This window comes from Carassius carassius, chromosome 37, assembly GCF_963082965.1.
Source record: "Carassius carassius chromosome 37, fCarCar2.1, whole genome shotgun sequence".
In the NCBI taxonomy this organism is placed as follows: domain Eukaryota; kingdom Metazoa; phylum Chordata; class Actinopteri; order Cypriniformes; family Cyprinidae; genus Carassius; species Carassius carassius.
Genome location: NC_081791.1, coordinates 20672960 through 20733907, shown reverse-complemented (window position 1 = coordinate 20733907; position 60948 = coordinate 20672960). Strand labels below are relative to the sequence as shown.

Genomic DNA, 60948 nt, shown 5'->3' with positions numbered 1-60948 from the left:
TAGTGAGCTTCAATATGCTGTTGTGAGAGAAACATGGTGTGAGATCCGAGCTTCGCTGCCTGCAAGGTCGACAGACCGAGGAACAAGAGGCGCCATTAAAGCTCAAGGTCTTGGACTTAACAGACAGATAACCGTAGCGTGAATTAATAGTTACACTATTGCATAAAATTAGCCACTATTGCCTTTTTCCCCCTTCGGCGTTAGCGTCGCAGCCTGCCTGACAGCACAGTCCTGCGCGTACGTACTACACTCTACTCGTGTATTCCTGCGCAAAGGGGTTGTGTTTTTTGGAGGGGGGGTGAGGAGTGTAAACTGAAACCCAAAATATTCACGAACACGTTACGGTGCATTAAACTACACGTTTTAAAAACATCGTTTCTTGTCCACCCCAAACGCCCCTCCGCTCGGGATGTTTGTCCGCATCGACGCGTGGCGCGTTGTTCCTGAGAGCGAACTATTTTGCGAGAGCGCGGAAGCCTCGCGCGACGCGCCGGATCTGCTTTCTGTGTGTGTTGGGTGAATGGAGGCGCAGCTCTTCCTGGTGAACAAACAACTATAGGGCAGCCTAGCGATACCCGCTTCCCAGAACGGCCACACACACCTTCTCCTTCTACCCTCAAAAATGGCTGCTGATCGTAAACACATCGCGCAGCTGAAATCCGGTGAGTAAAAGGGATTAAGAAAGGTGACGTTGGAATATTTTTATATACATATGCCTTTCCCACCACGTCCTTCTTGTAAGCTAATGTAGCTCATTCTCCCCCATCTCACAGAACTGTACTTCCTAATAGCCCGGTTTTTAGAAGCTGGACCTTGTCAGGACGCGGCAGAGGTGGGTGATTTTGTAATTTAGGACTGTAAACGACATTTCTGGAAAACATCGAAGCGTAATTTGCTATTTTTGTGCTTTTTTCAGACCTTGATACGGGAGGTTCAGGAGAAGGAGGTAAGCAGCGCGAGCTCTACTCGCGTCGCATCTCACTGCGCTGCACTTTAGGCTGTTAATTTCACGCAGATTTCATATTTATGCTTTAAAAACACAAAATTGACCCCTTAGAATTTACCTAGACATATTTTACACTGTTTTTCCTATTTCAGCTGTTACCCAAAAGGATTGACTGGACTGGCAAAGAACACCCAGGGAGTTACGAAAATTTGGTAAGGCATCACTATAACCGAGAGAAAACTTTTTAGAGAGCAAAATAAGAAATTGAATTTCCCGCAATTTTTAAATCAAGAAAAAAACTTAACCCGAGCACACGGGCAAAAACCCACCTCCGGGTTAGAAAGGACCGTCAACGACTGAACCAGAGCCTGGCCTGACCTCGGGGATGTGAGTTTGGTCACAGTGCCGTCCGCAAGGTGTAAATAGATGTTAAAATTGATGTAGAAATAAAGAGACGTCATGAATGTGGTGCTGTAAGGGGAAGGGAGCGGAGGGAGGAGGGACCAGTGCGCCAGAGACTGAAAGCGGGGCGGGATGGAGGCGCTCTGCTCCATGTAATACAACCATAGTCAGGGTAAAACACTCATTTTACCTTAGTTTATTTCACTTAAATTAAGCTTTTGGAACAGGAAGCTACAAAGCCGGAGTCGTAGAGGATCTTAGCAGGGTGCTGGATTTATTAGAGGCCCTGACAATCTGTTCTTTCGGAGGAAATTATTTTTGAACAGAAAGCACTGAGAGACTTGAGGCCGATAATACAAATGAGAGGTACATCGAAATGAGTACGTATTGATTAATTAATTAATCACTGTATTTAGAAAGGTAAATAAATGATTAATCGGATTATTTGCGTTTTTCAGTAGCTCGCTATTTCATTTAGGAACAGCACTTGAGAAGACAGTTTGATTTCGCTTTCGAAGTGAGAGATACACAAATATCTTGATTTTAAAACTTGGTGTGTTTTGATCCAGCCCGTTATGGCCAGTCCCCAATATATAGCCTATCAGTTGCGTAACTAATAGACCCTGTAACTGTCTGTTAATTACACAGACTGTACTGATGTATCGCCCTCGTCTCTTTCACACGGTGAAATTCACACACATTGTATCGATAATCTGTTATTTTGTATTCGCGGTCCTCTCGCGGCTGATCTCGCGCCCCGCTACGCCACTAGATCCCCGTCAGTGTATTATAGTGAATGCGTGTGTGTGTGTGTGTGTGTGTGTGTGCGCGCGAATGCGAATATGATCGTTCGTGGATGATTTCACTGCGTGTGTGGAGATGTTAAAGCCCTTGTTTGCAGATTGTGGGTTGGAATAACGCGCACGAGACTTTATCGCCTGATGTTGGCGCTGTCAATTAATTTTTTTTTGGTCAGGTCTCGATCCCTCGATTGCATATGTTAATGAGCTATGCAATCTGCATTAATTATCATAATTCATAAGATTAAGTAATGATGATAATAACAATACTGCATTAAAATTATAATGAAAAATAAATGACTCTATATTTTAATATTAATATATATATGCATTTTTAAATGCATCACAAATTTTTTTTAGTAATTACTGTTTCGTCCGCAAAATAATGAATATGTAATACATTAACAGCAAAACAGTATGCCTATACTAATTAGGAACGATGATTCATTAACAAAACTGTAGATACATTTAGATTTTAAATTATAATTAGTGTTTTAATACGCATACCCTGATTCACTCAATGTTAACATCGCGGTGTGTGTGCGTGTGGATAGATATGGAATGTGTGTGTGCGCGCGTGTTTAGACCAATAGGATGACGCTAAATGCAATTAAAGCCACATTAATTATTGGTCTGCCTTCGGAAGCTGGGTCTGCTGAACAGGCTTGATAGAAGATGCCCGGACTGACGCGTTGCGCAGGGGAGAGAACATTTTACACTGTAGATCAGATTCGTCTCTAGGGAAAATATGGAAAGATAAAAAGCGCTTTGCAATGCGACATTAACACTGTACTGTTTTAAAACGAAGTGTCGAATATAATCCTTTATGAGATTGTAATTATGCTATTATGTGATGTTGTTTTTTTTTTTTTTTAATGCGAGCACTGTCAATGTCTGGAAAATGCCTTTTAAGTATATGCCTTTATTTTGTTTTTTTCAAATAAACGTTCATTAAGATAATTTCATGGTTATACTGGTTATTTTTAACAAAAGCATTCACATGACATGCTTTGATTAAATTTGAATGTAGTAGTAGTAGTAAAAAAAGTAATTATTGAATTATATAACTGTAATTATATTTAAAAATGTATTAATGTAGATTAGCATTAAAATTGTAAATTAACTGCAAGGTTGTAAAATGTTTGCATTATACTTTTATAAAATCATGTTCTTGCATTTTTGTTTCTTTCTCATTATCTAATTTCTATTCATGCATTATTACAACAAAATAATTGAGCACATTATACGTTATATTAGAAATATATTTATATATATATATTTAAATACAAATGTAGATCCATTTGGCTTAATGCACTTTTGTGATTGTGTGTATAGGTCAAATTGTATAGGCACATTTCTCCAGATCACCTGTTGCAGGTGTGTGAGCGAGTGAGTCCTATTTTAGAGAGAGAAGTGCCAGCCAGCGTACCTGGAGTTAACTCACTACTGGGAGCTGGACGCCAGTCAGTGCTACGAACAAACAAGAGTGAGTGTTTCTTTTTGCTGATTAAATGAATTCATCAACCATTTTATAATAAGCATGTATACCAGTTTACAGCCAAGTTAAGCAAAAAAAAGCTGTTTTGAATGTCTTTTTTACAATATTAACACCATAACTGCTGCAAAGCAATGTAAAAATTAATTGATCAAATGAGTATTTTGTGCCAGAGGTTTTTTCTATGTAAAAAGCTGATGACAGGGAAAAATCTTAACATTGAGCTAATTCATTAAAGGAATTAACTTAATCGCTTAATGTTTACAAATTGAGTCAGATATATAAGCTAATATGTGAAAGAAAGAGGAATGATAATTGATCAGTAGTGGTGGATTTAATAATAATGCTGCCGATTCCATAGCAATTAAAACTTCAGCATGTCTATAACATTATCAAGAATACTGCAACTGGCCTTCATAGAAATAAAACAAAAGCATATAATTACATATTGCTTTGCAGTGGATGTGTGTGTCAATACCAGTTTGTGTAAGTGTGCCTAGGGATTCAGTCAGTTCTACAGTGTATGTTTAGTGACAATCCCACGTGTTTGTTGCAAGGTTGTAAGCACGTGGTATGGAAGGGGTCTGCCCTCGCAGCCCTGCACTGTGGCAGGCCACCCGAGCCGCCAGTCATCTTTGGAAGCCCGCCCAATATTGGTAAGTCACCTCTTATTGGTTGTTTTGTTGATGTATTCCAGTGGAAGGAAGTTCGACATTCATACACACCCTCATACCTTTCAAAGACAGTTCTTCATTGATTTGATTATTGAAATAGAATTTAAATTTCAAATAAAGGAAGTAGAACATTCGGAAATATGTGGACCGTGTATTAAAAAACATTATTTGTTCTAAATGAAATGGTTGTATTAAGAGTTTACTTAGGAAGCTGAAGATACAAATGTATTTGCTCTTGTGTGCTATAGTGGAAACAATATACAGTCGGAGGCTGAATGGCTCATATCGGTTGGGTCAGTTGGTTCCTACAGCTGTTTACCAACATATGAAGATGCACAAGAGAATTCTGGGACACCTGTCATCTGTGTACTGTGTCACCTTCGACCGCACCGGTCACCGCATCTTCACAGTAAGTAATGTTTTTAGTTTATTCTGGGGGGAAAAACATTTAAATGAGCTTTTATTTTTTCTGAAAATTAGAATATGGACAAAATGTAAAGTATCGTATATGCACTGAATTGCATGTTTTTGAAATGTTATAATTAGTATTTGAATTGTGAGCCCTCCCTTTGTTTCCTTTTTGAGTACAGTATTCTTGAGTGTAGTATTACATCAGGTTATAGAATTTTAATTTGTTCGCCATGTTCTTGTGCTTTTGTGTGTGTGTGTGTCTGTGTGTGTATGTGCTTGCATGTGTATCTGGAAACATATTTGAAAGGTTTGACCACAGGTAGAAGATGTTTTGTGCATATCAATTTATTGTGAGAGTTAATTGGAGTGTTTGCTTCAACATCAGCTTTTCAAAAGAGGTTTCAAAAACGTTGAAAATGATTTATTTAAGTGATAAAAACATTCCGAGAATGATTGCAGGTTTTTGCAAGAGTTTGTTGAAAACACTTTTGAATAGGAATTGTTGTTCTTATATTTATAACAGGTTCTCAGGGACATTCTGGGAAATTCAGGATTTTGATTTCCAGGCTTTGTTTTGATTAAATTAATTAATTTTCCCAGCTATTCTAAGCTCATTTTTATTTGTTAACTATTTACTAAGGATTATTGTTGTAAAGATAAATATTTGATATATAATCCCTGTAAAATTGTATATATTTTAAATACTTATCCAGCGATCAATAAAGACCAGGTCAGAAATATACATTTACTGGTCAGAATTTGTGGAAACCTTGTTTACAGTGTATGGTGTGCAACTCCATATATCCCACATTATAAATGTGCATTTATGCTCCCATCATTTACCATGACCGATGATGTTTTTCTTTTAGCAATATCTAATATCCAGTATATTTAAAATGTAAATAAATTCTGGAATATCTGTATGTTCATAAATTTACTGATCAAGCAGTCTGAAGAAAGAAAAACCGATGTACAATGTAGTAGATTTAAATAGCTTTGTGTTGAAGCCAGTGTGGCTTTAGTTAGTCTGTATGCCTCATTAAACTGTATACATACATGGATATGCCTATCCATTATGGAATTTAAAGGGATGTCACTAAAGTTTTTAGGGTGTTGTTAACTTATCATAATAATAAAACACTTAAGGTCAAAAGCTTTAACACTGAAAATCCCCAAATGAACATAATGGTCTCAAATGACCCATTGAATGGAGGAATCTGATCGCTGTTTGGTCCAGATGTCTGTGTGGGTTTTGGTGTTTAAGGGTTCTGAAAGCAGCTGTGGTTTTATGAGTTGATCAGGGACTTGCCCGTAAGAGAGTTATATGTTCACACAGTGTGTAGGTCGTGTGGTTCAAAAGTGCTGTTCTAGAGATTATCATGGGATACAATTAACAGAGCCATTGACTTAACTTGTGTTTATTTTACATGGCATAATGATTTGGATAAAAGCATAAATAAATATGTGTAAATGCAGATTTCTCTTATCATATTTTGAAGTGTCACAGTATTTGTGGTTTTGATGTGTCGGAGTCATTCATCATGTACATAATGTGTTTTGCATGCATTTTGATTAAAAAGTTTGGGACCACTACTGAAAAGGATTATATTTTACATATTGTTTTTTTATTACATCTTAAATTATCACTATGAGTCTCTTAGTATTTGGTTGTCCTCTTTATTTCAGTGACAGCAGCACTTGAGCTGCATACTCCACAAGATTGTGTAAAACCTGATGAGTATGTTCTTGTTCATGATTTCAGGATGATCCTAAGAGTAGAGATCGACCGATATGGGTTTTTCTATAGCCGATGCCGATGTTTAGAGGTCAGGGTCAGCCGATGGCCGATATGTGCTGCTGATTTTTAGGGCCGATATCTTGAAGTTTTCCCCTTCATTTGCATGCAAAAATGTCACACTAATAATAAGTGGATGCACAACATTTCTAAACTTATCATCATTTATTGAGCACTGACTTGAACCATCTCTCGAATCTTAATTTTGTGCACTGCACGGTATTAAAATAAAAAATGTATCCAAAGTTAGCCAAACAAAATCAATAAACTGACCAAGTATTAAATATATAAAACAGGTAATATATATATATATATAATAAATAAAAGTCAATCATTTACATAAAAGTTTTAGAGCATTTATCAAGTAGAATTTTTCAAGTTTGTTGGAACATAAATGTAAACTTAAATATACATTTAAATAAATACAATTTTAAAAATAAAAATCTGAAAAATATAAAAAATAAATAACAGTAGTGCTGCAAACACACTAGCAACCAGCAACATTTGTGTTTGGTATAAATGACACAGAACATCTAAAGTGCATTCTAATTTCAAACTTACATCGCAGTCTGTTCATTATTAAAATAAAGTATAGTCAACCAAACATTTAAAAGGTTACACTGGTCAGTTTAAATAGACCGTAGTATACCGGTCCACTCTGCTGTTATGCCAAGGAGGTTTTTGCTCATGTGTAGAGGATGATCTTTCCGTCTAGTTTACATTAAATAAATAAAAAATATTATAGTTTAACATTCAGATACATTGCGAATATGGAAACATTTGGATATGTGCAGAACTAGACGTGAGCAATAACCTCCAAATACATCTAGTCAAACCCGCGCTCGCTCGTCCTCGTATGGATCGGATCGGATCATTTTTCGGATCAGAAAAAAAAAAAAGGCCAAGACAAATAAACATACGTTTTGTCTTTTTTTTATTAACATTAAATTATTAAATTAAAATATATGAAATCAACTTAAAGTGCACATAATATCTTCTTTTTAACATAATAGCCCGACTTCTCATCTTCCAGTGTGCTGTGATGAAGTGAGCAGTTATCGTCACATAGCTCTCCGTCCCCCTGGACGTCCACCCTTCTGTCGTGAGCGCAACAGAGGATGCTCGAGTTCATCCACAACTGTTTTCTTCTCCTGTTCATAAAAATCTGGCACAATCTTTTCACTCTAACCTCTTTCCTCATCATTATATCTGACAGGGAATCCAAAATGCGCGGGCCGTTCAAGCTCCTCCGTTCCTCCGCTCGCCATGACCACTGAGTGTGAACTGAACATGCACAACTTTTTTTTTTCATAAATCAATCCGCGGGTCACGTGTGTGCCGAACCGAAGATATTGATCAATGATGATCCGTTGCACCACTACTATAGTGTCATTTGAAAACATTGCAGTTGCGTTTTAAAATACAACTACGAGCACCACGAAACCATTTAAAGAGGCGCATTCAGCGGTCAATATATTAAAAAATGACAAATATCAGCCCGATATATCGGTCGACCTCTACCTAAGAGTATATTGTTCTCTGGAAAAATACACATGATCATTGTCAGAAATGTATGTATTTGATCAGTGACCCAGGAATAGGGTAGAAATTTAGGAATATTTCATGTACATTTTACATCAGAATTTTTACTTTGTTTTACTTTTGGTAACACTTTAGTAGGGACCTATTCTTACAATTAACTAGTTGCTTATTAGCATGATAATTTTGAACATATTGGCTGTTTATAAGTATTTAGAAAACACATATTCTGCATGACCATATTCTACAACCCAATACTGAAACTGAAATTGCTTCTACTTTACTAACTATTAATAAGCAGCAAAGTAGGAGTTTGAGGCAAAAGTCTTAGGGAAAGGTTTGTTAATAGTGAGAATTGGACCTTGAATTAAGTGACGACATTTTTCAAAATCTTGAAACTTTTTTACTGGTTTGATTAATAAAATAAAAAAATAAAAAACAGTCTGTGGACTTTTTAAAGACTTTGCACACTACATTCAAGAGTTGGGAAACAGTGAGATGTATTTTTTTAATTCATAGTTTTGTTCAGTGGGGGATGCATGATTAAACTGATCAAAAGTGATAGTAAAGACATGATGTTACAAAAAAAGGTATATTTTTAATTTTCTAGTCATCAAAGAATGCAGTTTTTTTTATATATTTTCACAAAAATATTGTTATTATAAATATTGTACTGTTATAAATTCTAAGCCTTTTCTCAGCATTGATAATAATAAGAAATGTATCTTGAGCACCAAATCAGAATGTTCGATGGATTTCTGAATTCTACAAATTAAGCTTTGCCATCAGAGGAATACATTACACTTTAAAATGCAATATTACAAATAGAAAAGTTTTTGTAAGTCATTATTTCTGTTTTTACTGTATTACTGACCAAATAAATACAGGCTTGGTGAGAATAAGAGATTCTTTTAAAATATATAAAAAAAAATTGTACTGACCCCTAACATTTGAACAGTTAGTGTGTGTCGTTAATAAATCCGACTCAATGGCCCTTTGTTGGAATTTCAATGAGTAGTTCTTTTCTTTTGTCTGATGTTGTGCTACACTGGAAACTCTGTCTTAATTTCCTAGTGACTAAAAGGGTATTTTTAGACCGTGAGCCTTCTGATCTCACAGGGACAGATAATGTTTTGACTCTGGGATAAGTGTAGAGGTCAAAGGTTGTTCACATGTCCCGCCTGGGGAAGCATACTGTCGCTTGGTGACATCATGACGTCCTCAAACTTCTTAAAGATTTTGTGAGTGTGTGTGGGTTAGTGCACATGTTTTGATTCAGGCATTTCTCGGACATTACCTCACCCTCAGCCGTTGGAGTGAGTTGTAGTTAACGTTTGTCAGAGCTCTGTAGGATCGTGCTTGTGTGTGTTTTGCTGATGTGTGTTTTTGAGTGTGCACTCTTGGGTTCCATTTTACTCTGCAAGTTTTTAATGCTCCAAAAATGGCTGAACAGCAAGGATTACTCCCCCTCTTTCTGCCTCTCCCTCCCTTTTCCCTCTATCTCTCTCTCCTACTGCTGTTCTCTTTGTCTTTTCCTCTTTAGATCGGGGTCTCTCTGTGTTTCCCCTTCTTTTTTTTTCTCTTTCTATAGGTCTTGTTCTCCCGGCTTAGGGGGGCGTGTCTGTGCGCTCATTCATGTTGAAAAAAGTGTTTCTTTTGTTGAATTGGCTGCGAGCCACAAATAAAATCATCTCTTTCATATTCCTGAGCCATTAGCCAGTGTGTCATTGGCATTCCGTCTTCGTTTAACAGATCTTCGGGAATGTTCGTCTCTGTGTGGGGCTTGGGGATCATTTTTCTTTGCTCAATTCGATATGCATGTGTGGCCTGCTAAAATCAATGTTATTATCACAGTTAATTCCAGTGTTTCTGGAAACAACTGTGATATTTTCATGGTGTTAAAATCACGTTTACGAAATAAGGAGGAAGATGGCAAGCTGATTATCTTTGGGGAAAAGCATCTTTCAATCAAGCTGTGAATGAAAGATGGGGTTCAAGTTGTTGTTGGTAGCGCTTGCTTTTTATGATCCTCTGCCTGTTGTCATGGAAATGCAATGCCACAGTGCTGTTTTTAGGTTAAAAGCATTTTTGATTTACTTTGCAGTAAATTCACATTAGACTCGATTAATGTAGTATTCGTAACAAATAGTAACATTTGTGTTGGAAGTTGTAGCAGTTTTAATGTTTCTGCAGGACACATAGGGATGATATACACTTAAATGTTTGGGATCAGAAAGAATTTGAGGCTTTTATAAGAAGTATTTTAAGTTTACCAAGGCCATATTTAATTATTGTTTTTTATCAAAAATACAAACAGTGAAATGAAATATGTATGATATGAAATATTGAAATATGAGTTATATTTGATATAAATAGTAAGCTAAATTAATATGAATAAAATGTAAATTACAGTTTAAAACCGTTTTCTATTTTAATATTTTAATGTAAAGCCATTTATTCCTGTGATGGCAAAGCTGAATTTTTAACAGTCAATACTCCAGCCTTTAGTTTCACACAATTCTTCAGAAATCATTCTAATATGGTGATTTGGTGAAATCAAGAAACATTTAATCTATTTATAATTATCAATCTTGTGCTAATTAAAAAGTTTTTTTCAGGATTCTTTGATGAACAGGAATTTTGAAAAGCAGCATTTATTAAAAAAAAAAGTGTAAATTGTAAATGTTTTTACAGTCATTTGAGCAATTTAATGTGACCTTGCTGAAAAATGTTCAATTAAAAAAAAAAAGATCCTACTGACCCCAAACCTTTGAACAACACTTGTCCCAATACATGTTTTAGAATGAATTAATATTCAGGGTGATACATAAAAACATTAATTTTAAAACAATAATCAATATATTTAGTGTTAGATATTGTTAGTAATAAAGTACAAGCATATTAGTAAAAATCTACGTAGGATAGCATCTGTTTTCAATTAATATCCACAAATAGCTATATGGCTATTGTTTAACATTATCTTATAGCTCATTTTATGTAGAAATCTAAAAGATATAAAAGGAAAGTTATTTCAGAGGAAGAGGGAAGGTATTAGTTTTTTGTTTTATTGGTATAACATGCACTGATGAGTTGTTCACAATAAGACCAAGAACAGGAATTCAAGTAATTAAGTAAATAGAGTGCATTTTGATTTCATGCTGACTTTATGAGCAAGGTAAATTTCCAAAGTGGTTTTGGATACATTAAACAATAGGGTTGATTTAGTGTGACATCAGTTTTGTTTTTGGTTATTGTTACTCATTCTTATGTAATGTGCTTCTCTTGGCGCAGACTGAACTGGTTATATGAGCCTATGTAATTGTATTAATTAAATTTAAATGACTTTATATGCCCATATTTAGAGGCCCAGGCGGGATTGGTTTAACTTCAGACGTTTGGCTGGAATCTCTGCTTGAGTTAATTAATTTGAAAAACACTTGACTAAATTCTAGTGGATTTTATTTGTCTGTACAGAGACCAAACTTCTGAAGGAAGTCTGAAAATCAGTCTGATGCACGACTTTGGCAGGGTCTGAGGGGTTACCGTGTGTGGTGTGTATCCTCAGGGTTCGGACGACTGTTTGGTGAAGATCTGGGCAACGCATGAGGGGCGTTTGCTGGCGACACTGAGAGGTCATGCGGCAGAGATTTCAGACATGGCTGTGAATTATGAGAACACCCTGCTGGCAGCTGGCAGCTGTGATAAAATGATCAGAGTGTGGTGCCTACAGACCTGCGCCCCGCTGGCAGTACTGGAGGGCCACTCGGCATCCATCACGTCATTACAGGTGTGAGACACATTTACATTCACATTTTAACAGACACAATGTTATGAGACATGCATGAGAATTTTACAAAGAATTCTGTATAAGATTTAAAAGTAATTTCTTACAATAAAATAGTGTTGTTGCTTTTAGATTTTTACTGTGAAATCAATTGCAGTCTAGGTCTTTTTTTGTGGTAAGACAATAAATTACTGCAAAAGATGACCATATTGCACACCATTCCAGGATAATAGTGTAAACAGTCACCATTATGGTGATTAATGTTCCCTTTGGCCGGGAACTTAGAACTTTTAATTCATTTTCTCCCAGCCAGTGTTACAGAATACACTGTGTTGTACATTGAGAAAATAAACATAGCATTGCCATTTATTGTTTTATGTTATAATGCAAAGACATAATCTTTTATGAGCAATTAACCTTAATCATACTCTGGTTAAAATAGTACTGTTGTCAACCAGGCCAGCAAAATAGTTTATTTCAAGTTGATATGATTAGTGCTTTTCAAAATACTTGTTGCTTCAAAGCAGCTTTACAGAAAATGCTTGTTTCAGTGTTGCACATAGCAGTGAAATAAATACTACTAAAACAATAAATGGCACAATATACAGAGACTGTTATAATTAAGACAAGGCTAATTATTGTGTGTACAGCTCAGTGCTGTTGCGTTACAGTAACTTCCTGATCCTGTTTACTGTCAAGTCAAAATATAGTGTTACTTAATTATAAGAAACTGCAGAACTACTGTAAAAATTACTGTGAAACATCTAGTAGGCAGAAATGTACATTACCTTTAAAAGAAAGTCTCTTATGCTCACCTAGACAGCATTTGTTTAATCAGTGAAAAAACTGTTTTCTATTTTAATATATTTTAAAGTGTAGTTTGTTTATATGATTGCAAGCTGAATTTCAAGTAGCCATTACTCCAGTATTCAGTGTCATATCCTTCAGAAATCATTCTGATATGCTAAAGAAATCAGTTTTGCTTCTTCATGTGGAAACTAGAGATGCACCGCTTGATCGGCCAGGGATTGGACCCGGACGATTTTCCTCATGTTCGTCCCAGATCGGTGACTGGTCGATCAGTCTCACTTCTTTCCGATTTCAAGCCGATCCATCAGCACAGGCAATAACGTCACGTCAGCCATGCACAAGCCGGCCCGCTTTCAGTCTCAAACAGCTAAAACATTAAAATACATACAAAATGATGTCAAAATGCCCATCTTGGCAAGTATCCTGTTAAACACAGTCAGTTATGGAACGTTAAATAGTTGAGATAGAGAAGGTATGCTGTGTAACCGTATATTGGGTCCGTGGATAAACTCTTAAAGTCTGTCATGTTAATCAAACATTAACTAAACAAAACATTAAGAAAATCACTTTCTGCTCTTGACTGAATGTTTTATAACTTTAATGGTAAGTATTAATTTGTATTTCATTTTTACAGTGAAGACTTAAGAAATCACCTTTGATAAAAATTTTAAATTTGATTAATTTCTGTAGTATTTCTTACCTGAATAAAAAAAATTATATTGCATTTATTTATGCTTTTGTTTACAATTTGTTCTTATTTTATTACTGACTTTTTACTTGTTTTTTTTTTTTTTATGAAACTTTGCGTTGAAGAAAAAGAAGATTTTTGTTTGTATATGCTGTCAATTATATCTCTTAGGGAAAAATCAACAAAAATCGGTATCGACAGATCACACTAACAAAAAAATCCGAAATCGGAATCGGCCAAGAAAATAGCAATCGATGCATCTCTAGTGGAAACTGTAATACGTTTATTTTTATGATTCTTTAATGAATCAAAAATTCTAAATCGATGTATCTGTTTGTATGTATTTATCTTTACTGTCACTTTTGATCAATTTAACGCACCCTTGCTGAAGAAAATTAATTTCTCTATCTCTCTCTCTCTCTCTCTCTCTCTCTCTCTCTCTCTCTCTCTCTCTCTCTCTCGCTTAAAAAAATTACTGACCTCAAACTTTCACATTAAATTTAAAATGTATGTTTTGCAGTGTATATAGGCATGCACAGTCACACACCCACTCATAGAGACAACATTTATTGTGTTGTAATCCTGTTTCGTCTGTGTGTGCGTTTAGTTTTCTCCTCTGTGCAGTGGAAATAAGAGGTTCCTGTCCTCCACTGGAGCTGACGGCACCATCTGTTTCTGGCAGTGGGACGCACGCACGCTCAAATTCGGGTGTGTTTCCTTCATTCTTGCTCTCATCTGTGGGGTTTTAAGTGTTGCAATCTTTTCTTTGCTATTAAGAGCAAGTATTTAAAGCTCTTTTTGTTTAGTTGAATTCATGCAAAGAAGAAACATGGAATTGTAGCATGCCATTTTCTTTTGAGCCTAATATCTAAAATATGTTTCAGTGTTTAGATTTTTCATTTATTACTTTTGCAATTCCATTTTAGTGCAGAAATGACACCTTTCACCTTTAAATAAGGTCACTAAGAGAATATATTCTGGCACTTATCATGTTTCTGTGTGTGCAGGCAGCGACCCAGCAAATTCATCGAGCGGCCCAGACCAGGCGTGCAGATGATCTGTTCCTCTTTTAGTGCAGGTAGGCCAGAAGTGTCAAAGCTCTTTTCTCACCTCTACCTGCTCCCGTTTTATCAGTTATACTTAATCATTCACAGCCTGCCACAGGAGCCCGTGTTACAAATGCTTTTGTTACAACACTGAGCTTGTAGGAAAACTTAATGTTTTCAGAAATGGACAGAAACATTTTTGAGTTTAGAGAAACTGATCAGTGGTATCTTCCAGTTTGCATAACTGCTTTACCATATGACATATGATACAGTTGTGATCTTTTATATCGTATGTGATGGCAAATAAAATGAATCTTGTGAGAAAATCTATATTGATTAGTGCTGTCAACGTAATGCACTGTCTTGTGTAAATGGCCCCTAAATCTTTCTTGGACAGATTGACAAATTTGATTAAATGGATTGCTGTGGACTGTAGGCCAGTGATTGAATTAAAGTCAACAGTATGGAAATAAAAGAAACAATACTGACTCTAATTCACTTTGTCAATGCTTTTGTTTGCCATTATTACCTTAATTTTGGGGCGTCTCTAGGTAAATATTTATGTATGTGATTAATTGCAGTTAATTTGATTAATACATCTTCAAATTTGTAATTCGACTATGAATTGTGATCAGCTGAAAGCTGTGATATTTAAGACGTATGCCCATGATTTATATGAATTCATGTGCTCCTATAGAAATGTGATAGTAAGTGATTATTTATTCCCATATTTCCATTGTTCTGAAAGCTGATAGAGGATTATAGAGTGACAGCAGATCGTTTTGGCTTAAACATTTTTCTGCAAGTGAAGCTATAAATATCCTGTTGTCAGACAGATATCACAGACTTTTTAAAAAGATAGTGTTCAGCACTGCAGGAGCTCTTCAAATACACATTACTGAAGAAAGGAAACACTCAGCTGGCTTTTACCCAGATAGACACATACACAATTAAACATGGAAACAGGTTTTGGTTCCTTCCTCTTCATATCTTTGCTAATACATGTTCTGAATTCATTTGAGCAATTCTTGTTTATGAACGCAATATTGTTATTATTGCTGATACTTGCAGGATTGTGCTTGCATGAAAATTGACAAAACGTTTATTGATGGATTTTTTCTAGTTTTATGCTCCTTAATGCTGTGTTATTGATGATGATGATGTAATTTTTGTAATGTTAAACAATATTTGATGATATTATTTCAGGTGGGATGTTCCTTGCGACTGGCAGCACTGATCACATCATTAGGGTTTGGTACTTCGGAGAGGGACAACCAGAGAAGATATCTGAGCTGGAGTCTCACACTGTATGTAATGCTTTTTGCGTGTTGTTTCCATTTTGTTTGTGCATGTGTTTTTTTGTGTAATAATATTATAATGCATAAAATGCATTTTGAAATTTTTCTAACACTCTGTCTAATAAAACGCTCTTCTATGAAATATAAAACAAAATACTTAACAGTACTATACTATTACACTAATTTGTAAGTTATATAATTCTACATATATAATAATAGTATAAAATAAATAGCATATATATACTATCATATTTTATAAGTCTAATAGTTACATTATAGATGATAATTTTATCATGTTTAGAACTATGTAATACAATTCAATACCCTCCCAGCGTATGTATGTGTGTGTAATATATTGTTTAAATAACATTAATTTCTTCGGTTATTATTTTAGGATAGTTTACCCAAAATGAAAATTCTGTCATTAATTTCTCATCCTTATGTCGTTCCAAAGTCCTTTGTTCATCTTCAGAACATTAAATTATATAATTTTGATGAAATCTGAGAGCTTTCTGTCCCTGCATAGACAGCAACACAACTACCATGTTAAAGGCCCAGAAAGGTAGCAAGGACATCATTAAAATAGTCCATGTGTCATCAGTGGTTCAACGGGAATGTTATGAAGCTACGAGAATACATTTTGTGCGCAAAGAAAACAAACGTATTTAAATGTACATTTAAAATTGTCATCATTAATTAAAAAAAAAATGCATTTAACATCTAACATCTTCTTTGATTGATTGAAAGCACTAACAACTTCAACCTAACACACTTCTCAGAATTTTTCAAATTGTGTGTACCGTATATTGATGTATTGTTTAAAGCGTCTCATTTTTATTCTCTTTACTGGATTCACTGTTGCAGGAATTCATTATTATTTTGAGGTTCCTCTCATGTTTTTTAATGACTTCATCTTTTTCCTCAGGACAAAGTCGACAGCATCCAGTTCTCCCATGGTGGCGATCGGTGAGCAATACTAGCTCCATTTATCTGTGTACATGTGAGATTGTGAGAGAGAAAGTGTGTGTGTTTCTATGTCAGGTTTGTTGGATTAATGGAACCTGGGGGTTCCTATAATTATACAAGCTGATGTTGTCAGCAGAAAAACACGCTTGTTCCCAACACACACAAACATGCGTTTCAGATACACATCGTACAAGAATTCAAGTGGATGAAATGTCTTTGTACTTAAACAACAGGCATGTGACACAACAGTCTCTGCAAGCTCTTTTATGTGCCTCACTCGCTCTACTATAATGAGCAAATGTTTTTGCATTGGGGGAGGGGGAAAATAGCGAGTGTGACAGAGAAGAGGGAGAGAAGGAAGAGTAAGAGAGAGAAGGAGAGTAATAAGATGGAGAGGTCTGTAACAGGTCCCTAAGGAATTAAGAAGATGGATGTTCACATGAACAGATTCTTTGCACCGAAGGAGACAGCATCCAGTGTTACCTATATAGGAAAGGGAAGAAACCTCACCAATCATTAGAACTGCAGAGTGTACTGTCAAAAAAAAAAAAAAAAAAAAACGCCACAAATGAGTAGATTGCACACTGTAACAGACAATGCACAAACCTTTTTTACCAGAGTAATACACTCAGACTCAATTATAGATTACACTACCTCATGGGATAATACACATCTATGTTGTTGCACACTTAAAAATTACATTGAGTCACAACCTAATGAAATTTTAAAAAATTACTTTTTTATATAGTAAAATTGTATGACACTGCTTCAAAAATTATTTTCTTAATCATTATTTGTGCCTTTTTTGCATCTTTACATCCCTAGATAAATTTACTTGAGAAGAGGAATTGTGTAATATATTAAAACTTAAGTATGATAAGTTTAAGATTACAATATAACACAATTAATAAAATGTAATACAATTTTGTGAGGATAATGCGGTTAGAAATTAATACTACATCTTCTCAATAATACCACTTTTTACTCAAATGCGATGCGGGTGTTTATGGAGGTCCTAAAGGCATAGTAACAAAAACTTACCATACAATTTTAGAAAGAGGGAAAATTATCATACTCAGTTATGCATGTTTTTTGTTTTGTTTTTATCTCAAGAAAAGAAAATTAATAATAATGCTGCTGTATGAGAACATAAGATACCTTTATAGAGTAGTACATAGTCAACAATACAAGAACCACATTCAGTTCACTGTAAAACAAAAACCCTTCATCATCCTTAATTTAACTTTTATTTTTGCTCAAATGTATAAGTTTTCAGAGGTTCAAGAAATTTTCCTTCTGTAAATAATTGGTTGAAGTGGAATTAATTTATAATTGTTGTACCACATTTTACTGAACATTTTAAGTCAGCAATGAAGTTTTCAAATTTAGTGCATTAAAATTGTATCAGTGTGCCTCATTAATTCCTTTTTTCTTGAAGCCTCAGAGTATGTATTTGTATAGATTATATTTTTGAGCATAAACCTATGCATGTGTAGGTTTGTGAGTGGCAGTAGAGACGGCACAGCGCGGATATGGCAGCTGCAGCAGCAGGACTGGCGAAGCATTCTCCTGGACATGGCCACTAAGCTACCTGGGTAAGATAAATGTTAATCACTGTTCATAGGTATGGCTTGATTAATGGTGCATTAATGTTACTTTTTGTTTCCTAAACAATTGATCGTTAGCAACATAATTAATTTGAAGCCCCATGAGGGTCATTGATTCTGACCACACAGGAGCGACTGAGATGAAACCTGTAAAGTCACCAACAGAATCATAACAATGGATCATGAATCATTTGAATGCATGTTTATATATGTCTTTTTGTATACTGGTTTGTCTCTCACTGCTCTTGCTCTTTAAAAAGTAGGCCAGCTGTAAAGCAAGTTATAAATGTCACACTATTTTATAGAAAGTACTTTTCTTATTTCTGTCTTTTTAGCAAGTACAACCCTCCACCTTTAGAGGACAAAGTTACCAAACTGAAGGTGACTATGGTGGCCTGGGATTGCAATGACAACACAGTCATTACCGCTGCGAACAACTTGACATTGAAAGTGTGGAACTCATACACAGGGAACCTTATTCATGTATTGATGGTAAGAGTGCAAAGATCTCTCCACAGTGACTGAAAGGAGGAAATATGTGATAATATATAATGTTGTCATTATGGCCTTCACCCACAGGGCCATGAGGATGAGGTGTTTGTGTTGGAACCACATCCATTTGATTCCAGAGTGCTTTTCTCTGCTGGGCACGACGGAAACGCCATCGTCTGGGATCTGGCAAGAGGAGTCAAAATACGCTCTTACTTTAACATGGTAAACTAAATGGCTACACTATATTTCTTTAATCAGATTGCATCACATGCTTGACAAAAAAATATCTATGCAAATCTATTGGTTTACTGGTGTTTATTGTGCCTCACAAACATTCTTTCTCTGCTTGTGTGTGTGTGTGTGTGTGTGTAGATCGAGGGTCAGGGCCATGGTGCGGTCTTTGACTGTAAGTGCTCTCCAGATGGGCAGCACTTCGCTTGCACGGACTCCCACGGTCACCTGCTGATCTTTGGGTTCGGCTCTAGCAGCAGATATGACAAGGTACTGAATTCCAATGTCTGTCTCAGATGCTATGTTCAGAATGAAATATTAGCATACTATTTGCTCCATTTTGCTCTCTCTATAATGAATAGTATATTGTCACATTGTTACATGACTTCATCACATTGCATGTTTAATTCAGTAATTTCATTTCAATTCTAGTTTTAGTGCTAATTCAGTTTAAATTAGTTTTATAATTTTAAAAACATTTATTTTACATATTTATATTTTATTTTATTTCAGCTTTATTTCAAATAGTACAAATTCTAAGATTTGAATAGTTTTCATTTTAGTAAACAATTGCAACAGATAAGTTGATAACTTACCAAAAACTGATAAATAGAAAGTGCTGATATTCTATATTTCATTGGAATACATAAAAAAAATAAAACACTGACAAATAAAAATAATTATTTTAAATGCTTCAAGTAAATTTATGCTTCACAACATTATAATGTACAGTATGAAAAATATGTTCATTGTGAGATTTGCTTAAAATTATATTTAATAGTGTTATTAAATGATTGTTTTTAAAGTGTTAGATGTCAGAAATGATTGCATAAATATAAAAAAAGGGGGAAATGAGCATGCACAAATACATATTCAGGACTGGCAGATGTCAGTATTTGTGTACATTTCTAAAATCAGTCGGTAACTGATATGATACTAATATGCAGTGCATTTGGAGCAGAAGTAATACGAATAATAAGATTCTGTGTTCTAAACCGTCTGAAGCCCTGTTTGTTTTACTCAGTTAGTATATGTGTATTTGTTGTGAATGTATCTATTGATCTGTTCTCTAGATAGCAGATCAGATGTTCTTCCACACTGATTATCGGCCACTTATCCGTGATGCCCATAACTTTGTGCTGGACGAACAGACCCAGCAGGCACCTCACCTCATGCCGCCACCATTCCTGGTGGATGTGGATGGGAATCCTCATCCTCCACGCTACCAGAGATTGGTTCCTGGCAGAGAGAACTGCAGAGAGGAACAACTCATACCCCAGATGGGGCTCACGTCATCAGGTAAGAAATGCAGATAGACAGTGTCTCTTTGGTCCCTTTCTGTGTTTTTATTACTTAAAGTAATTATTGGCCATTTGTGTATGCAAACATACATCTGCAAGCTGTCACTTAACATTAATAAAGCCTCTGTCTTTGTTTTGTATTTCTTCACTCAGGGCTGAATCAGGTGGTTAGTCAGCAGGCTGCAGAAGGCTCTAGTCCTCTTGATGGTATGATCCAGAGACTACAGCAAGAGCAGGACCAGAGACTAAGGTCTGACACCAGAGCCAGTAGAGGTAATGCACACATTTTTTGTAGTGTAGTGAAATAATACTAAAATGTTTGAAGACAAGAACTCCAAGGCACTCGAATATCTCAGTGAAAAAATTAAAAAGCCTTTATTACATTCTTGGCTTGCTTTTTTTAAAAAATGGTGAGAGGTACACCTACGCGTTGCGGCTACATGCCTTCATCAGGGTGTGTCTAAAATGTTTGATCAGTATCAATGGTGAAATTTCATGATTCTTGATACCAAGTTATTTTAATATTTATCAAAATACTTGTATAATTAAAAAGTACTTTATACTATAATTATACAATTTAACAATAAAAAAATTATCACAAAACAATTGTGTAACAAATTATACTGAAATGTTTCATATATTATGTGGTTTTAATTTTATTTATTTTTTTAGTTTTTCACCTAATATTTATATTTAATTTCAAGCTTTATTTCAGTTTACATTTTAGTTTTAGTTAACAATAACACTGAATAAGACTAATTAAAATAGCAAAAAGCACTTGACATTTTTCAGCCATGTCAATTATTCAAGTAAATAAAAAATACCAAAAGTGTTTACATGTAGAATGAAAATTGTTGCATTATATTAGAAAAACAAAACAAAAACAATAAAACAAGCTGGAAAAAAAAGACAATGACATGTGCATTCAGCAGTCTACAGTTAAAACAATTAAAGGGCCAGACAATCAAATTTTTCCATGTTTTCCAAAGCGACTTTACAAAAAACAGTTCCTTACAAACCCCCAGTGAGCCAGACAAAGTTATCACTTCTGTAAAGTATAAAAATGTCATCAGATGATCTCTATAAACCAGTGAGGGGTGATTGTAATACAATTAACAGTAGTGTTGATGCTGTTTTGCATGTCTGGTTTGTGTGTCTAGGATCTGTCAGTTCTCCCACAGAGGTCTCTTCTCCACCTAATGTGGGTCTGAGACGCAGTGGACAGATCGAAGGTGTTCGCCAGATGCACAGTAACGCTCCACGCAGTGAGATTGCCACCGAAAGAGACCTGGTGGCATGGAGTCGAAGGGTCCTCGTTCCTGAACTATCACCAGCTATAGCTTGGTAAATCGCACATTCAAATATAGTGGAGTCCAAAAGTCTGACAATAATTTTCATTAAATGAATTTCAAATCTGGCTTTCAAATGTTATTTTAATCCTTGAAAAAAAGCAGAAAAATTAAAACAAACAAAACTTATGATGTAAAATGTGGAAACATTTGTATATCTGATGCGTTTAATATTTTGATAGACACCTGCAACTCAAACAAGACCTTCTTGTATCTTCTTTCTATTGTTTCTTACAGTGTAATGCAGTTTGTCTGTTTTGTGTGTCTGTTTGTGAGTACAGTAAGCAGGAGATTTGGCGTGCAGCTAAAGGAGAAGAGGAAATCAACATCTACAGGTCAGAAAGGAGGAGACGCAGCGTGCACAGCCAGTACCACAGAGAAAACCGGGTAAATGATCATCGGTTTGAAAATATATACAAATCTGGATAAACTTGTGTGCCTCACTGATTGATTTGGGATGATTGTGTGCAGCATCATTCACCACAAAATTTTTACATCCAACTTAATGTTGCTAAAGCCGTTGTTGCTGTTTAACATGCAAATGAATGTGTGTATTTCTCATACCAGCATGCTACAGAAAATTCTGTGGAGGAGGGGCGGCGTCACCAGGGTAACCAGCATAACTACCATACACGATTGGCCGTGGAGGAAACGAGTCGTCAGAGTGAACCCAACGAGGAAGAACACAGTGCTTCTGAGGTACTGTCAAAAGATGTCCCTTTAGGGAAAAGTAGAGTCAATGTAACTGCCCATTTAAAGGTACAATTTGTAAGATATTTGCAGTAAAATATCCAAAAACAACTAGGCTAGTGTTATATATTTTGTCCAGCTGATTACTAACAATATATCTAATGTTTTCAACTACTTGTAAATCATGAGAAAATTCCCATTCTAAACAATGACACGGGGCAGTGCAGTCGCCTGTCAATGACGTTAGTTATCCTTTGTTACCGCCTTTACTGACGTAGAAACCACATGACATCAGTTTCGTGGACAAATGCAGAAGTAGCTTTGCGACAAACTTCAACTAGAAAGAGATGCCGATCTCTGTCGTTTTACTCGACAGGTGAGTTGTTTTGATTCTTATCTTTACAGAAAACTTAAGCTATTATAACGATCAACAAGATTAGTATTATGTGGCATACACGCCAAATGCGGGGCATCGCATCGCATCTCTAGACCCGCACGAGGATGCGTCTGATCCATAGTCTGATCGTGTCCTTTCATTGACTTTGTATGTAATCTACTCGCGCAAATCGTTGAACTCGCGTTAAATTCATGATTTATCTTTCCGTCTGATTGATGGCCGTCAGCGGTTGGGTAGAAGACAACAAATCCCATAATTCCTTGCTCCTTCTTAGCGTCATCAAACCAATCGATTGTTATTGTTTTGATAGTGCGCCCTCTCGTGGCAGGTCCTACAACTTGTACCTTTAATGAACTTACACTACCATTCAAAAGTTTTTAGTTGAAAAGATTGTTACAATTTAAAGGGCTCATATGATGATTTTTTTTAAAGATTATTATTTTGTGTATTTGGTGTAATAGAATATGTTGACATGCTTTATTGTTCAAAAAACACTGTTTCTCTCAAACGCGTCGTTTTCTACAAAGTCTGTTCTTCCGACAAGCACAGTATGCTCTGATTGGCCAACTGACCCAGTGCATTGTGATTGGCCGAACACCGCAAGCACTCATTGGAAATATAACGCCCCTTACCATAATCGTGAGCTTCATCTTTCAAAATAAATGTAAAGACAGTTAATAATGTCCTTAGTTTTACCATCAGTTCAAGCCCCAAAGGAGAACAGACACAGTGATGAAGCTCGTATGTGTTTGCAGTACACCAGCCACAGACGGTTAAGACAGCTGACTCCACTGTGTGACCGTCTCTATCTCTTTTCTTTCTCTCTCTCTCTCTCTCTCTCTCTCTCTCTCTCTCATTTTCTATCTTACTCTTGCGCATGCGTGCACGCGCACACATACATACACACACATGCGTAAAACTCCGCATTTGAACAGTCAATAGCACATACTTAAACTAATAACAAAACATACTTACAGTAGCTGGCAGAGTCTTAACTTTGATAAAGAATATCTTTTTGGATTTGAGACTTAAGTCTTTGCAACTTTACAGATCTTCTTTATGTACCAAGAGCTCCACTCCAAAGAGAAAGGGTAATTTGAAATTGTATCATATGACCCCTTAAAAATAACTGTTTTCTATATGAAAATAATTTAAAATGTAGTTTATTCCTGTGATGGCCAAGCTGATGAATATGAAGTTCCAAAAAACAGCATTAGGAAAGTATTTATTGTCCATTTTGATCTATTTAATACGTCCTTGCTGAATAAAAGACATCTTACACCACTAAATACACACGACGCCTAAAAGATTTCAGCAACAAGAAATGACGCGACAGAATCAGTTAAATATCACAGCCAATCAAAAGTGTGTGTCAGCAGGCTTTCTCTGGAAGCTCACTGCAAAATGGATCATTAAAGTCCCCATGAAATCAAAATGAATTTTTTTGTGTGTGTTAGTATCAATTTGTTAGTCTAATGTTTATCTATAACCCAGTTTGCTTCAAAACAGTGAAAAAATTGTTAATTCCAATATAAGCATTCAAAGCTTGCAGTTCGTCACTTCCGTCAATAAGGATCAATGATTTTTTTGACGTCACCTCTTACTTCAGGTTCTCATCAAATGCTCTCTAAAATCCAAAGCGCCCACACCCTACACTGTAAATTAGAGTTGTGCCGATAGACGATAGTATCGTGTATCGACAATAGCCAGAGATATTGACGTAAGCAGATGTCTCTGTCGATAGTCAAGACGATATTAGGCTCATTCTTCTATTAATGTATAAAATAATAATAATAATAGCTATTATTATTTTACTAGGCGGCCTGTTATAATTCGGCTATTAAACTGCCCAGCTATTTCACTTCAGCACCGCATTTCACACACACACACACACACACACACACACACACACACACACACACACACACACACACACACACACACGCGCGCGAGCGCGCCTGCAGTCAGTGAATAAGTTGTGACGCTTTGACTCGGATAACTCGTTAAATCCATGAAATGAAAGAGAAAATGAGGAGTTTGTGTCCTAAACATTTAATGGCTTGTACACGGCAATGCGCTCTTCTCGTACATGAGAGATTAACTTTTTCTTGGTGTTACAAATAAAGTAAAGACAAAATAATAACAAGGTGGCAGAGCGAATTTATCATCCATAGTGGTTCTCGCGTAGTCCTTCTCTTAAAGACTGATGACTTATAACACTCACTATGTGGTGATGACGTAAAAGGACTACGTGAGAACCACAATGGATGATAAGTTCAAGTATATTTTTTTTGTAAAAATTGGTGATTATGTAGGCTCTCTCTCGTGCACCTGCGCGGTTTAAAACACCAAATAGTTATGCTATGACAAGAAGAGTCTCTCTCTTACTCCACCCATGTACGATAATATCGTGCATCGTCGATCTCACAGGCTGACGATGAGATCAGTAATATCTTCAGGCAGTAATATCTTCACTAGAGGGACCGGGGGCCGGTGAGAGGATTTTTCACGAGTGAAGATATTACTGCGCCAAGACGAAGTGCTTACAAGCACTTGCCATGGTATTCCGCCATACAATATAGTTATCCATTTTACGCGCTTAGAAAAGCGCAATGTTTTGTTTTGTGTTACCGTCCTAGGTCGAGTTACACTACGCGAGTAACTGTATTTAAATAGGGAAAACGTGGAGGTGTTTGGTAGCTTCTCTGCTTGGCCCATATTGAATGAATGGGCTAAGCTAAGTGCTTTCAAAGTGTCACCGCGCGCCAAAGCGATTGAGTGCACGCACTGAGACGAGAGAGGTATGTATCAACTCATCTTAGTTAAGGGAAAAACATAGTTTAATATGAAAACACGGTGGAGTATCCCTTTAACATGGAAAAGATAGTTAGGACACGGCGTTACTGACCCCAAACTTTTACAGTTAATGTACATGTGGATGCTTTAAGAGAAAAATGTATGGCACCAGGATTTGAGTGAATTGGGAAAAAAATATTTCTGTATGACAGCAGGTGGTTGAAATGTAAAAGGGCCTAGAGGCACCAATTAAAATGGAAAGTTCCATTTCAGATGCAGCGCAATTTATTACCTTTAGACTGTCATAGATCAATCATTTACTATACAAGAATGTGTATTACGGAAGTACATATTGTCAGTTTTAAATTCATATCGACTTGAACATTTAAAACTGAAAATGTTTCATTTATTGTGGTGATTGTCTTTTTATTGCCATTGTGTCTAAAGTGTTACTGTTCCATCTGTAGTGTTAAAATCTCTGTTAGAAGTATGAGTGGTCCATTCACAGTGTTAAATGTTGCATCCATAGCAAGTTTCTCAATCTATAGAACAAATTATAACAGATTCAGTGTCAACTGCAGTGCAAATGCCTACTAACACCAAATCATAATTTTCAGCATGAAAAAGATGCATGGCAATTTTTAAAAACAAATGATCTACTTCTCACTGAAATATAATTTTTTTTTTTGTAAATAGCAGTTATTGGTTATTTGTGAATATTATATACACTCTGGGTTTTATTCAAATCAGGATTTGTTGTGAACAGGCTTGTTTGTGAATATTATTTACTTTCCAGTTGTTACACTGCAAAAAAAACATTTTTTTCTTAATCAGTAGTATATAGGGTCATATGATTTCCGCTAGTGTCTGTTAATATTAAGCCTAAAAAATACCAATTAAATATGAATCCTGCATGTACTGTATCTATGTGTGAATGAATGGTGCAGACTCGCAGTTTCATTTTAACACACATACTGAAGAACGTGTGACGCTCACAGTGTTTTCAGCCTTTGGTTCCTCAATATATGAGTATATGAACACATTAATATAATCTCTAAAACTGCTTGAGAGTCATTTCATGAGCATTTTAAGTTTCTTTTGAGTAAAATTATCATCATATCATATTGAAACAGAAACCTAAAAGTCTTCACAGCAACCTGTCAAAATAAAAGTTTGGTTTAACTTGAAGAAATGGTGACAGAAATAATAATTATTATAATTGTAGCACTACTACTTCTAATAAAACTATTATTAAAACATTATTTTTAAAGGAATATTTACCAGAGTTAATTTAGCATAAAAATGTAAATACACAACACTTTATTTCTGGAAGAAAGCTATAATACCAGAACACACAAAAGCACTTGATACACTCCGTTGCTGCCCCGGAAAAATAAACTGCATCCACTGTTCGTGTAATGCTGGGTTCTTGGGAAAGCTGAACACGGTAAACTTTCCCTCACATCCAAAAATGCACTTATTTGGAGGCATTCTCAAACAAATCCTATGCAGTGCTGCCGACGATTTTGAAGCACGTTGATGTGTGCGGTCTCGCTCTCCTCTGATCAATGTGTGTGTGCGGTCGCGCTTTTCTTAGAGAAATGCTCATATAAGGAGTTCCGTTCTCATCTACGTCATTAGATCCACGATCGGAAAAAAAAACAGCCGAAACTTGTACCAACCCGGAAGTAAGATTTTCGGCACAGAAATTCTCAGTCATTCTTCTAAATTATTTTTTTTAACTTTGGCCATGTTTAGCATGAGAATCCATCTCTTTAACACTGTGAACAACTCTGAATACATGAAACACCATTGTACCCCCCCTTTAAATAAAATCAATTAATCAGAGATGCTTTTGATTTATTAATAGTTAATGAAACCATTCAAATGGAATCCAGGAAATTAATGGAAAAAATTATTAGTCAAAAATAATCTGAATTTAAGAAAATAAAAAAAACATTTCATAGGGCCTTAAAATGTTATTTTTTTAGGCTTTTAATAAATTGCTGTTTAATATTGTAAGTTTCTTGATTTCAATTAATTAGACATACTTTTTGATGAATAAAAATTAAATTTAATAATTAAAACTGAGTCAAATGTAGAATCCAGAAAAAATTGTAACACACACACACACACACACACACACACACACACACACACACACACACACACACACACACACACACACACACACACAACACAAACAGAATTTGGGAAAAATATAAAATGATTTTCATAGAGCCTTAAAGGATTAGTTCACCCAAATATTAAAATTATGTCATTAATAACTCACTCTCATGCCGTTCCAAACCCGTAAGACCTCCGTTTATCTTCGGAACACAGTTTAAGATATTTTAGATTTAGTCCGAGAGCTTCCTGTCCCTCCATTGAAAGTGTGTGCACATTATACTGTCCATGTCCAGAAAAATAATAAAAACATCATCAAAGTAGTCCAGACATCAGAGGGTCAGTTAGAATTTTTTGAAGCATGGAAAATACATTTTGGTCCAAAAATAGCAAAAACTATGACTTTACTCAGCATTGTCTTCTCTTCCGGGTCTGTTGTGAGCGCGTTCACTGCAGTGTAGTGATATCCGGTTCGCAAACGAATCATTCGATTGTAACCGGATCTTCTTGAACCAGTTCACCAAATCGAACTGAATCATTCTCCAATAAGCACTAATCCACAAATGACTTAAGCTGTTAACTTTTTTAATGTGGCTGACACTCCCTCTGAGTTAAAACAAACCAATATCCTGGAGTAATTCATTTACTCAAACAGTACACTGACTGAACTGCTGTGAAGAGAGAACTGAAGATGAACACTGAGCCGAGCCAGATAACGAACGAACGATTGACTCGTTCTCGAGTCAAGATCCGGTTGCATCGGTTTTCGGATCACCAGTAGTGATGGGAAGTTCGGTTCTTTTCCACGAACCGGTTCTTTCGGACAGTTCGATTCAATAAACTGGTTGAAGAAAACGGTTCACCGGTTCTTTTGTGCTCGACGCAATGACGTCATTGGCGATGATTGCCCTTCATTCAAGCCTTCGGTTTACCCGCGCTCATAACATTAGCACAGAACCAGTTCAGAATCAATCATCAGAAGAAACAGTTCAGTTCAGATCCGCTGTGTGTCAGTCTGCTTCACGCTGAATCACACATGTGCAGTAACATCAGCTCCTCGTTTCTCGAATCGGACGTGTCTGTCTGCTTAAGTCATTTGTGGATTAATGCTTATTGGAGACGTGAACCGTTTCAAATGATTCAGTTCGATTTGGTGAACTGGTTCAAGAAGATCCGGTTACATCGAGTGATTCGTTCGCAAACCGGATATCACTACACTGCAGTGAACGCGCTCACAACAGACCCGGAAGAGAAGACAATGCTGAGTAAAAATTCTAACTGTCCCTCTGATGTCACATGGACTATTTTGAAGATGTTTTTATTACCTTTCTGGACATGGACAGTATACCATGCACACAGTTTCAATGGAGGGACAGGAAGCTCTCGGACTAAATCTAAAATATCTTAAACTGTGTTCTGAAGATAAACGGAGGTCTCACGGGTTTGGAACGACATGAGGGTGAGTCATTAATGACATAATTTTAATATTTCGGTGAACTAACCCTTTAAGTATAGCCGAAAAAAAAACGCAGTTATAAAATTGATTTTCTGGAGTAGTGACATCAGAAAATCAAATTTCCAATTTAAAATACATTGATGTTTTTTGTTGGAACCATTGGTGTGTTTTGAGAATGGCATAAAAAGTGTGTGGTAATCTTCGGTCTCATTGTGTCTGTTGTTTTTTAGGGAGAAAACGAAGCAAGACCTCCAAGCAGAGAATCATCAGATGAGGAAAGAGAGGAAAAAGAACCCTGGCCTGATGATAACAGCAGCTCCAGGTAAATGTTCATCACCCTCAAACTTCATATGACATCGTGCCATATATTTGACATTCACAAACATCAGCCAGAGCCACACATATATGCTGGGTCTGTTTATAATTACAGTGATTACTCCAGCGATTACTCAGACTGGACAGCAGATGCTGGAATAAACCTGGAACCGCCCAAGAAGACCAGCGTGAAGAAAAAGAAGAAGAATGCCAGCAGCTCGGAAGAAGATGGAGAGAAGAAAAAAAACTCCAGGAAGGAGAGGAGGAAGGAAAAGCAGGACAAAGATGGAGCACTACCAAAGAAGAAGAAGCCAAAGGAGAAACGGAAGGTCAGTGGTCCTATGTGTGTTGTTTCAACTATGGACTTCTCTCTTAAAACATGCTTATCAAGCTCACTAGTTTCTTGAATTTGTCCATTGACAATGGTCATTACAGCTTTAATGAGTGACAGAAGAGTTCTGTTTTTATTTTAGTTTCCATAAATTAATTGCATTATGCAATGATGTCATTTCCACCATATCACCATACATTGTCGTAGCCTAATGGTTAAAGAGATTGACTCCTAACCCTAAGGTTGTGGGTTTGAGTCTCGGGCAGGCAATACCATGACTGAAGTGCCCTTGACCAAGGCACCAAACCTCCAACTGCTCCCCAGGCTCTGCAGCATAAATGTCTGCCCACTGCTCCGGGTGTGTGTTCAAGGTGTGTGTGTGTGTGCTTTTTGGATGGGTTAAATGCAGAGCATGAATTCTGAGTATGGGTCAACATACTTGGCTGTGTCACATCACTTTCACTTTTTTTTTTTTTTTACATTTTTAAGCTGGAAATTATATTTGAAACATTTTGTAATAAAATGTGAAAATTGCATTTGAAAAATGTTTGACAGATTCTGACAGATGACAGATTCTCTTCTCTTGCCAAAGATAATTTCATAGCTAGTATTTTATGTATTCCAAATACACGTAATTGAGTAATATTTGCATAAGTTTACAATAACATCTTGACTGGAAATTACATTAAACAAATTTTCTGTGAAAGACCTTGTTGAAAACCTTGATCCCCCCGATTATATTAAACAATGTTTCTGAACTCAGAAGATTAAATGTCAAAAGATAAATAATATCAATTTAAGCAATGGCATTCAAGTAAAAAAAAACAAATAAAATTTAGCAGCAATATCTCAGAAAATGTACATTATTCTGTCAGTTGTGCAACCTTTTCTTTCAGAGTAGAAAACTCAGCCAGTGAGCTTTAATGAGAGTCATCTTTAGTGAGCGTCATCTTCTTCTACCAGTCGTGGACCGGCGGACACAGTATCACTTGTGCTCGCACATGCAGCCTAGTGATGCGCTGGTCGGGTTTTTTTCCAACCCGCAGGTCACGCTTTTCTGAAATTATTTGGCCCGCCCCAGCCCGCAAATAAAGTAAAATTTCTTTGCCCACCCCGACCCGCGCATCGGGGACATCACAGAAGATACGTTGCTACTTAGACCTTCGTATTGTAACCTTATCAAAGACCCTAATAAAATATGAAAATATATATTCCAAATATTTAATATAGGCTATATGAAATTGCACTAGTGATAGTTCGTTCAAGCACGAATCTTTTAGGTGAACTAATCACTCTTGTTCACGTAATCCACTGACTCATATTTCTTGTTTACTGAAGTTCCTCCCTCCACAGCAGTGCGCGAAATGAATGAGTATACAGGGTCAGTGAGCCAAGCATGTAAATCTCGATACGCTCGTTTTCATATTTAGCATACAGAACATAACTCCAGGTTTAATCCCCGATTAATGTGAATATTATATATGAACTGTCTGACCAAACAATTAAAATTTTAATTATGCAAGAAAACCTTGTGCTTTGTTCATCTGAACAACTTTAAACTATTTAATGCGATTATGCACACATTTTAGTAAAGCAAAATCAGTTTAGTAAAGCCACTAATGCAGCCATCTCGCTGTAGTGTTTTTTGTTGCTTGCGTGAGGTGAAAAAACACAGACATCCATAGGGGGGCACTGGAAGCGTACGTTGCACACACCAACATGAAATACGTCTCTTACAAATCTGGAACGCAGTCATTCTTTGAAGTATTGATACTAATAAATTTAGGTATCGTGACGTTTTTAATTTAATAATTTTGAAGTATCGGTGCACCGTGCAACACTATTACATTGACAGTTTCAGTTCGCCTTTAGATTTGTGTGAAAGTCCTGCTCTGTTTTTAAGTTAGTCTGAACTTGCTGTGTATATATATATATATATATATATATATATATATATATATATATATATATGTATGTATGTATGTATGTATATATATGTGTGTGTGTGTTTATATGTTCAGAGGATACCTGAACTGCAGAACCAGGGTTTGACATTAGAGGAATGGCTGCCCTCCGCCTGGATCACTGACACCATGCCACGGAGATGCCCCTTCACCCCACAGATGGGCGATGAGGTACAAAACACATTCTACAGTACAACAGTCTGCTAAAGCATAATAAAATGTGGGATATTAGTATTTATGTGGGTGCGTGGAAATATGCTTGTAGTTCGTAGATACAGGAAGGAGACGCGGGAACCAGCAAACATTTCACTTTAATAACATAAACACTTTAATAACAAAATAAACAAACACAAAATGAAAGCAGAGCAGAAGCCCCTTGCGGATGACTGCCTCCACTCCCACGACTCTCGCCCCACCGCACTCATCACAATGCTAGTAACAAACAGCTGCTTGTTGTGTTTGTGAACAGGTATATTATTTCCATCAAGGCCATGAAGCTTATGTGGAGATGGCCAAAAAAAACAAGATCTTCAGTATAAATCCTAAAAAACAGCCCTGGAACAAGTTAGAGCTCAGGGTGAGTCTTCAGTGATATGAACTTTAACCTCCGTATTTTTATGCACATGATAAAACATATAGGAAAAGGTTTGTGATCGTGTGCCTGCAGGAGCAGGAGCTGTTGAAGATAGTGGGCATCAAGTATGAGGTGGGTTTGCCTACTCTGTGTTGTCTGAAGCTGGCCTTCCTGGACCCAGACACTGGCAAACTGACGGGCGGCTCTTTCTCTGTGAAGTGAGTACTGTCTGCATGAGTCAAAGTGACTTATTCACCATGATCTTCACTGAGTGGCTTTTTAACCTGTAACTCGCATTTCTGTTGTGGTCTCAGATACCACGACATGCCTGATGTCATCGACTTCCTGGTACTTCGGCAGCAGTTTGATAATGCAAGACAGAGGAACTGGATGATAGGTTAGTGTGTGAATTGAGTGCATTTCTGCACAGATGTTTGTTTTTTAAAGGTTTAAATGGGTCAGTGACACACAGGGAGGTTTGAGATGATGAAAAGGAGATGTCTTTATAAAATCTAGTTTAAAATCCAAGTGCTAAATTCCTAAAAATATAATCTTTGTGTTCATCTAGGTTTATTCATGTTGTTAAAAAAAAAATTATCTACCAAAAAAAAAGTATTCAAATAATTGTCTTAGACATTGAACATATGTGATTGTACACACTCCTTTTTACCTGAAATAATATTGCTATTTCATAAAAACCTCTTTAAAAACTTACTGACCTTGACACAGTCTTTCTATTTATCTATCACACATTTTTTATACATTTTTAATTGTCATAGAAGAGGTATTCAAGTAATTGTCTGCATGAATTGTATTATTAACATTTTTTTTTTACTTAATGTGTTGCTTTCTGTTAATGACTGCTTGTTCCTGATACAGAGTTGATGAGTGTGTGTAATTGTGTCTGATTTGAGATGGATTTATTTTGTTAGGTGATCGTTTCCGGGCGGTGATAGATGATGCCTGGTGGTTTGGTACGATTGAGAGTCAGGAGCCTTACCAGGCTGAATATCCAGACTCTCTTTTCCAGTGCTACAATGTCTGGTCAGTTCACTGTGTCCATCTACACATCTTTACACGTGTTATAGAGCAGTTCAATTATTGTTACATTGTGTCCAAACCAGGCGTGAAGACATGAGACCACAAACAGCACACACTGTCAGTTCTATATTAACCTTTATTGTATGTTGTCTTAACCACAAACAAATGGGCAGTTTAAAACCCACAAATCTTTCTGGATTTAATTGCTATGTAATTTCACTTCCTCTTCGACTTCAAATTTAAGACTAAACATGGTTTATATGGAGGTTTAGAAATGAATCTATACTGAGCTTAGTGTGTGTGTGTGTGTGTGTATGGGGGGGGGGGGGGGACATAATAGTATATGAAATTATATTGACAGATTTGTATTATTGTGTGATGCAGCTGGGATAATGGAGATACAGAAAAGATGAGCCCATGGGACATGGAGGAGATTCCCAATGAAGGTATGATGATCACAATCATTACAGCTGTCAGTAAAATAAAAGAAAGTTGTCTATTTAATTAACATGTAATTTTATATACATATATATATATATATATATATATATATATATATATATATATATATATATATATATACACACAAAGTAAATTAACTTTAATTTGCCTAGAAATAAATATAGAGAGATTCTAGGTGAAATTTCACAATTGTGCCTAAAAGGTTGCAAGTTTATTTACTTTTCTTAGCTATACTACTCTTCAACCTTTTTTAAAGAAATGTATATTCTACTAATAAAATCAAATCAAACGAAGGCCAGGATGCATTAAAATTATCGAAAGTGACTAAAATTTTTACATAAAGACTTGCATTACATTTATTTAAAAAAAAAAATTTTTTTAAATAAATGCTGTTCTTTTTAACTTTCTATTAATCAAAGAATGAAAAATCAATGTATTTTTAAATATAACTGTTTTTACTGTATGTTTGATCAAATAAATGCAGGCTTGGTAAGCATATAAGGCGTCTTTCAAAACTTTAAACTGTCTTAATGATCCCAAACTTTTCTATGAATTATAACTTGAGTGTTTTAACTGGATCAATTAAAAATGTATTTCCCCCCCTATCATTTTTAAATATGAGATTGTTTTGGGTGTATTTAACCACCTGTGCTCAAGCAATTAGTCTGGAGAAATCTCTCTCAAAACAGAATGCAGCTGTTGTAAGATCACATTAGATAAATGCATTATCTTAAACTGAATGGTTTTAAACATGTTTAATTAATCTCATATTACATTCATTTTCACAGCACTAATAAAAGCAGGCATAAGCACGTTGAGAAATTTAACACTGCTCTGATTTCACACAGGGTACCAGACTCCCATATTTTAAAATATTTTCAGCTCTGATAAAAGACGTTGAGAGCAGTTCTTTAGGTAATTGGCTTTGTGACCTTTATTTTATTTTGTATTTTATTTTTTACATTACCATTAAAACATTATATAGCATGTTTATTGAGCATACGTTTCCTATTGGGAACTCTTGGCAGGTTCCCAAAATGTTACAGATTTCAGGTTTTACTGTCCTCGTGGTGACATTTCGTTCCCATAACATAGGCAAAACACGCATGCACACACACAATGTTTAGTAGTCGTCACAGCAACCATCAGATTGAGAGTATCAAATCCAGCTGGCATTGTTTTAATAAGTAATCCAAACAGGGTTGTGATTGTCTGTCTCTTTTTGTCTGCCATCTCATTTTCTCCGTCTGTCTGCAGCAGCATTTCCTGACGAGTTAGGTCTGAGTGTGCCTCTCACTGAGGAGGAGCAGAAAGCCTTATTGTACAAACCCCTAGAAGGAGAGTGGGGCTCACGCACACGTGACCAAGAGTGTGAGCGCATCATCAGAGGCATCGACCAGCTTTGCACTTTGGGTATGGCATTATCATATCTCAAAATTCTTACTATAGTTGTGTCTAAAACAGATGGAATATAACAGTAGTTTTTTCTCTCCTCAAGATGTGGCTGCACCATTTGAACTGCCAGTGGACTTGCAGGAATATCCAACATATTGCACCGTAGTTGCTTACGTCACAGATCTGAGCACCATCCGACAAAGACTGCAGAACCGTTTCTATAGGTCAGCACGAAAATCAGTGTGTACTTCTAATGTAGATTATATCAAATTATATATTCATCTGTTATTTGCTTACTTTTGTCAGGCGAATGTCGTCGTTGATGTGGGAGGCACGCTACATTGAACACAATGCTCAAACCTTCAATGAACCTGGCGCATTCATTGTCAAAACTGCCAAATTCGTATCTGACCTCATGCTACAATTTATCAAGTAAGTCAATCAGAAATAAAACTTAACCAGTGCTATTAAATTGGGATGCACAATATACTGATAGCAAATTGATTATCGGTCATTATAAATTTTATTTATCTGTATTGCCAAATAGTGTATGGTCAATTACGCATGTTCATTTTCTTTATTTTTACATTTATATTGCTTTTGCATTCATCAAATGCTCACTTTAAGTTCATATCTAAAAAAAACACTTTTCATTTAACATTCTTAAATGTAAAAGTTAGCAAATCTCAAAATTAATATCCATTATTGATATGCATTGTTATAATTCTTTGATGCATAAGTTCACTTGTAGCATTTAAATTAGATTAATTTTAATTGTTTTAATTGTTGTTTTTATTCATTTAGACATAATAGTATACATTTTAATATTGTCCTTTTATTAATGGCAAAAACCAATTGAAACAACTGAATGAAACTGATTTTAATCGGTGCATACGTGGGACTGATTTTGACTGCTTGTCTCTGTCTGTGTTCTTTAGGGACCAAAGCTGTACAGATATTATTCGACTGTATAACAATATGAAGAAAACTGCTTTCTCAGATTCAAGCGATGTAAGTGTTATTGAAACACACACCTGTAGATCAAGAGAAAGAGATTTAATGCATTACAGTGCCTTTAAGACTGTTCTTTTGCTGCCTTGCAATCACTAAATGTAAATTTGTGTATTTCTATGACTTTCTATGACACCTTTTTCCCAACCTAGGATGAAGATGAGGACGAGGAACACGAGGCACCTTGTACATCTAGCCGCAATAAGAAGGTAACTTTACCTGATATTATACAGTTTAAACAGGGCCAGAAAGATAAGACTTTATTATACATCAAGATTGTTTACATCTGGCTAACTGCGAGTGTGTATCTGTTTCAGAGGCAGCAGCCTATCCTGAGGAGTCTGCGCAGTAAACCATCATCAGACCCTCAGAGCTGGAAGGGGCGCTGCAGAGAGCTGCTGGAGCTCATCTTTCAGTGTGAAGATTCAGAGCCTTTCAGACAGCCTGTGGATCTGGAAGAGTATCCGGTAACACATAGACACATGTAGAAAACATACACACAGAACTGTAGCTTATACCTGTAACTTCAGCAGGGAATTATGAAGGATGCTGTATTCTCAGCCTCACATCACCTGCTGTTTGTTGACATATCAATATTTATTACCTTTGGACAAACAAAATATCCAAAAACTCGTGACAGAGTATATATTTCCACTAATATTTGCGTAACTATAACAGTGTGAGCTACACATATATACAGCATATATGTACACACACACATACACACACACTGTTTTGTCTTGTTTTCCAGTAAAAATACCTATACATGCTTGAATCAAGATAAATAAGTAACTATTAACTATCAACTAGTAATTACTTGATTGTCACAAAATCGCAAACCAGAAAAACAACAATTTGTCAGTTGGGTAGGAAAAATTAAACTTAAGTTATATTCTATACTTATCTTGTCTTTTTATGATAATCTTATATAACCTACCATTTAAAGGTTTGGGGTCAGTAAGATTCAGCGAGGATGCTTTAAATTAATTAAAAGTGACAGTAAAGTAATTTTTTTAGCCTTGATAATAATAAGACATTTTTCTTAACTACCAAATCAGCATATTAAAATGATTTCCAACGGATCATGTGATACTGAAGACTGGAGTAATGCCTGCTGAAATGCCAAATTTGTCATCACAGGAATCAATTAAATTGTAAAATATATTTAAAAAAAGAAAGCAGTTATTTTAAATTGTTTAAAAAATATCACAAAATTACTTTTTTATCAAATAAATGAAGCTTTGGTAAGCATAAGAAACCCCAACCTTTTCACCGGTAATGTAAATCTTGTTAAAAGGATGTTTGGGTATTTTTACTGGAAAACTGAACAAAAATACTGATTAATAAAAACATTTTTTGCAGTGCACTGTCTACTTATATGCCCTGTTCATCAAAAATACCTCTCTCAGGACTATTTGGACATTGTGGACACTCCTATGGACTTTAGGACTGTGTTGAACCGCCTGTTAGAAGGAGAGTATGACACGCCCATGGATCTTTGTAAAGATGTACGCCTCATATTCAGCAACTCCAAAGCCTATACACCCAGCAAAAAGTCCAGGGTATGGGATCATGTCCAATTATTACCTTTTCATTTTAAAAACAGACATGTTGTAATGCTGTAGCTGAACCAGTTCATCTAGTTTATTTAATGTGTGTGTGTTTTTGTGTATGCAGATCTACAGCATGAGTCTGCGATTGTCCGCTCTGTTTGAAGAGCACATCAGTTCGATCCTGACCCATTTTAAAGCTGCTCAAAGTCTGCACAGTGAGCGATTCACCCGTCAGCGGCTGCACACCGAGCGCTTGACCAGACAGTCTGTGAAGAGGAGGAGGAGCTCTTCACCTTCAAGCTCCGCCTCTAGGTACAAACAGTATCTGATTGGTCATTGCAGAACATTATGTTCTAGAATTTGTCACTGTTTCTAAATGTTGCCTGCACATTTTCTTCTTGTCTGATTTGCAGTCCAGAAAGGAAGCGTCGGGTTTCGTCTCGCGCTCCTCCTCGATCGGACAATGCTGCTCCACCCACTCCCGCTGGACCGTCCCGGGCTCCTTCTTTACGGCAAACACATCCACAGCTCAACGGCAAGGCTGAGCTTCCTGTCGTCCCCGGTCGGACACGAAGCTCGGCCCGCTTTGGAACCCAACTCACAGATGCACCTTGTACACAGTCTGCTCCTCCCCCTCCACCCAGCCACAGTAAGACAGCAGAGCCCTCCTCTAGAGTCCTGCGCACACAGAACTCTCACTCCATTGGTGCCTTCAGAGAAACTGAGAGCTCTGCAGTTCCTCACACAAATGAAGGCGGGGCCAGAGAGTCTCGCAGGAAACTACAGACACCTGTAAAACTCACGCCAGGTCAGTAACAGATGATTAGCATTTATTGCATAAAGCTAAAGCTATTTCAGAAAAGAGGATTTTTGAATGTTTCCTGGAAACCTTTGGTGCACAAACAGTGTAGTTCCTGTAGGCTCAAAGTAATCACCTTTTTCTGCTCATTACAACTTTTTCCTAAATGGATTTAAAACTTTCTCTTACAATGGGTTTGTGGAAAATCTGTGTAATTTTGCTGACTTCAACAGTAAATGTTGTTAAAATTGCTGAGATTGCTTTTGCGAATCATTTTTTTTTCTACACTAATGTTGGTGACAATCTGTATATTTTTCTAGATTTAAATGTGGTTAAACATTTTAAACTGAACTTAGAATAGATTTAAACGTTCTGAAATTATTATAATTTTTTAAAATTCTAATTATATGGAATTATTTAAAGGGGGAAACTCTTTAGAATTTTAGAGTTAGACTTAGATATGAGTCTATTATTAATGCTATTAGAGAATTACACACTATTAGCGTATTTTTTCAGTTGTTCTCAATGGGAGCGCCATGTTTTTTAAAATGCCAGGAGCGTGCCGAGTGCTGAGCGTCTTTTTCGCGCTAAACGTCCGGTCATTTTTTCTCGTGCTGAGAGTTGAAGAATGTTCAACTTTGGATAAAACGCTGCGTTCATCAGTTACTTTTCTAGTTAGCGAACCAATCAGAGTGCAGGAGGGGCGGGGCAAATTCCACACAGATCAACTGTCACAACTGTCATTTTGTTACAACGTGTCAACAAGTGCAACAATGAGAAAAATGCAGGAGAAATTAATATTGCTGGTTTCTGAGCGTCCAGTGCATTTTATTTTGGAAAAAAATGATTTACCAAATCAGATACAAGTAACAGTTTAGCAGATATTCCTATCATAGCAACCAAAGCGTCTCAACTGAAGAAAACGCTGCACCACAAGAAGCGCTCTTAAGCACTCACAGGTGGCCATTTCAGGAGAGTGCCTGGCGTTTTCAGCTGCCTAAAAACGCTTTGGTGGACACAGGGCCTAAATCATGACTAAAAGAATTGATAATATTAGTCAGAATTAAATTTTATTCAAATTGTTGGATTGTGTAGAATTACAGCTATGTGAAGTCTATATAAAACTGTGGATCTTTCCATGGCTCACCATGGGTTTGATTACCAGGGAACACACATGCTGATAAATATGCATTATTAGCCACTTTGGGGGGGGGAAACATCTATTGAATACATATATATGAATGTTTCATCTAAACTTATATTCTAATTCTCTCTTAGGTCCAGTCGATCGCGACTCTTCTCCTCAAAACAGTTTGCATTTGAATGGTCATAGTCAAGTGACTCTGGGAGTGGTACGAAGAGGCCGGGGCCGACCCAGATTAGATGCACAAATACAAACACCAGTAACGGTACCACAACCCCTACTGTCCCAGAACTCTGGAAAAAAGAAAGGGAGGAAAAGCAAGAAAGAGCTGGATTCCTTACGAAGAAGCTCCTCCCATGAGGAGGAGCATAATCTGTCTACTGGTGATGAGGGCGGGGCTTCTTCTACAGCCCAGGACAGTAGTCTTTCAGATTCAGGGGTAGTGACTCCAGAGTGCCCCAAACTACGAGGCAGACCACGAGTCATCAGGATGCCAGATACCCCAGCTCCTTCAAGCCCCAAAGCTCTCAGAAGGAGCAGTCGGCGTGGAAACGAAGAAACCACGCCCCCTATGCCAGGCCCCGCCCAAAGTGAGGAGCCAGACATTTATATGGGAGAGGATGAGAGCTCGAAAGGACAGATGAGGACGCGTAACCAAGGCCGAAGGACAGCTTTCTATAATGAAGAAGACTCTGAGGAAGAGCAAAGACAGCTTTTGTTTGAGGATGCCTCGATTACTTTCGGCACGTCCAGCAAAGGGAGAGTCCGCAAGCTCACTGAGAAGGCCAAAGCCAACCTTATTGGCTGGTAACAATGCCAACTTTGCATGTCCTATGAGACACAACCCCTTATCCTCGCCCCATTGAGGAGGGGGAACCATTCCTGCTGCTATCAGACTGTCATGATTATCTGAATCTTTCATTCTGACTCTCTAAATTGATTCTCATGTTTTGAATATTTGACTCTTTTGGTGACTTCAAGAGTCACGGCCCTGCTGAGGGCAACAAATCAAACACTTGTCAAAAAAAAATCTATTTTTAACAGATCATTGTGTAAGTGGCTGTAAAGCTGTAGTGACGTGCAGAGAAGGACCTCATAAATCACGTGTTGTCTTTTTAACGTCTTTCTCTGTGAGTCAAGATCAGTGGCAGTGGTAATTCATGCATGTTTTTATATAATTAGCAATACCTTGTGCCTTTTCATACATTCAATACTTCAATACATCAATACATTTTGGATCCTTTGTACTCCCCAATTAGTGCATTGATTTATCCAGTACAAACGTGTGTTATTGATCTGTTGCTGGGATAGAGATTAGTAAACAGCATATCTACCCATGACCACTGTGTGTGTGTGTGTGTGTGTGTGTGTGTGTGTGTGTGTGTGTGTGTGTGTGTGTGTGTGTGTGTGTGTGCGTGCGTGCGTGCGTGCGTGCGTGCGTGCGTGCGTGCGTGCGTGCGTGCGTGCGTGCGTGCGTGTACTTGCGTTGAGTTCATGCAGTTATAATAGTAGTGAGATTATCACTCCACGCCTGTTTTATCAGGCTTCCAAAATGCACTGTGATCCCTAATTAGAGCATGATTTAAAAATGCAGTGGCCACAAGAAGAGTTTGAACACTGAAAACAGAAATGTTTGAATGTTGTTGTATTAGAGAATGAAATATCAAAGCAGGTGGCATCTGTAGAATCTACAGATTTTCACAGAACTAACTTTTGAAATTATTATTTTTTTTTAAATATGGCTGACAATATAATGTTAATTTGGAAATTATGTGATTAGTTGATGAATAATAACATAATAATTGTTAATTAATGTTAGTTATTTTGTAATAGTTATTTAAAAATGATTGAAAATTAATGAAAAGATATTTTCAGTTTTAAACTGATTTGACTGTAGTACAAATAGTAATATTGTGAATTATTATTATTATAACAAATTATTAAAAAAATATTAATATATTTAACATTTTTAATATGTTAATATATGTAATATATAATCAGTGATTTATTTTTAAATATATTTTATGATGTAATTTTATTTCCGCGATGGCAAAAGCTGAATTTCTCCATTCTTAAGTGTCACATGATCCTTCAGAAATCATTGAAATAGTCTGATAGGTGTTGAAGAAACATTTCTCTTAACATTCAATGGTGAAAACAGTTATGCTGATTAATATTGTTACAATTTTGATTCAACACAATATTTTTCAGGATTGTTTAAGGAATAGAAAGTTCAAATAAACAGCATTTATTTGAAATGATATATTTTGTTACATTATACATTTCTTTACTGTGACTTTTTCAATTTAAAGCATCTTTGTTGAATTTAAGTAAATAAAAAAACCTTTTGGAAGGTAGAAACAATTACTTGTATCTACCTCAATTCATTAAAAAATAATGATCGGATTCATTTTGATTAATTCTTAAACAACAGCCCTACTTTTTTAACTTAACAACATACCGTATTTTACGGACTATAAGTCGGACTTTTTTTCATAGTTTGGCTGGTCCTGCGACTTATAGTCAGGGGCGACTTATTTATCAAAATTAATTTGACATGAATCGAGAGAAATGAACCAAGAGAAATCATTACTGTCTGCAGCCGCGAGAGGGTGCTCTATGCTGCTCATTGCTCCTGTAGTCTACACTGAAGACATAGAGCGCCCTCTCGCGGCTGTAGACGGGAATGTTTTCTCTTGGTTCTAAATAAATGCGACTTATAGTCCAGTGCGACTTATATATGTTTTTTTCCTCATCATGACGTATTTTTGGACTGATGCGACTTATAGTCCGAAAATACGGTACCCATAAACAAATGTTTTTTGTAAAATTCATTGTGTTTTAACGTTTGCTTTGTTCTAAAGTGCCTCTTATTTTGATATTCGGATATTTCATGCAATGACATTCATATATTTATGGTATTTCCCGTATGTTCAAGTGCTTTTGATGCCACTCTTTGACGCTCCTTTAAACCACTATCGACAGAATTATTATTGTGTGTGTAGCGAAGTTACAGAGAGAGCAGTTAGCCCAGAGAGCAGACCTCTTTCTCTGAATTAGCTAAACTCATTGAATTACTGTGGAACTGCTCATTTTATTAGCGGAGAGTACTTTGTTTTTGCCCGAATAACATTGAAGCACTGTTTGATATTTCCAGTTCTGATGCATCGACTCTGCTACAGTAGAAACCGCAGGGCAGCGAATAACAGAAGAGGCAGTGTGCATGTCGTATTCTGTTTTGAATGTGCCTTGACTTTTTTGTGTGTATGTACGTGTCTGTGTGATGTAAAACTGAAGAATTACTGTATTGTATCCCACCTTGACTCACATATGCAGCATAGTCTCTTTTTGAGAGAGCCGGATCACATTCAGTCTGGTTTGTTGCCATGTGATTTTGTAGGTTCTTGCATACTTTCAGCAGTTGTGGTCTGGGTCATCCATTACGATAGAGCTAATCCAGCCCATAGCTTTAAAACTGGTTTGATGAACCAAAGCCTTCGAATGAGTGTGTGGTTGTTTGATGGGGACATATGTGGCTGTTTTATATGCAGTTAATGCATGTCTGAGACTCTTGAGTGTATGTGATGTCCATTTCTGTGTGTTTATGTACAAGCCCCATGTTTTATTGAGCTGGTGTTTCTAATCTGTTGCTACGTGAAGACTGTATTGTATCTGAATCACGACCTCTCTATTACCATCATACTGCACAGGAAGTGACATCTCACGGGCTGATTTACAGGTTTTAGAGCAGAGATCAAAGATGGATGCATGTTAGTATATCCTCTGGTCTATTAAAGCTGAAGGTACAGTCATGTTTGTGGGGTCAGGGTCTTTTTTCCCTTCTCCGGTCTTATATCCTCAGACTGAGAGGTCTTTCTATGTTAGTTTGTATACTTTTATATAAAAAGGAAAATGTGTAAATAAAGACGTTAAATAGAATGTATGTGTAGGGTGTACTGCTGTCACATTAGTTCATACTGATATTTTAAGGAAATAAACATTTGTGTTTCCACATACTGTCTTGTTCTTTCATTCTTTAACTTTTTAACTTTTAACTTTTTTTTTTGCTTATATCTCAATCAAGGGAAACCTGGATGTATCAGGGAAAATTCAAATAGTGATTTCCAAGCCTTAAACATCATCATCAAAATGAAATATTTAAAATCAGAAATTTCTGTTGAGAATTTACAATTATAAATAATACAATGTTAATTTTGTTTTTATAATTGCAAGTATTGGTACCTTGCATCAGATTGATATTGTATGCCATTTTCTAAAAAATAATCGACATAATACACTAAATCTAACGTAATGAGGTTAAAGATGTAACATTTAAACCCATTAAAAGGTGGCTGATAAACCATTTCATGGAGAACAGCGCCCTCTTTTGTGCAATAGTTGTAACTGCGTGTGCAATAAATTACTCGTTTTTTATCGTTAGGAAAATGTACCACAAGTCCAACTATATGCATTTAATGTCACACACACACACACACACACACACACACACACACACACACACACACACACACACACACACACACACATATATATTAGAATGTGCTGACTATATTCTTGGTGTTTTATATTAAATTGTATTAGTATTCCATACATTTATATTGAATTACATCATAACAGAGCCGTTTACTCCATTGCTAATACACTTTCCCCTAAAACTTATAACACATTTATCAAAACTATAACCACTGAATAATTATTAGCTACTAAATCAGCTGTACAAACCAGAAGTATGAATGAGTGCATGAGCACGTTGTCTATAGCCTAGTTTTAAAAAAGAAAAGAAAAATGTTGGTGATGATTCAGGATATTTGGCTTATATAACGGATATCAGTTGTGAAAAACAACCTGTAAGAGAAATAAAACAAACTTGCGCATGCGGCATCCGTTCCTGACGTGGCGGCGCGAGACGCGTACAAAACTTCTCTCGTGGGCCGCCGCTATTGGACGCGCACTGTCTAATAATGTTCAACTTGAAGGCGCAGGTGTTAAACCGAAACTACCCGCATGTAAATATCACACTCAGTTTTCAAGGCAATGCTTACAGAACGCATAACAAACTGAGAGTTTCGGTGAAGCTCTTCCTGTTATCAAGTGTAAAAAAAAAAAAAAAAAAAAGTTTCCGCCGATAGTGAATTCTGTTTATTCATTGAACTTCTTGCATAAGGTAAGATACATTGAACTGTAATTTGTTCAAGAAATACTGAAGAATACATTTAGTTTATAATATTTTATATATTTAATTTCTTTCAACTTTTAAAAGCACAACAGTTACAGTAGCTAACTACAGTAACAATGTGCTGATGTAAATCTCTTGAATGTACTGGCAGTGATGCCTCAGATCACGTCAGGTGTGATCATGCAGCTGACGCTCCTGCTGTCAGCTCTACCTGCACAGTATCTCATCTCCAAATGGACGAGCGGCACCGAGACACAACGACACATCGCCACTCAAAGGTAAACGCACGTGTGATACACCACGGGACAGAAGAGAAGCTGGGGTCATTAAGACTTTTTTTTTCACTCATTTTATTTAGCAAGGATCTAATAAGTTCATCAAAAGTAACATTTATTGCATTTCTTTTTAGTTGTATGTTCATGAGAGAATCCTGTAAAAATATAGCAGTATCCAAAATATTAATCAACATAACTGTTTTCGAATTTGATAGTAATAAAATGTATCTTGAGCAGCAAATCATCATATTAGAATTATTTCCGAAGGAGCATGTGACACTAAAGACATTGAAGAAATTACTACTGAAAATGTAGCTTTGGCATCACAGTAATATAGGCTTTTACATAAAAAAAAACCCGGAACCAGTTATTTTATATTGTAATGATAGTCCACAGTATTACAGTTTTACAGTATTTTAAATAAATGCAGCATTGCATAAAGTCTGTCAAAAACTTCTGTCAAAAACATTTTAAACATTTTCTGACCCCACGCTTGTAAACGTTAGTGTACAATCATAAAATTTTAGCCTAAAATCGTAATTTTTATGATTAGAATTTTAGCATTTCAGGATTAATGGTTGGGTGTTTTTAATCAGCTTCTTTTGCACTGCGAAGGAGTGCTACATTAATTTCCCAACTACAGGTCACACTTTAGTTCTCACTATTTACTAACTATTAACTATGACTGCTACATAGCCAAGTTTCATGTAATATTATAATATACACTTTTTAAAAATGTTTATTTATTTATTTATTTTATTGTTCAATCATGGTAAACAAAACATGTCCACATTTTTGACTGGTACTGTTCTTCTCAAGTACAAAGTCGAAATATTTCCAATAGTTTCAAATGTATTTGAAAAAGTTTAAAATTTTAACACACAACACTATGAGGCTGTTGTCACTGCTTGAAATATCCCATTATGACTTTCATATTCAGAATACTTGACACATGGGACTCCATAAGAAAATCCTACTTGAACACAGCTGCTTGGGTTGACTGGCTCAATACCTGGATTCCCAAACTACCGTAAGTCTTTGCTAATCTCTCTTTTTAAGATAATTCTGATTCACTCGGATTCTAAAGTGGGATGTCGTGTAACATGACAGGTACTTCAGAGATGAAGAGGAGCAATACCAAACTCTGGAAGAAACACTGGCGGTTGAGCTGATGATGCATGACAACGAGCACGGATACTTTGCAGGTAATGTCTTTGAATTGTCTCACAGCAGTCATTTAGATCTGCTGTTAAAACCTTTTTTTGTCTGGCATATGAATGTGTATTGTAACAGAACACGATTATTAATTTATATGTGATCAGTGTCAAAGGAGGTGCGACGCCCCAGGCCGGCATATGTGCTGCACCGTGTAGGTCAAGTTGTGATGGAGAGAGAGAATCGGATGGTGGGGGTGATCATGGGATGGGATGCAGGACTCAGAGCCCCACCAGAGTGGATCAAGAGAAAGAAATACTCAGACTCAGAGGTTTGTAAAATAAACTCTTTTTATTTAAATTAAATAATGCATACACTCTTAAAAATAAAGGTTCCAAAAGTGGAGTTTCACAGTGATGCCATAGAAGAAACAGTTTTGGGTTCCCCAAAGAACCTTTCAGTGATTCGTTTTTAAAGGAACCCCTTTCTTTGTGTGAAACGAATAACAATAATCTATAAAAACTTTAGTTTTAAGAGTGTAAATGTTCTAACCTGAAACGTGTATTTGTGTGTAGCTGGAGAGAGCCAAGGACACTCCTCATTACAGAATTGTGTTCAGTGGACCTGATTCTTCATCAGTACTGATTGGATACATTCCCCAGTATAATGTCAAGCTCTTTCAAGGCTTTCAGGTGCAGAGAAATCTTTTACCTGTATTTCCTTCTTTTAACATTTGTGTTTGTTTGTTTTGATAGTTTTTTAAGGTTGTTTAGATTCCACCTTAATCAGTGTTTGTGTCTGTCTTGTGCTACAGCCGGACATTCCTAGATTCCTAGAGCACTACTTTTCACACTTCGATGGGGAAAAGTTTGTTATGGAAGAATGGTTGCAAGAAATCTACCCTGATGACTGAAGGACTTAAACCTTGAGAGAGGTTTTAAAAACACTTTGAAATGCTTGGAAACATGCAAGATGACTGTAACCCTTGATTGACAGTATTGGTTCTTTTTTTAAGCAATGGGGGGGGGGGGGGCAAACAAAGACAAAAGAAACAAGTATATTTAGAGATATATCTTGTTTACATACCCCATACATTGTGGAGTGTATGTAAATATATGGTAGGCTATGTTAAGCAGTTTTCCCAGGGCAGAACTAAAAAACACAATGCTATATTTAATATCACTTTTATATTTTTAAAATTATTAATGTCTTGCACACTTTGCAAAAGATATGTAAAGTTGTGAGGAAAATAACTGATGTTAAAAATCAATTATGGTTTCAAATGAATGTTTTATAATATGCAGTAAGATCAAAATGCGCCCATGTTGATCTGCCTCAGATGAGTTCCATGAGAAAAACATGGTGTTTCTCATCTGTTTACATGAGAAAAACAGAAGGATTTGTTGTTTAAAACAGTATTGAGCCATTAATACAAACATGATTTCTTATTAAAGCCTAATTTATTTAAAATAGGCCTGCTCGAATTGGTGTGTCTTTAAAAAAATATATGTTTAAGCCACATTCAAGGTGAGTATGTTAACTAAATGAAAGATAAAAATGATCTAGTGAACGTCTTGCAAGGAAACGTGTTCAGCAGGTGCAATTGTGTGACTTTTTTTTTTCTTTCTCTTCTTTTTCCTTCAAGCATTAGGTTTTTAGAGTGTAGAACCAGAAATAGCAGTCATGAAACTAGTGTGGTCGTACTTATGGTCGTGTATTGTTTTCAAACTGTTCATTAACAGCAGTTAGTTTTTTGTCAATATGTAGCTTGTTCTTGCGGCGATCTCACCATAAAATGCTCGTCCGATGATAGGATGTCCTACATGCCTGTCAAGCTACGTATCTCCGCACAGCCAATAGCGAGAGTACGGGGCGTGGCTAGAGTAGTAGACTGAGCCAGAGGGTGTTCAGTCTGTTATAGAGCGTCATTTGCGACAGCACTTTATTAGAAGTGCAAGCAAATTTCGAAAACTAACCAAATTACACATTTGTAGACAATAGGTAAACATGGTAAAACAAGTGTAAACATTGGCAGTTGTGTTACAAGACGGAGGAATTTGTTGGAGTGTTGGCCACACAACAAACTTACAGAATGTCTTTTCGACAGATAAGGTAAGCTAAATTTAAGTGTTCCTACATTGTACCTTTTATTGAAAGTAGCAGCTTACTTATACCTGTTGACACATACCTTCGATTTTAAACGCATTTAAGAGCTGTGTTTGTGATGTCTAAGTTAGGGAAGTCGTGGCAGGTGAAAGTGGCATATGGAAAGGTTGTTTGAAAACCTGCCGTTATTTTTGTAGTTCCACTAGATGACAGAAGCGGTGCAGACACTGCATACTTGCAGGCCTTCTTGGACTTTTTTTTTTCACTTGACTCTTTTGAAAGAGTTTACATGTGGCTTATGCTGTGTTTTAAACCACGTTTTCTCTTAATGATTTTTAGTCTTTGATGTTTGTTTCAGTAACGTTACTCTATCTCTGTTTAGAGATGCTTTTAATAATTATTATTGCTTTGTGCTCATATTTGTGGTCTTTTCCCACCCATGGTTAAAAACAAACAAACAAAAAAACAACAATTATGTTTTATTTATTTATTGCTTGCTTGCTGTCTTTTAGGCTAAATTAATGTTTCTTAATTTAATTTAAATCAGACCTAAGACTTGACTGTATCTCATGTCCTCTCAAGTTGTTTATGATCCTCAGGCTGTTCTGTTTATACAGTCCTCTTTGCTTTTAGCTTATTTCCTGATCTATCTACAAAAGTAGCTGCTGCTTCTAACCCTACAGTGTTCTTCTAGATTTTTCTTCTAATGGATTTTCATAAAGCCTAAATGAATCTGCTTAGGTCATGCAAGAATTGACATCTATTACCAGGGAAGGTGGTAAACACTCACCTTCATATTTTAAAAGAGGCAGAGCAGGGTATGAATGGCCTGTTTAGTGTCAAGATATATCATCTGACAAAGCAAGTGTAAGAGAATATGAAAATGGCTGTAGCATCACAGAAACAAGTAGCATATTTCACACTAGTGTACATTATCCCCTACATCCAGTGCAAGTTTAAGTTCCGAGACAAATCATGTTAGAGGCAGTGAATAAGATCTTTCTAGTTGTCTAGCACCTGTCTAAACATATGCTGTTGTAGAAACAAACAAGATGTCATCCATTATGTATGCAAGGCACATTCATGCATCAATATACATGTTTCCCTATTCAAACACAGGCTCATCTTAACTCTTTCATTACACTTTCTTTACGATTTTAATGTTGTTTTCTATCCAAACATTGTGCTATTCAATATATTCTGAAATTTGGACACTTCATTAAGTTAAAACAACAGTAGGAACAAGTGATAACTTTATTTTATATATAGAATTACATGTAGGCCTAATATTATTACCGCTAAACACACAACATTTTTTAAAATTTCCTCCTGTTGTTATTCGGACGCAATTCAAAGGTCACAAACACGTGTGAAGAGGCAGAGACTAGTGTAATCGCAGTTTTCTGGGGTAGGGTTAGAGGAGAGCCAGTCACTTCATGCTGGCTGTTGGTCCACTCTCGGGATTCCTCCTCATGTACAAGCAGTGGCCGCCCCAGAACTTGTCCCAGAATGCAACACACCTCACTAGCTTTTAGCCGGGCGTTGTCCACGGCTTCCGAACATACTCGCCGTCTGCAAAACAGACCAAAAAATGTTTAGACATCCTTTCAAAACGGCTTATTAATGAATTCTATATAACAAAGCTATGTTCAGTGGAGGTTTATTTAACGGCTGGCATTGTTCACCTTAACAAACTGAGACATTCCGCACTGTGACTGTAGTAAGGGTCACCAACACACACAATTTTGTCAAGTTTTTCAATCAAAACTGCGCGTGCTTGTTGCATCTTCTCAAAGTCTGAAAACACCACAAGCACCTGCACGGACAAAATTTATAATTAAAGATTAAATGTATTATAAAATAGGTCAAACAGGAAACATGTAACAACTAACTATGTACCTCAGCTTGCATGTGGAAGAGCTCTTCCTCTCTTTGTAGATGCTTGGTTACAGTGATGTTTTCTTCCTGTTTGGAAAGAAACTATTAGAATTGCTTGTTCTCTCTTTGTTTGGGGATACACACCTTTTAATTATTTAGCACCTTGATATCGTGCTGTCGCACAGTCTGTAGTATGTACTCCAGTCTTCTGATAACGCTGTTAGTCACGTCGTTAACATGTTCTTTACTGTTTTTGACGCTGATGGTGACGCTGGCGCGGTCCGGAGGACACGATAACTCCGCACAGCCCGTCATCTGAACCACTCTTGCGTTGCTCTGAGCGTGTAAAGGGGTTTGCTTGCGTCCCCGGTTAAACACCGATTCGTTTTCGTCTCGGTAAACATTACCAGCATTCGGTGAAAATGTAGCAAAGACACGAGACCGGCTGTGCGCCATGTTTGTTGGTAAACCAACGTGGCGCTATGGCAACGTGTCCAGTGCATGGCGGGAAATTATGTTGTTGTTGTAGTCACAGCGTGTTGTACGTTTATACAGTCTATGGTTGTACGTCACAACAGCTATATCTAAAATGTTGGTAAGTTTTAATAAAACCGTATTTCATTCTGTAGATTTCAAATATTTAGAATCGTTAAAATAGTTTAAATACGCTTTATTTTACTCTTACAGAGTTTGAAAGCAAATTATTTCTGAGAAGTGTCCAGCAGAGGGCAGCACAGATCAGCTGAAGACCGCACGACATGACTATATAGAAAGACACAATTTGCAAAGATCGTTTGACAAAACAAGTACATTTCCCCCTCACTTTATTTACGATTTTTCTTTAATTATATTTAAACAATAACGTTTAGATGACTTTTTAAAATGTGACTAGGTATAAAGAAAAGGGGTCCAAATAAAAAAAATAGGAAACTAAGAAACTATCAAAATAACAGATAGGCTAGTAAGAGAAAATTAAACACTTAATAATACAAGTGTGGTCATCCACTGGGGAAATTTAATAAAATCATTATTTTCAGTTGAGCAGGGGGATATACGTTTTCATATACTCAAGAAAAGAGCCCCAACTTTTATAAAAGTTCTTGGAAGAGCCTTTCAGTAAATGTCAACAAGTACATTTTTATTCGAAAATAAGATAGACCTTCATTTTGTTATATAAAAATGAGTAAATTCCAAAGTGCTATTTTAATTTAAAATATGTGTAGTATTTATAATTTAGATGTGTAAATATTAAAGGCTTCACATGTGATATCACCATAGGAAAAATTAATGCATACCAATAATAATGTTATCCTGTTTATAGCAAAATAATAATTATAATAATAATAATCATTATTATTATTGCTATTATTATTTAGGTATAAACGGCACAATACAAATAGTCAAAATATTTAGGCTGACCTGTTTAGTATACAAATTCTTAAATATTTTTGTTGTAATTTGAGTTATAACAGTTTAGAAAACAGCAGTGATTAATAGCAGAAATAGCAGTGTATCTATTAACACATTTAATTCATTATTCATTTTTTTTCAAGAATCAAGTAAATATTAGACATGCTATTTTAAAACATTAAAACAAATTGCTTATAAGTTTTGTTTGTTTTATAACCAAACTTATTTACTGATTTCCAAAATCAGACGCCAACCTTTAATAGTTTCCCCAATTCAAAACATGGTTCATGCCAATAAATTAATTGAAAACATATGATATTTTATAAATGTTTGTATTATTAAGCACGAAAGGTTTTTTATATATATTTTAATGTGACATCAAAAAGAATAGAATATTATTATTGTTATATTCTGATTATTATTGTACATATTAGAAAGAAATAAAGGCAGATATGATGCATGCATGGCCACTGAAGTCCTGTCTGTTTGTTGGTATTAAGCCCTAAAGTCCTCTGTCTAATCTCGCTCTGAAAATGCGCAGGACGTATTTGTTGATATTGTCTCGGGTTGCGCATAGTTTTATGTTAACTTTTTGAAAATGTTTATCTGATGATGTGTCTTTGCCAAGATACATGCAATGGCTTCTTTTATTTGCTTAGCCGTGTGGGCTCTGACTCTGGACCGCCGCCATTCTGTTGAAGGAAGGAATATTTAATGTTCAAGCTGGGATCGTGGGTGCAGGAGTGGGGTTTGGAGACACTGAGCGCTTCAAACGGACTGATAAGTGATCCGATAAGTTGCGTACGGAAGCACAGCAGTCGAGCTGTGGAAACAAGGAAACAAGGCCAATTCCCAGGAAATGAAAAATAGCATAAACTCTTTATCTCTCTCTCTCTGTGGCCTTCATGGAGTTAAAAGAAATGACCTCTGTGTCAGCCGCAGTGAATCTGATGTTTTTAAGGCTTTAACATTTTAATACAGTACTTTAACAATTTAACATTACGATTTATTTTATTGCATTGCATTTATTTTGGTGTTCAATGTGATACATTACACTGGCCTCCTTCCCCCATTTATAATACTTCAAAGCTACACAAATTCACCAAGAAATAGTTGCAGTAATTAGATTTTCATCAGAGGTCACCTTCGTAGTCCACCTGTCTGTGATGTCATGTGACACCTCTGTCCACCTGACCTCTCTCTCAATGATTGGCAGTGGTTGGTCTCCAAAGCGTTTTGACTTGTCTTTCGTGTTTCTGGACATGATTAGAGACTACAGCAGGGGAGAGGGGGTGCTGAGTCTGCCCGAGGGCATGAATGTATATGTATTTGTGTGTGTCTTTTCCCATGTGTTAGCCCTGTGGCGCTCCAGTTTAATTCGGATATGTCAGTGACATTGAGAGGCTCTAAAATCTGCTTGTTTGAACAGTTTCAAATTAAGCTAAAGCATTTTAGCGGGATGCATAAGATGCATATTTTGTGTTTCAGTGTTTTAGTTTCAAGTTTCAACAAATAAAGCAATAAAACAAGTTTATTTAGAGACTACAGTAAGTAATATTTGGTATAAAAATTTTCTTGTGTAATACAGCTCAGAAATTTGCTAGTAAATTTCATTACTAATTGCATGGAAAATACTCATCGAGACATATTCAAGACAGAAATTTTATTTTAAAACTTCACTTTGAAAAATACTTTTTAGCAGTGTATAAGTAAAAAAAAAAATTGAATAAAAGTTCTGCCTGCAGTTGACAACATTTGGAGCTCAGGTTTTTTTTTTTTCCATTATGGCATGTAAATACATATTAGCTCAAATAAACAAACTCATTCACGTTTCAGTGTTGCATGTCATTTGGTCAAATTTTAAACACAAAATCTCAATTTTCACTCAGTTATTATTCTTGTTTACATCTTCAGAAATGTGAATGACAGTTTACATAAACATTCAACTTTGTGATAGACATATTACATAGAATATCAAATTCAGATCAAAGTCCTATATTGTTCTACATAACATTTGTTTGTTTTGTAATGAAGGGCTGCAAGGGTACATGTTGAAGTTATTAACATATTGTCAGTTTATACACCACATTATAAAAAGGAATTTCCCTCCCCATTTTTTAAACCAAGTTTCACTTGGTTTTTACCCCTAAACGTGTTTGTAGACTGTACAGTGAAACAGATTGATTCATACCGAAGCTGGGAAATTATTTGATTTGGTTTTTCAGAATAAGCATGCAGGAGATTTTTAAATATACTCTTTTTATTCTTTTATTTTTATCACTTGTTTTGCTTGTCATTATGTAAATTGAAAGAAATGTAATACTGTTGTGTATTTTGCAGTATCACGTCAATCATGTCGACCTGTCAATCATAATAATATGATTGTTTATCCAGTTCTGCCTCATTAGAACTGGTTTTAATGCCTCACCTTTAGTTCTGACCCACAGGGCTTGCTATCGAGGGCCACTGCTGAGTCACATCTGAGCAGACCGCTGATGCAAAATGAAGTGCTATTAAGAGTATTCAAGTGGTTTAAGATCTATGAAATCTCTTTTAGTAAGCTCTCAGCTTTCTGTCTCTCATACGTTTAGTCCTCCCTTGTGCTTTCAGCGTCTCTCTCACCCTCGTACTCTCAGTCTTCCTCTCAGTCTTGCTCTGTTATGCAGAAATGTGTATTTTAAAGGCTGCTTGGATTTCAGAGCTCTATTAAAAGTTCAAAGCTGCAGTTTACTGCTGTAACAAGAGCTACTCCTGATCCAAACACTCGGCTAATGAGAGAGAGCCAGCTGCACCCCCACCTCCCACCCTGTGGCCTGTGGCACCCATATATGACTGTGTTTTGATGCATTATTGTGTGTGGATAAAGGAACCGCTTTATAAGATCGTAAGCATTTTTTCTTTCCGTCAATCTTTAACTAGTTCTTTCACCATGTCCGCCATCTGACTCTGTCTCTCTTCTGTTCTACTGATAGACTGAAGTTGTAAATCTTTTTGATAATGGAAAATCTTTGCAGCACTTCTCCCTCTTCCCTTAGTCCCTACTAATCTGAGGCTGCTTTTTATTGTCATTCAGACCCTTGATACATTTTAACCACAGAAAGAATCTTGTGTGTGTTGTGGTGGAAGATTCTTTAATAGTTTAACAGTATATTATTCCAGTATGCATCTATAACAAGAGTGAATTATTGTTCTTCTGAACTCCAGTATGTCACAAACAAATAAATAAACACTTATAAAGGGGCCTTATGGTTATTTGGCAGCGGTCTTGGAGGATGATAAGATGAGAAGCGTGTGATTTGGCTGGCCACGATTCTATTGGGAAAAACTGAGCGTGACCCGAGTGAGGAATTGAGTTAAAGAGACCGTTTTGAGATTCTCCGGCCCTGTAACCTCACCACACTAAGCTTTTTTATGTGATTATTAAATATAAAAATAAAATGTTAGAGAGGAAAATACTCATCTGGGCTCAGATGAATGGTCTTCTGGACTTCTCTTTAGGACCGTGCCATTTTAAATGCCAGAATTTATTTTAATACCAGCTAAACTTACCAGAGAGTTTGGTACATTTGCACTTTCACTGTCTAACAAAAGATTCAGTAGGAGTTACATTGATTTACTGCACACTTTATTCTGGCTACTCCAATACTTGATTTTGGATTGACGATTCATTATATTCTGTGTTCAGTTGTTTTTGTATAGTGACTCTTCCTGACAACCAATTTCTGACATTGTGGCTGTTTTACGTCTTCTGCATAACTTCATGGCCGTTTATTTAATAATATAATAAAATCATTTCAATTTATATCAATATTTAAGGTCCATTTATTAAATATTTGAAAGTTAGTCAATCAAGGAGTATAATGAGCAAAATCGCCTGTTATTGTGGCAAAATAACCCTTTTAGGATGATACAAAGTCTTGATCAACCTGTTCTTTGGATTTTATTTGGTTTTTATTAACATTTTTGTTGCTGGTTTGTTTTGTTGATTTCTGTTCTTTTTGTCTTTTTTAAAAAAAAAAGCTTCCCCTCCAATTTGATTATTTACAGCTTTTATTGTTAATAATAATTAATAATATTTATAATTATAATTATTTTTATTATTGTTATCGACCACCTTGTTCTTTGTTTATTTTGAAATAATGTTTGTTGAGTTTTTTGCTTTTTTTTTAAATGTCTTTTTAAAATCACTTTAGTTTTACATCTACAGTATAATTATTATTATTATTATAACATTTTGTTCCTGCCTTTTAGTTTGTTTCTGCATTATTTGGGAAGGTTTATTATTTATTTATCTTTAACATTAATATTATTATTAATATTATTATCATTATTATTTATTTGTATAAAACGCAGTTTTCTATTTGTGTTATTAAAAATGTTCTTATTTTCTTTAAGTTATTAAAAGGTTTTCTGCATTATTTAGCAGGTTTATTTATTACATTTTTATTAGCTATTATTATTAATATTATTGTAAATACAATCAGAAATAAGAAACTTGTTTGTAAATATTCATTAAATAGTAATAATAATAATAATATCAATAACAATAAATGGTTTGTTTTCAGCAATATTTGTCAGGTAATATTAAATTGTGTAACTTGCCATCTTAACTTATTCCTCTACATTTATGATTAAGAAATTGCAAGAATTTTAAGTGGTGTCTTCAAAGAGTAACACTGGTAGTGCTTCCAAACTCTATAAACATACATGTTAAATTATCATTGCCAGCCCTCTAAAGTAGTGTCCTCAGTGCTCATTCACAAGCTAATGTTCATTTTACAAGCACATATCCTCGCCTTACCTTGGCACAGCCAAAAAGTCCGGTTCCTCTCATCTTGCTCTCATTTAAACACTTTGGGTTATAGTCTGACTGAGCAATTGGCTCTACAGGGCAGCACATGCCTGTTCTAAAACCCAGACCTCCGTGAGCTACAGGAAACTGCCACAGCAGAGTCGAGCCAACACAGCGCTGCTCTGGGACATGGTGAGGCTTTAACCCAGACTCCCCGAGCCAAGATGGCGCCCCTGCAGTAGAACTCAGCCTCTACTGGGGTCTCATTTAAACACGTCCAGTATTTTGTAATGGATCTGGGCGAAACATAGAGGATGAGCCGTGATATTTCTGCCCACAGATTGAGTGGAGATGAATGGAAATGTGTGCGTGTTTGGGTAAGTCGTGACAGTGGTGTAATAACAGAGTCTAGAAGGGAGATTAATGTGTAGAGTTATTGGTGTAATGATGGAGTCGGCTCTCTGGGCTTCAGTTTCGAACAGATGAAATTAATGAAGTACCTATTTACATCCAGGACGCACAGGAGACCAAGCAGACAGAAAAATGGCCTTTTGTGTGTGTGTTTGTACTTTGTGACTGGTGAGGTTGCAGTGAATGAGTGGCGTATTTTAGACAGGGGTTGGCGGAGATATAAGGGTTGGACTTTTTTCAATGGTAAAAGTGTACCCAAGAAATGCTGATGTATCTGTTTACATATGGTAATGAGAATCGCTGAGAATTTAATGATTCAGTTTCCTCCCAATGATTCCAGATCATTAATGCTTCAGTTTTATGGTTCGATCTTGATTTTCATCAATGCATATGTTTCTATGCATATGTATCTTGTATCTTGGTTATGAATAAAATGGTGATGCACGTGTGTGGTAAGAATATTCTCCTGTGAGCAGACCAATAAGGTGTTGACAGAAATGCCTTCTCCCCAAAACACACCTAGTGGTCTACCCATCAAAACCTTGAGTTCTCCTTCCTCTGGTCTTTGAACCCTTAAGTGTCAGCTGACCCCTGGAAGCCGCCCCTCAAAAGAATGATTGGTAGCTGGATGCTGGGGCTGAATTAAAAGCAGTTGGGTCCACAGAAGGAGAAAATTAGAGAAATACTGTCAGAAATATGATAAAATGGTTACTACAAGTTTCCAAACAGTCATTTCAAATTTATGTGTCTAAATTTTTGGATAAAAATATTTTTGGGATTAAAATACTTTCTTCGATCCCATCTTAATTTGCAAAGTCAACTCTAAGCAAGTCATCTGTGGGGTGATTTTACCATAAATTTTAAACACTGTGGTTGTGTAGTGCTATCAAAACATCATTTTAGAACCGTGAACAATCCTTTAACCTGTTGTTTTCCAAAGGAACAACATCTATACCAATTCACTTTTTATTTGATGCCAGTCACTGTGGTCTTCAAATATCCTTTGTTCTGTGTGGTTGTATTCACTAATGCGTGGAGCATGGAGCATGGCCAGCCTCGCTAAGCAGGCGTTTTAAACGGCCGAGGTGCAAATCTACTGACCATGCGCCAAGCGGGTTTCAATTTTTCCTTGGCTGACTGGTGGACTAGCAGATCAATAAAGTTAATTTAAAACATTCACACTCTGCCATCTGAAATCAACCATTTAATGACTCTCTGTTCCAGTAAAACTGCAAAAAGGCCCTTCGGATTTACAGCAACAGCAAGAGGGAAGAGAAGAGAGTGGGGAAAAAACACGGTCACCGAATCCAGTCGGAAAATGCGAGCAAAAAAAGACAAAAGAGAGGAAACTCTGGCCCTTTGTTTTGTTTTCACCGCAGACCGAGTGGTTTAAGACCTCATTATTGACAGTAAAGGAACAAACGTAGATGAAAGGTACAAACACAAGTCTCTTGATCTCTGTTTTAAGAAGAAGTAGACCAAATGGAGGGATAAACCATGCTGTGGACTGTAAAGAAGTTTATTGATGTGACTTTATATACTTTTAAAATGTTAAGTGTGTAATTTCTGCACCTCTAGCGTCACCAAACCTGAACTGGGAAAAAAATAGGTTTCAAATAGGTTTCCCTGAACATACCCTTTGTGCTATTGGTCAAACAAACAGAAAGTCCCACCCCCAAACTCACATCATTGGTTGAGTCAGTGTTGATTTGTCAGAATGGTCAGGTTTAATGTTTTAATAGTACCATAGAGCTTCAATTGTTACACGTTTTGGGGAAATAAACCCGCAGATGGTTTTCTTATAGTCTCTGCATATTAAGACTCTTTTTGACACTCTTTTTCTTTCTTTCTTTCTTGGTAAAATTGTGCATTATCTGAGCTGTAAAGCTGAATATATTTTTATTATGATTATTATTTTATTTTTATTATTATTATTATTATTATTATTATTTTTTTTTTTTTTTTTACAGTCAGGGTCCAGTTGCATAAACATATCTACTGTTATAGTTTGAAATAGTTTGACCAACTAGCAGTTAGCCAGTCATCAGTCTTTTCGGACTCAAATTGGGCCAATCTATCTTTTTGTAACAGACTTAAAGAAATCATGACCAGTCTTTAAGAAAACAAATTAGATGACTAACGTTTTAAGAGTAGTCTAAGCAGTTTATGCAACTGGTCCCTCAGTTTAGGGTTTTAGGCTATGTTGTCATGGCAACAAATTTGTAAAATAGTACAGTGAAGTTTAGTATGTATTTTACCCTTCACAGGGAGGTTGATTGACAGGCAATCTGACCAGTCATAATACTGATTCTTCCATTTTGTCCGACAAACAAATCAGACAGGAGAGCAGATTAACTTCATTGGCCTTAAACTTGAAAAAGGTGTGTACTGACATCTTTCTGCGGTTCACACGCCACTTGGCCTGAGGCACTACAGTGGTCTGTCACGACACATTACAGAGCCACGAAATGGTTACTGTTATTGTTTGAATTTCTTACAAAATGTCAAAATTTGAAAGCTTTGAATTTTTTCACACCTAAAGTAACCTGCTCTGTCTTGTCTGTCGGAGCCTTGTCAGTTTTCACTTTGCTGTACAATGTATTTTTCACTGCGTTAGGACATGATGTGTGGCGGAAGAGCGCCATGGCTTGTCAGACATAGCAACAGTAACGAAGTGGGTCGAGTCTTTGCGAAGAGTCATTTCAGTGTTTTGTCTTTTTGTTATTTTGTTTTATGGGTGAACAAGTTAAAATTCTTTTTCTGGCAATCAACTGGCCACAAATGCTGTCAATTAAGCTTAATTTATACCCAACCCAAGATACTCCTTCAAGCATTATTGTGGCTCTTAATGAAGCATAAGCCTTTGGTCCATGTAGAACTATCATAAAGCATAAAGCCATGCACCTTCCTGATCTGACGGACACACTCCATGTGTTCCCTCTTAGCAAAGTGAGCACAGAAGCCCTGTGTGTTTTATCTTAACATTTTCACTATGTGCACATACACCTGCGACCGGCACATTTAAGACCTCACATCTTTACAATGCTCTAATTGGCGCTTGCGTTCGTAAAACGCTGTGAGAATGAATTACTTAACTACATGCTCATGCCTTTTGGCGTCATCTGCTCTGGCCCTCGCTTGTTTCTAATTACATGTGCATTACTTTGAAATGATTCGTCTCTCTTCTAACACAGTGAAGTCATGTTCTAGACTCCTCCGGTTTTCCAGTGAACCTTCCTACATGAGTTTCTGTGGCCGGAACAGGCACGGTTTGCCATGATCGGCCTCTGGAGAAGACCCCTACCTCCTGCAAACGCTTTTCCAATACTGAAGACCACACGACATGCACCATAAACACTCGTTACACCATCCGTCATACACAAAAGACACACTCGCTCTCTCGTTCACATATAGTCTCTACAGGACCTCAGGGAGACACGTATTCATCATCATCCGCAACATGCCGGAGATAAGCCTGTGCTAATACACACTAGCCGATGACTGGTCGATGTTTATGAAGCGAAACGACAGAACTTCCCGTTTTCACCTTGACAATTAAATTAGCCGAACGAGGGATGGAGGAGGAGGAGGAAGGGCTGAAAGATGGATGATATCATCTGCCTCCCTCTCTCTCGTTTTACAGTGATGTCTTACTTTGGCTTTACATTAAGAGAAAATCCATTTAACAGCTGTGCCTGTTTTAGCGAGATCTTGGTGGAGTGGCCTTTTCAGAGATAGCATTACCAGCTCTCTTTATTTTATGTGTCAGCAGAAGAAAAGCAGCGTATCTTAACAAGCGAGCATGGAATCGATTAGATTTGGAGTCTTTTCTCTCTCTGTTTCTTTTGCACTTTCCTTCTCTTTCGCAACAATGTGTCAATTTTCACTTTCCTCTCTGCTTCTTTTAATGCAATATTCCTCATGACTCCTTGCTGACAGCACACATCCCCCTCAGACGGACGTGTGTGTTTTGGTTTGTCGCTGGTTTATTTGAAGAGCCTTAGTGGGGTGCACAAGCCAGTTTGAAAGTATATG

The 60948-nt window shown here is 36.4% G+C and overlaps 3 protein-coding genes across 3 annotated transcripts; 2 read left to right on the top strand and 1 right to left on the bottom strand.

The window, feature by feature from the left end:
* The first annotated feature begins 397 nt into the window (after positions 1 to 397).
* Positions 398 to 40675, top strand: LOC132118334 (PH-interacting protein-like). The gene is made up of 39 exons (XM_059528115.1): positions 398 to 662; positions 774 to 832; positions 917 to 946; positions 1099 to 1158; positions 3484 to 3634; positions 4201 to 4299; positions 4566 to 4726; positions 11628 to 11849; positions 13952 to 14052; positions 14352 to 14422; positions 15597 to 15697; positions 16614 to 16654; positions 18151 to 18249; positions 18597 to 18753; positions 18841 to 18975; positions 19126 to 19254; positions 20058 to 20283; positions 20439 to 20558; positions 21446 to 21629; positions 21916 to 22021; positions 22202 to 22333; positions 29331 to 29422; positions 29531 to 29744; positions 31768 to 31881; positions 32180 to 32287; positions 32378 to 32502; positions 32599 to 32681; positions 33217 to 33328; positions 33710 to 33771; positions 35045 to 35200; positions 35286 to 35406; positions 35489 to 35614; positions 36121 to 36199; positions 36346 to 36402; positions 36511 to 36660; positions 37603 to 37755; positions 37871 to 38058; positions 38160 to 38554; positions 39824 to 40675. Exons 1-39 carry the CDS (start codon positions 623 to 625, stop codon positions 40498 to 40500), a joined length of 5436 nt encoding a protein of 1811 aa, XP_059384098.1. The 5' UTR covers positions 398 to 622; the 3' UTR covers positions 40501 to 40675.
* Positions 40676 to 44688: 4013 nt separating this feature from the next.
* Positions 44689 to 47331, top strand: LOC132118332 (uncharacterized). Its single transcript, XM_059528112.1, has 7 exons — positions 44689 to 44875; positions 45035 to 45164; positions 46102 to 46191; positions 46272 to 46366; positions 46484 to 46647; positions 46892 to 47008; positions 47131 to 47331. Exons 2-7 carry the CDS (start codon positions 45040 to 45042, stop codon positions 47227 to 47229), a joined length of 690 nt encoding a protein of 229 aa, XP_059384095.1. The 5' UTR covers positions 44689 to 44875; positions 45035 to 45039; the 3' UTR covers positions 47230 to 47331.
* Positions 47332 to 49712: 2381 nt separating this feature from the next.
* LOC132118331 (interleukin-1 receptor-associated kinase 1-binding protein 1 homolog) lies at positions 49713 to 50824 on the bottom strand. Its single transcript, XM_059528111.1, has 4 exons — positions 50463 to 50824; positions 50322 to 50387; positions 50108 to 50238; positions 49713 to 49994 (listed from the first exon to the last, which is right to left on the bottom strand). Exons 1-4 carry the CDS (start codon positions 50754 to 50756, stop codon positions 49739 to 49741), a joined length of 747 nt encoding a protein of 248 aa, XP_059384094.1. The 5' UTR covers positions 50757 to 50824; the 3' UTR covers positions 49713 to 49738.
* Between the last annotated feature and the right edge of the window lie 10124 nt (positions 50825 to 60948).

What these genes read in the sequence shown, in the direction of transcription:
- LOC132118332 (XM_059528112.1), top strand. Translation starts at nt 45,040, where the DNA reads ATGCCTCAGATCACGTCAGGTGTGATCATGCAGCTGACGCTCCTGCTG. An exon ending in ACCTGGATTCCCAAACTACC is followed by an intron (nt 46,192 to 46,271) that starts GTAAGTCTTTGC and finishes GTAACATGACAG; the next exon opens with GTACTTCAGAGATGAAGAGG. An exon ending in AGCTCTTTCAAGGCTTTCAG is followed by an intron (nt 47,009 to 47,130) that starts GTGCAGAGAAAT and finishes CTTGTGCTACAG; the next exon opens with CCGGACATTCCTAGATTCCT.
- LOC132118334 (XM_059528115.1), top strand. Translation starts at nt 623, where the DNA reads ATGGCTGCTGATCGTAAACACATCGCGCAGCTGAAATCCG. An exon ending in TGGAAGCCCGCCCAATATTG is followed by an intron (nt 4,300 to 4,565) that starts GTAAGTCACCTC and finishes TGTGTGCTATAG; the next exon opens with TGGAAACAATATACAGTCGG. An exon ending in GATGGGGCTCACGTCATCAG is followed by an intron (nt 20,284 to 20,438) that starts GTAAGAAATGCA and finishes TTCTTCACTCAG; the next exon opens with GGCTGAATCAGGTGGTTAGT.
- LOC132118331 (XM_059528111.1), bottom strand. Translation starts at nt 50,756, where the DNA reads ATGGCGCACAGCCGGTCTCGTGTCTTTGCTACATTTTCACCGAATGCT. An exon ending in TGCGACAGCACGATATCAAG is followed by an intron (nt 50,388 to 50,462) that starts GTGCTAAATAAT and finishes CTTTCCAAACAG; the next exon opens with GAAGAAAACATCACTGTAAC. An exon ending in TCTTCCACATGCAAGCTGAG is followed by an intron (nt 50,239 to 50,321) that starts GTACATAGTTAG and finishes TTGTCCGTGCAG; the next exon opens with GTGCTTGTGGTGTTTTCAGA.